Source organism: Mastigoproctus giganteus, chromosome 10, assembly GCF_048544385.1.
Source record: "Mastigoproctus giganteus isolate SK-2022 chromosome 10, ASM4854438v1, whole genome shotgun sequence".
Classification (NCBI taxonomy): Eukaryota; Metazoa; Arthropoda; class Arachnida; order Uropygi; family Thelyphonidae; genus Mastigoproctus; species Mastigoproctus giganteus.
Window position 1 is genome coordinate 20,657,460 of NC_143584.1, and position 72,089 is coordinate 20,729,548.

A 72,089-nucleotide genomic window follows, 5' to 3' on the forward strand; every position below is an offset into this window, starting at 1 on the left:
TCCAGTTATATTAAAGGAGGCAGCAAAGAAAGTAAGCAAACCCTTAGCCATAATTATGAGAGTTCCTTGGACTCAGGGGAGGTACCCACAGACTGGAAATGTGCAAATGTGACCCCAATTCACAAAGGAGGATCAAAGGCTGACACAAGTAATTATAGACCTGTGAGCTTAACTTCTGTTCCAGGAAAATTAATGGAGGCACTGGTTAAAGAAGCACTGCGGGATCATTTAGACAAGATTTCAGTTATAGCTCGGACACAGCATGGTTTTGTTAAGGGGAAGTCTTGCCTGACCAATTTGATCGGATATTATGATGCAGTCACAAAAGAACTGGATGCAGAGAATAGCTTTGATATTATATACTTGGATCTTAGAAAGGCTTTTGATACTGTTGCACATGGAAGACTGCTGCACAAATTGGAGCAGTGTGACATTGGAGGCAAATTGCTGCTATGGATAAAGGGGTGGTTGAGGGGGAGAAGACAGAGAGTGGTAATCAATGGACACTGCTCATCGTGGACTAATGTTATTAGTGGAGTCCCTCAGGGCTCAGTGTTGGGTACATTATTGTTGTCTGTATTTATAAATGATATCGATGATGGTATATCAAGCTTAGTGTCGAAGTTTGCAGACGATACAAAGGTTGGCAGGGTTGTCAAGGACACTACGGACACTATGCTGCTGCAACAGGATCTGGAAAGGTTGAGCAGATGGGCTGAGGGGTGGCAAATGAAGTTTAACATTGACAAATGTAAAGTACTACACATGGGAAACAGCAACCCCAGAGCAACGTATCAACTCTGTGGTACTACACTGACAGAGATAGAGAATGAAAGAGACCTGTGGGTGGTTGTGCATGCAGATATAAAGTTCTCTGGGCAGTGCAGACGGGCTGCAAGAGTAGCTCATGGAGTATTGTCAATGATATACAGGAATTTTTCCAGCAGGGATAAGGAGGTGATTATTCCCTTGTATAAGGCAATGGTCAGGCCACACCTAGAGTACTGTATACAGGTCTGGAGGCCTCATTTCAAGAAGGATGTAGAGCTGCTGGAACGAGTACAGAGAAGGGCAACAAGATTAGTGAATGGAACAAAGGGGTGCTCTAACGAAGAAAGGTTTAAATTTTGCAAATTACAGTGTCTGGAGACTAGGCACCAGCGAGGTGATCTGATAGAGGTGTATAAAGCCTTGAATGATTTGAGCATGCTCAATGCTGATGGGATTCTTCCTCTAGCTCAGAATAATCACCTGAGAGGGCATAAATTCAAATTGAGGAAAGACAGATGTAGGATAGACGTGCGGAAATTTGCCTTTAGCCAGCGGGTGGTTGGTTGGTGGAACAGACTTCCATCCCTTGTAGTGGAGGTTGATAGCCTAAATAAGTTTAAGGCTCAGCTGGACAGGTATTTTGAACGAACAGAGGGGTGAAGTGGAAGTGGGTTTTTTTTTGGCTGATGCTGCATAAGCTTGCTTTCTTGCATCAAATGCCTCTACTAATGCTAATGCTAATGCTAATACTAATACTAACTGGTTGAGCGGCCGATCCCTTTAAAATCTCGACAGCCCTCAACCTCCGCAGCGGTTATTTATCAGCTGAAGACTTCGATTCTGGCAACGATGCTCAAGAGGTAAAACTTACTAACGTTATGCCTGTCTCCTCTCTTTTTTTGTAATTTTATAATTTTGAAATTGTTTTAAATTGCACACTTTTGTAATTTTTTTCTCCACATGAGATAAAAAATTGAATAAATACAATAAATAATTCTATTCACACGTTCGTGGGGCAATTCTTTTTTGATTCAATCAATTCAGCAAGCACGGTTGGAGTGCTGCACAAGCATGGGAGAAATTCTCCGACTTACGTAGCGTTCCGCGGAACGCATCCGCTACGTAAGTCGGGGAGTTTCTGTATATATTCGTAGTATTGTCTTGAAAAATTTTACTCCAAGTTCGGAAGAATCGGCAATTTAGTAAACCAAGCGCCAAAACTTAAGCCACTTTGCAGGAGTCGCTTAAGACAATATATTCTTCAAAAGAAACCATCAGCTGACCTGACGCATGACAGGTATATTATTATTATTATTATTTTAGGGTTGCCCGTAATTAAATACGATAACCCGTATTTGTGTCTGTAAATTGCGTATTTTCCAGGGTCGATTTGCCTGTTTTGCTGGACGAAAAAACCCCAGTTACTGGGGAGAAAAACCTTGCTATCTACGCCTGAGACCGACTAACTCAGCCACGGAGTGAAAAAACCCCACTAAAGTTTCTCGCGTCATCGACGGGATTCGAACCCGGGCCTTTTCCACCCGGTGTGGGGAGGACGGTGACGATACCACTGTGCTACCCACGCAGAGCATGACATGTATAGACCAATCAGGGCATTGGTCACGTGTCATTGGCATTAGCATTAGCATTAGTAGAGGCATTTGATGCAAGAAAGCAAGCTTATGCAGCATCAGCCAAAAAAAACCCACTTCCACTTCACCCCTCTGTTCGTTCAAAATACCTGTCCAGCTGAGCCTTAAACTTATTTAGGCTATCAACCTCCACCATAAGAGATGGAAGTCTGTTCCACCAACCAACCAACCACCCGCTGGCTAAAGGCAAATTTCTGCACGTCTATCCTACATCTGACTTTCTTCAATTTGAATTTATGCCCTCTCAGGTGATTATTCTGAGCTAGAGGAAGAATCACATCAGCATTGAGCATGCTTAAACCATTTAAGGCTTTATACACCTCTATCTTCACCTCGCTGGTGCCTAGTCTCCAGACACTGTAATTTGCAAAACTTAAGCCTTTCTTCGTAAGAGCACCCCTTTGTTCCATTCACTAATCTTGTTGCCCTTCTCTGCACTCGTTCCAACAGCTCTACATCCTTCTTGAAATGAGGCCTCCAGACCTGTATACAGTACTCTAGATGTGGCCTGACCATTGCCTTATACAAGGGAATAATCACCTCCTTATCCCTGCTGGAAAAATTCCTGTATATCATTGACAATACTCCATGAGCTACTCTTGCAGCCCGTCTGCACTGCTCAGAGAACTTCATATCTGCCTGCACAACCACCCCCAAGTCCCTTTCATTCTCTACCACTCAGTGTAGTACCACAGAGTTGATACGTCACTCTGGGGTTGCTGTTTCCCATGTGTAGTACTTTACATTTGTCAATGTTGAACTTCATTTGCCACCTCTCAGCCCATCTGCTCAACCTTTCCAGATCCTGTTGCAGCAGCATAGTGTCAGTAGTGTCCTTGACAACCCTGCCAACCTTTGTATCGTCTGCAAACTTGGACATTAAGCTTGATATACCATCATCAATATCATTTATAAATACAGAAAACAATAATGGACCCAACACTGAGCCCTGAGGGACTCCACTAATAACATTAGTCCACGATGAGCAGATTGGTGTCAGCAAGCACCAATTAGTAATTAGACATAGCCGACACATCGGCCAATTAGAGACCGCCCGCCACATCAAACAAGGACAATTCTTTCATTTATTGTTGATTTTGTGCAAAACCGTATAATTCATAATAAATACTTTATTAACCATTTTGTATTGTGTATTGTGCGAGCGCAGGGCCCTGGGCGATTTCCCCGGTCGCCCATGTCTCAGGCCGAATCTTCCCAGGGGCTCACATCTGGTGCTTGGCAAACCCAGGGTTCTGTGCTGGATATCATCATTCTTCTCTTTCTTGGTGATTCCTTTTTAATTCTCTCTCTCTCTCTCAGGGTAACTCGCGATTTTTTTTTTTTTTTTTTTTTTTGGCTGGTGCAGCATAAGTCTCAAGGCTTCTTTGAGCCATATGGCTAATAATAACAATAAAACAATTTTAAGCTTGTTTCTTTGGTCCTTAGCATTAGCATAATCATCAGTCGAGGCATATGATGCAAGAAAGCAAGCTTATGCAGCATCGCTAAAAAAAAAAAAAAAAAAAAAAACGCTCCCATTTCACCCCTCCGTTCGTTCCAAATACCTGTCCAGCTCAGCCTTAAATTTGTTCAGGCTATCAACTTCCACAACAAAGGATGGAGGTCTGTTCCACCAACCAACTACCTGCTGGCTAAAGGCAATCTTGCGCACATCTGTCCTACATCTGTTTTTACTCAATTTGAATTTACGCCCTCTCTGGTGATTATTCTGAGGAAGAGGAAGAATCCCATCAGCATTGAGCACGCTGAAACCATTCATGACTTTACTCAGTTCAATCAGATCGCCTCGCAGGTGCCTAGTCTGCAGACACTGTAATTTGCAAAACTTAAGCCTTTCTTCGTAAGAGCAACCCTTTGTTCCATTTATTAATCTTGTTGAGCTTCTCTGTACTCGTTCCAACAGCTCTACATCATTCTTAAAATGAGGCCTCCAGACCTGTATACAGTACTCAAGGTGTGGCCTGACCATTGCCTTATACAGGGGGACAATCACCTCCTTATCCCTGCTAGAAAAATTCCTGTATATCATTGACAAGACACCATGAGCTACTCTTGCAGACCGTCTGCACTGCTCAGAAAACTTCATATCTGCCTGCACAATGACCCCCCATGTCCTTTTCGTCCTTTACCACTATCAGTGCAGTACCACAGAGTTGATACCTTACTGTGGGGTTACTGCTTCCCATATGTAGTACTTTACTTTTGTCAATGTTAAACTTCATTGGCTACCTCTCAGCCCATCTGCTGAACTTTTCTAGATCCTGTTTCTGCAGCGTACTGTCTTAGTGTCCTTAACAACCTTGCCAACCTTCGTATCGTCTGCAAACTTCGACATTAAGCTTGATATACCATCATCGATATCATTTATAAATACAAAAACAACAGTGACCCAACACTGAACCCTAAGGAACTCCACTAATAACATTAGTCCACAATGAGCAGTGTCCATTTATTACCACTCTGTTTTCTCCCAGAGAATGGTAATCAATGGATACTGATAGTCGTGGACTAATGTTAAGTTGTAAAGTTGTATATCCTTGTAAAGCTTTTAACTCAGAATGTGTTCTCTTTATGAAATTTACTCTTTTCTTTCGGAAAAATGATGAGAAAACTTCGTACGAAGTTTCATCACTATCTTTTTTATCAACCTTGGACTAATGAACTTGTGATTATAAGTGAAAATATGAAAAAGTAAAGTAGAATAGTGAAAAGTTAGATCTCTCTGTTATTAAATAGAGAACGCTCTGGTGTTCTTTATTTTACTGTTATCTCAGGTTGCATTTTTGTGTGTGAGCGGTATGTGTTAATTCTTTGTTGATATTAAATGCTCTTTCAAAAAATGTTATATGTTACAACAAGACCATTATCGTTTGTGTTGTTTGATGTAGAACTGGCGTTACGCAAGTTCAGGGAAACTGTACTGTACTTAGCACAAATTTATGAATTTATTTCCACTAAAACTTGGCTTTACTCCCTTATTTATTTGTTTTTAAGATGTCATAATTTGCATAAAATATTTCCTAAGCGAGCGAGATTAGAATTGGGAGCTCCGATCGGACATAGGGACATTTTCCCACCCGCATATCGGATCTGGTTTGTTGGAGTGAGCGGAAAATTTCTTTGATTATCATTTATAAAATAAATAAAATTTCGTTTATGCTCGGCATGATTAGAGAGGTTTACGGCTTTACTGTATCATTTTTACTGCAGCTGATATACAAGCTGAAGAAGTAACATTGGCTGTACAGTTTATTTTGTTTGGGGACGGCATACACGTGTTCAATGTACCTTCACTACAGAATAACATTTACAGTCAGTGTACGAAATAGTTTGATCTAGTATAGAATATTGCATTTTGAATTTCCCTTTAAAATAATAATGAAAAATACTGTATTTGGTTACTGACACACTTTTAATTGGTGAAAAATCTCACCAATTAAAACTTCACAGTTAAAATTAGAACTGCACCAAAGGAGTAGTCTCCTACAACCACCTGCTCAGATGTGCAGTGGTATGGTGTTGCAACTGATTCTGGCCAGTTTCTATGACTCACAGGAACCGTTTTTTGAATAGAATAGCCATCTGTTCAATTGGCCTGGCATGATGTCAATCAAACGCATTAAGATTATTACTATATTTTATACCATTCTTATACTACGTGAAATTAATAGTACAGTTTATTAAATTATTCACATAAACCAGGGGCATATTCAGGGGTGGGCAGAGGGTGTGCATATGCTCCCTTAACCAAAAATTTGAAATTAAATAAAAAGGATGCAGGAGGTGTTCTAAAAAAAAAATTCAAAAGCCTGGTTGCCATGCCCCACCCCTTATGATGATACCTGGATATGCCACTGGCCTAAACTACTATACATTAAGGTAATGTTTTAGATATCTTACCAATACCCATCATTAGACAGTGCAGCTGACAGACTCCTCTTGCCAATGGTTCCAGAAAAATGATGTGCATGTATATACAGTACATACAATACATATATAGGTACCTTAATGTATAGTAGTTTAGATAAATAGCCTAATAAACTGCATTATTAATTTCACATGGTATAAGAGTGGTATTAAATATAGTAATAATCTTAATGGAAAATAACCACGCAACGTCCTTCTCTAACTATATTAAATCAAAAACGTCATGTGCTTCTCATTCATTATTGGGGATTGGCTGATAAAAGTGATAAGTGAACTGTATAACCTGATCATTATTGCTATATATAAATTGTTTATTGTGTGGGCTTTATAGCTCAAAGCCATATGCCTTTTGCAATGTGTATTCTCATAAAAATGAGTATAATATAATTATAAATGTTATGCTCATTAATTTATTAATTAATTCATTACTTTATATTGTAATATATTACCTGCATAATATTATATAATATAATTATTTTGTTGGAAATGAAATGACATGATTTAACATATTGCAGTACTTAAAATATAAATCATATTAGGCCAGCTTAGAATCTAACCTAACTATATCATTTAGTTTGCATAATTGAACATTACCTGTTAATATGAAAATTAACAGGTAATGTTCCTAACTTAACCTACTTAAGACAGTTGATATGCCAACCCAACTGCCAAGGTGCTTATTGCATGCTGTTTGATTGACAACATACCAGGTGAACATGTAGTATTTACTAAGATTAGGTTTTTGGAGGTCATTGATTTATTCCTATTGGCCCTCTTTACTGCTAAGGAATAGGCACTGTGCAAAGACTACAAAAAAAGTTGAGACTACAAAAAGTGAAAAAAAAAAAAATATATATATATATATACATTAACATAATGGTCTTTTCATGCATTAAAATTTGCATCATGTGTTAGTTTTAATAATCTGGCAATATTGATATAGCACTTAGGTTGAAGCCAGTGGCTGACATACATATCTAGAACAGTATTTTTTCATATTGCATAAATACTACTCTAGAGTAGTATTTCTGCATGTTGCATATAATATTTGAAAAACCCAATAAACTGTAGCACCTAAGATAATAGGTAGTAACGAAAGGTGATATATTTAGAACCCCAGCTGGTTCTAAATATATTTTTCATGTTGCATTTTGACCCTCTTCCCTTTAAAAACAAAGGTTAGAGATTATGTATGAAACCCTTTTTCCAGTCCTGATTTAAAAATGAATGATTATCTAGTTTTGACTTAAAAAAGTGATTAAAAAAAAAAAAAAAAAAAAACAGTGGATGGACTAGGCCTAGACATTTTGTCTTCTGTGGTAAGATATCAATATTGTGCCCAGTGCCATGAACGAGGGCAGGGTAGATGGGGGCAAGTGTCCCATCTACCGTTCACTTGATATCAATGGTTTGAATATGGATGATCCTTCTCAGATAGCTGACAAACTGAATGAGTATTTTGCATCTACATTTACACATGTGGAATTCTGTAGGGAAGTGGAAGACAGAAGCTTAATGTTCAAATGTATCCCCAATTCACAGAGGGGGTTCATAGGGTAACACGAGTAATTACAGACCTATAAGTTTAACTTCTGTTCCGGGGGGAAAAAAAATGAGTCACTGTTTAAAGAAGTATTGCAGGATCATCAAGACAAGACTGCAGTAATAATTCAGACACACCATGAGTTTGTTAAGGGAAAGTCTTGTCTAACCAATTTGATTGGGTACTATGATGTGGTTACAAAGGAACTGGATGCAAAAAATAATTCTGATATCATATACTTGGATTTCAGAAAAGCTTTTGATGCTGTTGCACATGGAAGACTACTGTACAAAAATTGGAGTAATATTGTATTAAGGGCAAGTTGCTACAATGGATAAAAGGATGGTTGAGTGGGAGAAGACAGAGTGGTAATCAATGGACACTGCTCTTCATTGACCAATGTTATTAGTGGATTACCCCAGGGTTTGGTGTTGGGCCCATTGTCGTTTTGTATATTTATCAATGATATTGATGAAGGTATATCAGGCTTAATGTTGAAGTTTGCAGATGACATAAAGGTTGGCAGGGTTGTTAATGACAGTATGCTACTACAACAGGATCTAGAAAAGTTGGGCAAATGGGCTGAGAAGTGGCCACTGAATTTAATATTGACAAATGCAAACTACTGAATATGAGTAGCAGTAACCCCAGAGAAATGTACCAACTGTGTGGTACTACACTCAGGGTAGTGGGGAATGAAAAAGACCTGGGGGTAATTGTGCAATCAGATATGAAGTTTTCTGAGTAGTGTAGACAGGCTGCCCGAGCAGGTCATGGGGTCTTATCAATGATGTACATGAATTTTGCTAGCATGGATAAGGTGATTATCCTTTTGTATAAGGCAATGGTCAGGCCAAACCTTGAGTACTGCATACAGGTCTGGAGACTTAATTTGTAGAAGGATGTAGAGTTGCTAGAAAGAGTACAGAGAAGGGCAATAAGATTGGTGAGGGGGAACAAAGGGGTGCTCTTACCTTGAAAGACTTATGTTCTGTAAATTGCAGTGTCTGGTGATTAGCCTGTGAGGTGATCTGATTGAGGTGTATAAGGTTGAATGGTTTGAGCAGGCTCAATGCTGATGAGAATTTTTCTTCTTGCCCAGGTTAATTACCTGAGGGGTCATAAAAAGGGGGCATAATTGTGAAAATACAGTTGTAGAATAGATGTGTGGAAATTTGCCTTTAGCCAGTGGGGTAGTTGATTGCTGGAACAAACTTTCATCTGTTGTTACAGATTTGATTACTTAAATAAATTCAAGGAAGAACTGGACAACCTTTTGGAGTGAATGGATGGGTGAAATGGATAGTTTTTTTTTTGTTTTTTGGTTGATGCTGCATTAGCTTGCTTTCTTGCATCATATGCTAGAAAGCAAGCTAATGCAGCATAATTTTATTATATTTTATTTTATTATATTTGTAATTTTATTATATTCATAAATTTATTATGATTTTAATTAATCATAATTAAAATTATAATCATATAATTTTAATTTGATTATGATTTCATAATTTTATTATGTATTATTTTATTATATTCATAAATTTGTTATGTTTTTAATTTGATTATGATTTCATAATTTTATTATAGGTAGGTGATAGTTTATTCTGTACAAATAAATATTAAATGTATCAATTTCTTCAAGTGAAATTAAGGGTGGCTAAATTAAAAGGGAAAAAAAAATTTGGATAACTAGAATTTTAGTTGCTGAATCAAAAAACCATAGTAGTAGACCACATAATAGAAATTACTGTAATTTTTCATTCGCTTTTCCTTTCTCTCATCCCTCTCCCCTCCTTCCTCTCTATGTATTCATTTTTTATAGGACTGCTTTATTAAAAAATTGCTTGTGCAATTTAAAAATTATTGTATCTTACTGTTTTACAGTTTGATATTATTATTTTTATATATTATAAACACACTTGTTTTATCAATAGTTCTGCAGTTTATTACATTTGTAATAACTGGTTCAACTGAACTAGTATAAATTGTAGGTCATTACTGGGCGCATGGATTTTGGCTATGCAGGTTGTAAAATTGTTTTAAGAATTAGTATCATAAAAGCTTTCCTTTCTTGCTTTTTTTTGCTACTACTAATATTAAATTAATTATTAAATATATCTTATAAATTTTAATGCATATCAAAAGTGTGAATTATTTTTTTTATTATATTTTAGGATTTTGTGATATGGCCACTCTTTTATACTTCATCTGCAAAAATAAACACATACAATTATTCAAAAGGCTATACAAGTTGCAAAGTTATAATCATGTTGCTCGAACTTATTCCTTAGATGCAGGATTTCCACCTCCATTCATCCCATTCTATAAGAAGCTTCAGCAATACCCAGATCATTTAGCAGTTGTTGATAATAAGGGACAGTACAAGTATAAAGAGATTTTATCAGAGAGTATTATTTTAGCAGAAAAAATAAGAGCTGTCCTTCAAGATAAACAGCTTAAAAATAATCAAAGGATATCATTTTTGTGTCCAAGCGATGCTTCTCATGCTGTTGCACATTTGGCATGTTGGATATCTGAGAATGTTGCTGTGCCATTGTGTAAGGCTCATCCAGTTCCTCAAATGGAATATTATATTCGAGACAGCCAAAGTGCCTTAATAATTTCTGAAAAAGAATTTTCTGATAAGATAAGTCCATTGGCAAAACAGTTAAATATTCCTCTTCTTTCTGTGGAACATCCAAATGACAAAAGAAAGGATTATGTACTTGATCCCCATTCCTATTTTTCCAAACAAGAAAGGGACAAACTTTTAGAGGACTGGAGTAAAGTTAAAGATATGGATGCACTCATGATATATACAAGTGGGACCACAGGACCTCCAAAGGGAGTTGTATTGACTCACAGCAACTTACATGCCCAGGTAATCTAGATATTCCATTAATTTTTTTTTATTTTATACTTTGCTATTTAAAAGTACAGTTTTTATATTTCTATGCCTTCATTAAAATTTATTAGACATGAATGTGAATTATTACTGATGATCATTGCATGATACAATTCCCATATTCAGGCCTGATTACTGATTGTTGAATATCAATAATTGCCACCCCACAAGATGCTTTTTTTTTAAACTGTTTGAAAAATGTCTGAGATTAAATTTCTTTTTCATGGTGGAGAAATCCTTTATAAAGGCTTTTTTATAATTGTAACTGATTTCAAGCAGAGGTATATGCTTTTTATCTCCCAGAAACTTGGCGTTTTTCCCCTCCTGTTTACATAACAGATTGAAATGTAAAATTTTATGAAACAGAAAGCCCATTAATAAAATATCTCAATTTTTATAATCAAGTGTGACATCATCAATGTATGTGACAAATCGGAATGGTGCCCAATATACATGATGAATTACATATAAATGAGTAATATCTGATGTTCTGACCTAAAATATATACAATTTATAAGCACAATACATTAGCATTTCATGATTTTAGTTATTACTGCTTGGCCATAGGCTTGGCACACTCAGGGTCCCCAGCTGGATATCATCATTCTTCTCTTTGTTGGCAATTCCCTTCTTCTTCTCTCTCTCTCTCTATCAGGGCAATTCAAAATTTTTTTTTTTTTTTTTTTTTTTTTTTGGCTGCTGCAGCATAAGCCTCAGGCTTCCTTGCACCATATAGCTAATAATAATAATAATTTGATCAATGATGTGTGTATAATGCTAGTCAAAATCATTTAACTGTTGTTAAATGATTTTGACTATACACACACCACCCAGTTTTTCATTCTGTATGCAGCATGTGATTTATCATTGTTTGTTCATTAGGGCCCTGTTTGTTTTTTTTTTTTACGTTATTTTGAAATGATTAATACTTAAAAATAGTAAAATAGGTGCCACTAATTTTTGTGAAGTGTCATACCTGTACATTTGGCTGTCATAGACATTCTCTCGGGTATGCCAAGCTGTGCTTGTTACCTGGGAGTCTAAGACACTGATGGAGCTGATATTTGGGTGACACTGAAGTGAAATGGACCTAATATCGGCAAAGTCTGGTCAATCTGGACAGCCAAATCCTCTGCTCATACCTCCACAGTGGTGGGACTGTTAGTAACCTTGGGTATAACCCCCATGTGCAAGTCCTGAAATACGGCACCTAGCATACTGGAGGTGACCACCCAGGTGTGAATCAACGTAAGCAGGAATCAAGATGTGGTACCCACACCACATGGAGGAATGTTGCCCCTCTGTGCTACCAGGCAATACTTGGTGGTAGATGTCCCTCATCATCCAGTGCAATACTACCACTTTGCTTATTGGAGGCTTGAGGTGATAGATGTTTAGTCTCCAGAGCAAAGCTCCGGCAACACCTGCATCTCTTCCATCATGCAATATCATTGATGTCTTTTGAGGTTATGATGAGATCTAATCTTCCTTACATTTTAAGGGTACAGATCTAAAACGGTGTTTGCAGGCCAGCTGCTAGATAGTCTACTGTACTGAATCTATTGGTAACTCTTTAGGAGGCTTCCAGATCAGTTAGGGTATAATCTTAATGCCTCTACTTTTCCAGATAGTGACTGGAGAGAGTTCAAGTAGTGTGTATGAGGTGGGGGCCATTGTCGAGACCACATTATGTTAAGGTGCTGGGTACACCATATTCAAAAATTTCATTACGTCATGCAGCTTGTCCTCGCCATCTTTTCTTAGTTCTGAATACACCATGAATTGTCAAAATAAAGAACAAACTTATCTGTGCAAAGATCTAAACTTCCCAAATACTTCCTCATTCATTTCACAAATATACAGGGTCTCAGTTCTAATCTCAATGATGTCCATTTCCACTTGCAGTCTGCCAAACCCCGAGTACTTTTTTCTGACAGAATCCCAGTTATTGGTTGATTCACTGCTCATCTCAGTTGTCCGAATTATTTGCTGTATGATTCCTTTTGCCTCAAAGGTGGTACTTGTGCATGTGTCCATTCTGATGTTTCCTGTCATAGACTTAGTAATTTGGAATCTCCTCTTTTCGATCTTCTGTGGCTTAAAATCTCTCTACCACATTCTGTCAAATCCATCTCTTGCCTCTATTGTTCTTCCAACTCCACTAATCACTTGGAACTCTTTGACTTTCTCTTTTTGAAACTTGAATTTCTCCAGTTCAACTTTCGTAACAGTGAACTAATTTTCCATGGTGATTTTAATATTCACAACTCCAGCCAGCTGGCTTCTGTTTTCTAGTCACATGGACCAAACTGGTCGAGATACTGAGGCTTTTGCAATTACTAATGATCTTGCACAGATTATTCATTTACATACCAGACGACCCTAACCATGTAGCTAACACGTTTGATCTTTTTCTCATAAACCACCCTTCTAAGTACACAGTCGAAGTGTGCGGTGCTCTAGGCATCTCAGAACACAACTTGGTGATGGTCTCTTCTCCAATGGAGCCTTTCTCTTGTGGCCATTCTCAGCCTTGTATTTGGCATAACGAGAATGCAAAGTGGGATGATCTGCGAGACTTCTTTTCCTTAGTCGGATTACTGTTTCAAACCTTATGATGTCAATGGTCGATGAGATCGTCTCAGTGAAATTATTCTTGTAGGAAAGAAATCCTTTATTTCGCAATCCACTGTAAAATCTCATCCTTTTCTAAACCTTGGTTTTCCAATAAATGTGCTAATGCTGTTCAAGACAAGTATGTTGCATATCGCAATTGGCTTGTATCCAAATCTCCAGGTTCATTTTCTGCTTACACCAAAGCTTGCCAAGAATTGTAAAGCAGTTATTAATCAGTTTAAACTAGATTTTGAACAGTCTAAGAGTAGAAAACTTGCTTCTTGCCCAAATAATAGTCAACCATCTTGTCAAAACAAGATGGATGTATCGCATCTTCAGCCAATGATAAAACTGATCTATTAGTATCCTACTTTTCATCCATCTTAGTAAACCACCACCTACAATTCCCAGTACATTCCATTTAATGACTCCTGTGATCTTCCATTAAAAGGATGCCAGAAGGATTTTGAACAATCTCAATGCTAAGAAAGCTCCAGGTCCTGATGGTATTTCTCCACTTGTTCTCAAAGCCTGTGCTCCTGAACTTACTCCTGTTCTGTGTCATCTTTTTTCCAAATGTGTTTTCTCTTCTGCTTGGAAATGTGCTCATATTTAGCCAGTTCCTAAAAAGGGTGACAAATCCCTCCCATCTAATTATCATCCCATTGCAATTACTTATCTTCTTTCTAAAGTAATGGAGAAATAAATTAACCGCCAACTCTTAAACTACCTAGAAACCTTCTGTCTGATCAACAATCACCAGTATGGATTCCATCAGTGTAGATCCACTGGTGATATTCTGGCTTATGTTACCCATTTATGGACAAATTCAATGGTAAAGTTCGGTGAGACACAGGCAGTTGCTCTTGACATCTCAAAGGTTTTCGATCGCATTTGGCATAAAGGTCTTCTTAATTGGCTTCCATTTTATGGTTTGCCAACTGTTTTTTGTAATTGGGTATCTTGTTTTCTCTCTGACTGCTCACTGGGGGTGATGGTAGATCGTTCTCTGTCTTCTAACTTCTCCAGTAATGCTGGTGTTCCTCAAGTTCAGTTCTTTCTCCCACTCTTTTCCTCTTGTATATTCATGACCTTCCATTGACTGGAAATTGTATCCACAGTTTGCTGATGATAGCATATTGCATTCTACCTTCCAGTTTGAGAAACCTTTCCTGCACAAACAGCTTTAACTTCCTGAATATCCACTACCAGTTCCTTAAATGCTGATTTATACACTATAATTTATATACTTGGAACTGTTGAATTAAAAACAGTAGAGGAAGGAAGGGATTGAGGATTTTGATTGAGAGAACATGAATTTCGAACATGAATTTCTTACATTGCAGAAAGAGGACCCACACTGTTCTTTTTATAATATATCAAACAAGTAGAGATGGGTGGTTATAATCCCATTATACCAGGCACTTGTGAGATTGCACTTAGAATACTGCACCCAGGTGTAGCGCCAGCACCTGAAACACATCCAGCTTTTTTGAAAAACTCCAGAGATGGCCAGTGCACCTAGTATATTGACAAAAGCTCACCTATATGAAAGAGATTCAGATATGTGGACTACAAAATATGGGTACTTTATAAGGTATCTGATTGAGGTTTGCAAGTTTCTGAGAGTAGATAATAAAATGAATAAAGGTTAAATTACAAGGTATTAAATGATATCAGCACCAGGGGACATAAGTTTAAACTAAGGTGCATGTGGGAAGAGTTGTAGACTGAATTGCAGAAAGTTTTCCTTTAGTTAGTGAGTTATTAATCATTGGAAATACATGTCCTGTATTTCCAATGATTAATAAAAAAGTCACTCACCAAGCAGATGGACACAGTAAAATATATGCCTGTTGGGTGATTTTTTTTCTTGAACATTCATTAGTCACATGTGCATTATGTCCTTTATTTCCTATATCTTTCCATATTTTTATCCAGTATTTCCTATATCTTGCTATATTTTTATCCAGTATTTCAAAAAACACTCAAATTTTTTTTTGGCTGGTGCAGCATAAGCCTTAGACTTCCTTGCACCATATGGCTAATAATAATTTTTCCTTACACCAGTACTGTGCTGTAAAATTTGATGGGTGAAATGGGAAGGGTTTTTTTTTTTTGGCTAATGGTATATAAACTTGCTCTTCCATCATATGCCTCTACTAATGCTAAAATCGGTGTTCGGATTTGGAATATTAACACAAATCCTTAAACAAATTTTCCAATTTTTGTTTATTAATATTTGGGGTTGTGACATTTTTTTGTTATGTATATTTTTTGTGCATTGTATATGTTTAATGAAATTTAAAAAATAAAATTTTGTGTGTTGAAGTTAACTTAATTTATAGTTCTCAAAAATTTTAAGTGAGATTCATATACCCTACCCTACTATTAATATCCAAATACTTGCATATCTACAAATAATCTTTATTTACAAGAAAACTAATAATGTGAGCCAAAACTTTTAGCCTTTGTGACAGCCTCTAGCCTCTGTAGAATACTCTCCACTAGTTTCTTATATAAATATTCTCTAAGGTGTGTGGGAACTTTTGTTCCAGCTTTGGCCTTCAAAGCAGTTTAGCTCTGTTTTTCTGGATGCTCTCTTCTCACACACATCTGCTCACTCAATTCAAGGAGTATGACATGGGGCATTTTCCTGCTAATAAAGATATGAGCCTTTCCCAATGTGCTGCCACAATGCAGGTAACACATTATTACCAGGATGTCTAGATAGACCTATTTGTTTTGGACAAACCAAGCATTCTTGATTTGTCCAAACAACCAATCATTCCAGCCAAACCACGAAAAACGGCTCTGGATCATCATGCTGCCTCTGCCAAACTTCATTATTGAGATGATAGAGTCCAGCAGTTTCTCTGGCCATCTGCCACACCAAGGCATGACAGTCACACTGGTAGACCATGTACTGGGACTTATTGCTACAAAGCATAACTTTCCTTTGGTCTATGTTCTAAGAACTACAGGCCTTACACCAATCTAGATAGCATCTGGCATTAGTCAGGATGGTTAGTGGCTTGTGGATGGCTGCACAACTGTAGTAACCCATATCATGCAGTGTCCTGTTCACTGTACTGGTGCTGACATGTGCTTCAGTTGTCTTACTGAGAGCCTCCTGTGTGTGTGCCACAACAATTTTGATCTTTTAGATGATTATTTGTAGAGCTTCTCCTGTCACGTTCTGTCAGCTTCAGAAGTTTACTGGGTCGTTTCATGATGTTTCTACAACAGTCTGCTTCCATTTGCAGATCACATCACAAATCATCAACCTAGGGCTCTTCAGTGCCATTGAAATGTCATATACAGACAGATTGCTTATGCAGCACCCTATTATCATTTGGATGAAAGTCTGTTAACTCCATTATTTGTAGTATCTTGCATCCACAGTCATACTACTGTCTCCTTGAACTCCTGTGAGCATATTTATAGTTGTCTGACACATGGTGCTTGGGTAAGACATGGCCAACTATCAATGTAGGTGGTAACCAGATATTACTGGTAGAGCAGTGTAAATTTATGATATTGTTCATTTTATGTTTAAGTTTGTATATGTTCATGAATCCTTTACAGACATCAGCTCTATTACAAGTGTGGGAAATCAATAGCAAAGATGCCATTCTAGTTGCTCTACCACTGCATCACATCCATGGAGTTGTAAATGCATTTCTCACTCCCTTAAGCACTGGAGCCTGTTGTGTCATGTTATCCAAATTTGATGTCCAGAAGGTATATAATTAATTTAAAAAATCAGAAATATAGAGCAATATGCATGAATTATTACTTTTGTATTAACTTTCATGAATGTCTCACTGGTTGAGAAGAACAGTGAGAGTTTATGATTCTGTTTACACAAAACATAAACCAAAGTGGTAAGTATAATTATTTCATTACAAGGAAGTTAAAAAAAATTGTACAACTACATTTTACTTGATGATTATAAATAAAGTGCAGAAATCTTTAAAATTCTGTTTCAGAATTCTTTATAAATAAAGTTAGAAATAGATTCACAGTATATTAAACATGAAACCTATTTCCTTACATAGCCCCACAAAAATAAGTTGGGTGTTAACACCCAACTGAAGTGTTCTACAAGACATCATAGAGGTAAACCTTCCATTTCTATTCTAAAACAGTATGGACCATTTACAGGTGGTGATTTAATCTCTGCACCCATTGATGCAAATGCCATTGCTGAATTGTACTCTTGTATATGTTCTCTGTAGTTATTTGCTTCATGTGTTATCCCCTGTAAGCAGCTCTTGTAATACAGTAGGTGTCTCAGACAGTGGGTTGAGTGAAACCTTTTCATCATGACAGCATTTAGTGTATTTATTTGATGTATTTAACTCATGTCCCCAATATCTTGTATTGCAATACTCACAATTGTAACACATATTTCCTATATCAAGCTCTTCCACATTAATTACAGCTTGTTGATTATTCGCATCCAGTACTTCTATTTTATTAGTCCTACAGCGTCTCTCATTTCCAATCTTGCTTCTCTTTCTTCAGTGTTTGTTGTCCGTCTTTGTAGTCATAGAGTCTCGTTTTGTTCTTTTAATCTATTAGATCTTTCCTCTAATGTTTCATTTCATTAGCATTTCTTCTACATTTTCTCAAAGTTCTTACATACTGTTCAGCCATTTTTACACTTCTTAAAATTTAGAATGGTTTATTAAAATTGAAGACAGATAAAATAAACATTGATAGCTTTCAGGCATAGGTTACCTTTCTTCAGTCGAAAAACGTTGGTACAAAAATTAATAAAGAATGCCTGGTATGGTGGTCATGCGAGGTGAACCGTATGAACAGGTGCTGGCAACAATTAGCAGTTGGAAAATTTGGGCAGCATACCTAAGCGTTTTATATATGTAGATATTTAAAACTTGTTTAAAATACAGTTATTAATAAATTTTTATTGAAATTAATGTATATATTACAATGAACCTGACCTTGTCTCCTTAGTTACACAGATACATTGACCTTGAGCTTTTAAATTTCAAAATCAGTTTTTGGTGACCTTGAATTGTGTAAAGAGTGCAGTATTTGAGTTTTAATATCACATTTTTTGATGATATTTATATCACAGCACCCTAAGTGTGCCAAAAGTTACTGATAAAATTTCAATTTGATTTGGCAACTACTTCAGATGTGTAGGTGATATTATCTAAATTTTTCTAAAATTTTTTACCTGGTATTGATTGATCTGAGGAGGAGGTAATAAGATTTTCCATCAGAAAAATGATTTTTTACTAAAAATAAATTCTCATTCTAGAAATCTAAATCCAGCTGTTTACTTTCAGAGATTCGTTTTTTCAAATGGCTTTATTTTTGTTTTATTTTAACTTGCATAAAAAATGAAGGATATTTTTATATTTATAATCATGACATGTAGAACAGTAGTAATGATGATTTAATTTAATTGTATAACTCATGATTTATTTACAAATGAAAGAATTACTATCTCCCACCAAATGTTTACTCAGGTGATAACTACATTGCATGTGCTGAATAATACTTTATTGTATTTTTATCTTATGGTCTTATTTTATTTGAATGTTGGGAAAAGCAAAGTGACACACACTACTGGGGGTACATGTTGCTTTGCTTTATCTTATTTTTAGTTTATGGTTTTATTTTATTTGAATATTGGAATTTCTTGGTATACAGGTATCGATATTTCATCCTGCTAAGAATTTACCCTATTTCTGGCATTTACTTATTTTGTAGTAAATAGTGTTTCTTTTTTATAATAGTTCTGTATTTTTACGTTTCATCTATGATAAATGCCATTAACCACCTGTCTGGCCATGCCTGCTGCACCTTGAGCATGGGACATGTGGCCAAAAAAATAATATATTTTTTTTTAAATTAAAATTTTGGATATCTTCAATAAATGTTGTTACTTTGATATTAATAAATTATATTAATAAAGAAGTTATTTAAAACAATTATATTAATATAAAGTTATTTAAAACAATTATATTAATAAAAAGTTATATGATTGCATTTGTGCTGTTTCCATCTGCTACATGCCTGCTCCTTAAGTTTTATAATAGTTTTTGAAAATGTGCAATTGTCTCCACTTTAATGTGGTATGTTCCTTTAGATTTTAAGAAATTTCTTAAAATAACTAGTTTACTCTTTTATGTTGAATTTTCAATTTGGATTAAATGAGTTTGATGGCTATTCAAAAACTATTTCAGATATGGGATCATTTTATACAAGAAGATCCAAAATTACCACATGTGAATATTTTCATGGGAGTGCCAACAATGTATGTTAAGTTAATTGAAGAATATCAAAATCGTTTTGAAAGGTCTGAAAATGTTCACACTAAAGAATTTGTTAAATCTTCTTGTATGGAAAAAATGAGGTATGAACCTTTCTTTCTTTAATTCTATGACTTTGAATTTTTTTTGCCATTTTATTTATGTTATTTGGTTATGGTAGAACTTCTTGCTGCCCTAGAGGGCCAGGGAGGTCTTTAGTACATCATCTATGCAGTAAAATGAAAAAAGGATAGAAAACACATTAGTTGCATATGGTCTTTATCAATTAAGAATTTTAAATGAGTTTTAAACTGTGGGCTGTCATTTACAAATACATAATCTATCCATAAAAACATGTGATAAGAAAAGTTTGAAAAATAACAGACAGAAAAACATAAGACAGAGTAGCATTGTTTTCACTACTCTACATTGTTTTTCTGTCTTTACTGTCTAGGAACACTCTTGATCCACAAGTGAAGGTGATATCATGTAGTTTGGGCTTACACTCTTTAGAAACAACTATGTTTATCTGCAAGGTGATCTTAAGTTACTAATATCATTTTTCATCGGATAATATTGCCAAGAAGGTGAATCCTTTATTTACTAAAAACTGGAAGGCACTGTTGTGAAAAGCCTTGGCTTCATTACATAACAGGTTGCCTCAGTTAGTAGCCATTAAAAATGCAAAAGTGACTGGAGATTAAAGATAGAAAAACATAAAGCAGAGTAGCATTGTTTTCTCAAAATGTTTCAATACTTGCATTGAAATAGTACTACATTCTTTACTGAAATGTGATAGGAAGCCATACGGTAAAAGCTCACTGGTTACAAACGTGTACTGGAAAGAGAGCAAGTCTCCACCCCCATCTTACACCAATGGTTGACAGATTCAAAAATGGTGCAGCTTCTAAGTTCTCTCATTAAGAGGGGCTCAGAATCTAATGGGTTTAGGTCCACTAATATCCACAAGCCAGCATTAACAATGACAATATGGTATGGTATGGTCAAGGATCTGTGCCTCTTAGGATTCAGTCTGATGATTATTCTGCCAAAAATGGAATACCACTGTGGATTTTGTAAAATCGGTCTTCACCACTTCTTTAAATATCAAATGGACATGCTAGAAAAAATATCACACAAGCAGCCATACATTGAATTCTGTATACCATTTAATATCTATATATAATATGCATTTGCATATCTGTGATGCTCACCTCATCAGTATGCATTATGATGCCATTTGTTATTTTTTACCTAATCACTGTTTATCCAGTAATGTATTTTTGCAATAATGTAAGCAAGTGTCAAATATTGCTATACCATGTACGTAAGTAATGCGTTAATAGTGCGAATAATTTCATTATTGAATATATCATTTTTAATGGACTGTAAACACTATGGAAGATGAAATGGCTGTATAGAAAAGAAGAAGACAGCCAGAAAAAGGCAATAAATGTGTAGCTGGCCAAAATGAAGAACATTTTTCTCATAATTTTTTGGATTTTTTTTTTACTCTAGCTTTTGGAATAAAGGCTAGGACTAATTTAAAATTATGCACTTTATATCATTGATTATTTTAACATTATAAAAGACCAATAACAAATAATATATATTTTTTAGTTGCAGTAATACAACAGTGCACCAACAAAGATGAATGTCAATGATTGAAATAGGTGTTGTTGCTGTTATTGTTGGTATAAAATGTATAACTATAAATAAATAAAACAGTGTATTAGTCACTCATCAAAGAAATTAGAAACTGTTAAGGAAGAACAACCTGCGCTGGACTGCACATGTTCAGAGGGGCTAAATGCAAGAATAGGACAATTTGAAATAAAGGCAATTGTTTATCATCTTTTAATTAATTTTTTTAATAAAGTTGGTCACCCCCCAAAAAAAGTGACAAAGCAGGCACAATATACTTACATTCTCAGTAAGGATTTTAAGATGTGAATTTTTTATGGCCATATGTTTTCCAGTTCTAACATAATTGATGATGCAGATGAAAGTCAAAGCCGTAATAAAGAATATTGAAATTGCTTTAATAGATATTTTAATTTTTTTATTGTAAGTTATTCACTGGTGTTACACTGTAGAGTTAATCTGACTCATAATCTTATTTTAACTTCACTGATGAAATTTACTCCACATTGTCACCATTATGGAGTAAATTCTTTACTGTCATTCTTGGGTCATATTTCTATATCCTTCTTTTAATTTGTCTTAGCTTGTCTCATCCCCTAAATAACTTGATTATGGACCAATTTTTACATTCCACATTGAACAAGGCTTCTTGATAATGCATAATCACCCCATGCTACTTTCTTTTCTGACATTTATTTCATCAATTATTTATCTATTTTCAGTTTGTCTTGATGGTTAGATTTATTTTCTGGAAATACTGTTTTTTTCCCCCATTTAAAGTGTGTAGTCATTAGGAGTTTCAGCTGTTCCTACTACATTAATTAGCCATCAAGTGAACTAAAATTATGCCTATATCCAGCATAATTCTTCTTAAAAAAGAAAAGAAAAGAAAAGAAATTCTTTTTTTTTTGGTAGAAGAAATTCTACCAAAATGTTGCTCTGAATTATGTATATATTTTCTTTGATATATCCCACACCAAAATGTTGTGATCACTGCCTTCTAGTGGCTCCTTATATTGAAGACTTTTAATAGCAGGTAGATGAATCTTTAGTAATGAATGTTTCAAGAATATTGATTCTCCTGATTGCATCTGTAATATATTGATATAGAAAGCAGTTATCCAGAAGAACTAACTGCTACAAGGTGCATGCTCTACATACATATTCAAATTTACGTTTGGATAGTTAAAGTCCTCCATAATAAGACATTCTGATTAGTACCTTCTCCAGTTTTGCATATAGACCAGCGTTTTCCAAACTGTGTTCTGTGGAATACTAGTGTTCCGTGAAAAATTGTAATTAATAATTAAAAAATAATAATAAAATAAATAAATTTTGCATATTTGTAGCATATACACCACTTTTGTATCATAATTTTTAACATAATTTTTTTTCGCTTATTAATATACTGGGATAGACTAATAATCAAATAGATCGCGGAACACTTTATCTTGGTGGGCTTTTGCATAGAGAAGTATGTGTAGAAGTAATGACAGCTATGAAAAAGTAGCAATATAGTGATGTAATATGCCATTCGTATGCGATTTAGCCTGGAGTACACGGGTTGAAGGGGGGGGGAAGTGAGCGGATATCATAACTAAACTCACTTCCTTGTATACATTTTTTTTTGATAATTATCAGTATTTTGAAATATTATTATTAAAATAATGACCATGGATTTGTGGTTGAAAAAAGGAACTTTAAAACGAGAAGCAAGTACTCCTAGTAGTGCAACTGTGGTTGATGAAAACAAACACAATATTATCACACTTCAAGGTGAGGATGAACAATTGTAGCCTTTTGTTCCTCAAAAATCCAAAGTGAAAAAACTGGAACCAACTAATAAAAGACCAAAACGAAAGTATGATGACAGCTATTTGAATTTCGGCTTTGCATGTATTGGAAATAAAGATGCTCCTGATGCACAGTGTGCTGCATGTAATAAAATATTAGCAAACAGTTCTTTGGCTCCAGCTAAACTTGTGTTTCGTAAGTGTTCTGTAAATATATGTGTTCTATGACTAAAAAAAGTTTGAGAAACACTGATACAGACAATCATTATACTCAATACATTCGTAGTTTTTCTCTCTTTATGCTCCCAGTGTGTTTAGAAGCTTAGTAAGTAATTGATATCAAATCTTTTCAGGTTAATGATTAGTGGATCTTCTGCAATGCCACAGCCGGTGATGAATTACTGGGAAGAAATTACAGGTCACACACTATTAGAAAGGTATGGAATGTCAGAAATTGGAACAGGACTTTCATATACCCTTAAGGAAGTGAGAACACCAGGTAACCAGTAACCATCCTCCATAATTGTACTCTCCATCTCCATCATAATTTATTATTATTTTTTAATTAACATCATTATAGAATTGCAGGTTTGATTTTTTAAATTTATTTCTAATTATATTAAAAAAGAAATTACTGGGTTATTGTGATATTCTGTATAATGTCGCTGATATTTGATAAACTCAAAACCAAGTATGTCACCGAAAAGGTCACATGCAAAGCACATACAGTAGGGCCAACTCATATGGTAGGTTAAGTTCCAGACCCCTCCTGGAAAGCAAAAATTGCCAAAAAGTGAAACATAGCTTTCTTTTTTCCCCTTGCTAATGCATATAAAAGTCTAATAACGTGTTTACTTTAACGTGGCAGAATTACTTAACAAGTACAGGTCACTGTTGAAAAAAAGCCATGAATTAGGGTTGAATTTGAAAGTGTCTGCAATTCTGCCCTGAAAAGATAGGAGGGAGTATATGATGAGAGATTCGTTGATCAATTCGGTCCAGGAGAGATTGTACAAGGCTTAAGGGGTAGAATTTTTCTCAGCCTGGTCTGTGCTTGTTAACAGGAGAGATTGTTTCTACTGGGATGGGATACACTTAAATAGAAAGGGTGCAAGAATATTTGCTGATGCTATCGAGGCAGTGTTAGGTGGGTCGGAAAACTACTAGCTTGGGGCGGATACACGGACCATTGACAGTACGCTGCTGCAACAGGATCTAGAAAAGTTGAGCAGATGGGCTCAGAGTTGTCAAATGAAGTTTAACATTGACAAATGTAAAGTACTACATATGGGAAGCAGTAACCCCAGAGTAACGTATCAACTCTGTGGTACTACACTGACAGTGGTAGAGAACGAAAAGGACCTGGGGATAATTTTTTTTTTTTTAAGTAAACCCCAAACACGAGAGGTATTAGAACCTATACTACTTAGTACCGTGCTTGGGTTGGAGGTTGAGAAGATGAAAGAAGATATTTGTTGACATTGGACTTGAACTTCTGTAGACTGTAATTTTCAGGAAATATGTATGAAGGAAGGTTGTTCCAGAAAACGGCAGTTGAACGAATAAACGAGTAAGATGAAAAGTTGGTTCTGTGAGTTTGAAGTTGGACTGTAAATGGATGTTGGCTGGTGGCAGCATGTGTTCAGACTGTTTTGAAAGAGAGAGCGGGAATTATAGAAGCCAATTCAGAAGAACAATGTCCATGGAAGTATCTATAGAAGAGGCATGCAGCAGAAACAGTACGTCTATGAGACAGCGAGTGGAGAGACTCTGTTAGAGATGAATCATTAATTAACCTAACTGCCCTCTTCTGAATGGAATCAAGAAGCCAGAAAGAGGTTTTGGGGGCACCACCCCAGATGTGGGAACAATATTCCATGTCACGGTGGATTTGCGATTTATACAGAGTGAACAGCTGTTTGGAAGAAAAGTAATGCCAAGAGCGAAAGAGAAAACCAAGTTTTTTAGATGCAGAGGAAGCAATATTTGTAATGTGCTTGTGCCAAGAGAGATTAGAAGTCAGGGTAATCCCCAAAAGAGATATATCATTTTGCCTAGAAATCGGAGTGTCACTAAAGATAAGCATAGGAGCAGAAGAATCCTTTTTGCGAGATATAAGACAAGACTTTGAGTTTTAGAAGTGTTGAAATCAACTAAGTTGTCTTTGCCCCACTGGAGAATTACCTGAAGATCGACATTTAAGGAATTGTTAGCAGATTTTCGAGAAGTTAAAGCTGATTGAGCAGGACAAGGTTTCTCAAAATGGAAAGTGGAATGCAATGTGCTGTCATCGGCAAAACTATGGATAGGATTTCCAGTCAATGGAAGAAGGTCATTAATATACAAGAGAAAAAGAGTGGGGGAAAGAACTGAACCTTGGGTGACACCGGCATTAGTGGAGAAGTTAGAAGACAGAGAGCCATCTACCATCACCCTCAGTGAGCAATCAGAGAGAAAACTGGATAACCAATTACTAAAAACAGTTGGCAAACCATAAGATGGAAGCTTGTTTAGAAGACCTTAATGCCAAACACGATCGAAAGCCTTTGAGATGTCAAGAGCAACTACTTGTGTTTCATCGAATCTTTCCATTGAATTAGTCCATAAATGGGTAACATAAGCCAGAATATCACCAGTGGATCGACACTGACAGAATTCATACTGGCGATCTTTGATCAGAAGGAAGGTTTCTAGGTAGTTTAAGAGTTGGCGGTTAATTGATTTCTCCATTATTTTGGAAAGAGTAGAAGTAATTGCAATGGGACGATAATTGGATGGGAGAGGGATTTGTCACCCTTTTTGGGGACTGGCTGGATATGAGCAAATTTCCAAGCAGAAGGAAAAACACCTTTGGAATAAGAAAGTGAAAAAAGGTGGCAAAGAATAGGAGTAAGTTCAGGACAACAGATTTTGAGAACAAGTGGAGAAATACCATCGGGACCTGGAGCTTTCTTAGCATCAAGATTTGAGATTTGTCAAGATATTTCTGACATCCTTTTGACGGAAGACCACAGGAGTCATTGAATGGAGCATGTTGGGAATGGTGGGAGAAGTTTTACCAAGATCATTAATTCATGAGTTGGAAGAAAAATGGGATGCTAGCAGGTCAGCTTTAACCTTGGCTGAAATGACAACAGAACCATCTGGTTTGGACAGAGGTAGGAGCAGAGATGGGCAAAAGTTGTGGCCAATAGCTTTGGCAAGAGACCAGAATGCTCGGCTACCATTAGGGCAAGAAGCAAGTTTTCTACTCTTAGCCTGTTCAAACTCTAGTTTGGACTGATTGAATTGTGCAGGCAGATATGAAGTTTTCTGAGCATTGCAGACTGTCTGCAAGAGTAGGCCATGGTGTTTTGTCAAAGATATACAGGAATATTTCTAGCAGGGATAAGGAGGTGATTATCTCCTTGTATAAGGCAATGGTCAGGCCACATCTTGAGTACTGTATACAGGTCTGGAGGCCTCATTTTAAGATGTAGAGCTGTTGGAAAGAGTACAGAGAAGGGCATCAAGATTAGTGAATTGAACAAAGAGTTGTTCTTATGAAGAAAAGCTTAAGTTTTGCAAATTACAGTGTCTGGAGACTCGACACCTGTGAGGTGATCTGATTGAGGTGTATAAAGCCTTGAATGATTTGAGCATGCTCAATGCTGATGGGATTCTTCCTCTTGCTCAGAATAATCACTTGAGAGGACATAAATTCAAATTGAGGAAAGACAGATGTAGGATAGATGTGTGGACATTTGCCTTTAGCCAGCGGGTAGTTGGTTGGTGGAACAGACTTCCATCCCTTGTTGAGGAAGTTGGTAGCCTAAATAAATTTAAGGCTGAGCTGGACAGGTATTTGGAATGAACGGAGGGGTGAAATGGGAGCGTTTTTTTTTTTTTTTTTGGCTGATGCTGCATAAGCTTGCTTTCTTGCATCATATGCCTCTACTAATGCTAATAGATTAACAGTAGCCACTGGCAGAGGTGAACGTGAATCTTGCACTGCTTTTATTGGAATGAGCAGCAGCCTGGAAAACAAGATGCAGGGTATTTCAGAGACTGCTGGGAGTCATTGCGTTACAAGTAAACACATGGGTTGTTTTAGGGTAGGTAAGAATAGGAACAGGTGCATGTATACTTGCATGTACACCAATGCTAGGAGTTTGGTAAATAAATTTGGTGAATTTGAGGTGTTGGTCAAAACATCAAAGCAGATATTGTTCGAATATCAGAGATGTGGTGTCACACAGATATATAATGAATGTAGAACTGGAATTGGAGAGTACAATGTGTATAGGAAGGATAGACAGGATAGGAAAGGAGGAGGGGTTATGCTATTAGTTAAGAAACACATAAAATCCAAGGAAGTGCAGCCAATCGACATCGCTGGACAGTGCAGTGTCGAGTCAGTTTGGTGTGACATAAGCACTGGGAGATCAAAATTGAGAGTAGGAGTGTGTTATAGGCCTAATGACTCTGATGAGTATAATAAAAAACTGTACAGGGAAATAGAGTGAGCCAGTAAATCAGAGAGTCTTATAATGGGGGATTTCAATTTTTCAGATATTGACTGGAATTTGTGGGTTGGTCACTCACACACTAGCAAGGCTTTTGTGGATTTATTGTATGATTGCTTTCTACATCAGCATGTTTGGGAGGCAACTAGAGAGAGAAATACTCTTGATCTGATTATTAGTAGTGATTCTTCATGCATTAAGAATCTGCAGATAAAGGAACCACTAGGTGTCAGTGATCACAGTGTGCTGAAGTGGGATTAACTCAAAGAGGTAACTACCATCAGGGGTTAATGGAAAGGTTTTTGCTTTCGTAAAGGTGACTATGGAGGTCTGAGACAGTATTTAAATTTTATACAGTGGGACCAACTGATGACGTTACCAATAGCAAATTCAAAATGGTTAGCATTCAAAGAATTAATCTTGGAAGCTACTAGGCTTTACATACCAACTAAGAAATATTGTTCAAGGTCTAAATGGATGTCAGATGAACTAATGAGACATATGGCAGAGAAGAAAAATGAATGGGATACATATAAATTAATCGGTGACATCGAAGCCTATGATAGATATTAGCTGGTCTGTAACCAAGCCACAAAGGAGATTAGGCAGGCAAAGGCAGATTATGAGAAAACTTTGGCAAAGGATGCAAAGAAAAATAGCAAAGAGTTCTTTACCTATGTAAACTCTAGAAGGAAAGGGATGAATCAGATTGGTCCACTGGATATTGATGGTTAAACTATTGATGATCCTGCTCAGGTGGCTAACAAACTAAATGACTATTTTGCATCTACATTCACACATGAGGAATTATTCAGGGAGGGGAATGCCAGAGGTGAATTAAACTCTGGCAGTGAGCTAGATGATTTTATAATAACTGAGAGAAAAGTGTAGGAGAAATTTTTGAAGATAAACATAAAAAAGGCACCTGGGGTGGATGGGATCTATCCAGTTATATTAAAGGAGGCAGCTAAGGAAGTACGAAAAGCCTTAGCCATAATTATGAGAGCTTCCTTGGACTCAGGGGGGAGAGAGAGAGAGAAAAAATCTTTATTTTACACTAAAGATACAATAATGTGCCCGCCACTGCTAGGAGGCCATAGGCTTGACAATGATATAGGGTAATATAAAAATATGTAGAGTATAACAAAAAGATAACCTAACATTAAATTAACTTAAAAACTTAGCATTAACCATTCAATAGATATGAGGATAAGGCAGACAGTACACCAAGGTATGTACACATTCATATGTACAAAGCACATATTTCAGAATATTCACACAAGTCAGAATATTTCACAGTGCCAAATTGATGTTTGGTATAGCGTTTTCTTGTGAAACAGTTCATCAATTTGCCTACGACATGCCGTTCTGCGTCTCATAGGAGATAACAAGTGGAGATATCAGTAACAGTTTACATCAGGGGCCAAACAAATGGGGAACAAGTTCGGCCAACGAGCGCCTGTAATTGCGATCCGAAGCGAATTTCAGGAGATCAACTCCGATCATTAGTAAGGCTTGTATTGTAGGAAGTACTTGGCCAGGTAGAAATCTGTCACTGATCTTCAGCCTGTTCCGTTCTTAGGAATCACACATGTTCTGCCGCACATGTCGCTACTGCACATGTGCGGTAGCGGCAAACCAGTTTGACTGGTAAGTTTCCCAAAGTTTGTTGTGGTTCTCATGTTGGCTTTCTTTACCTTTGCCACCCACTCTTATTGAAGATGACTGCTTGTTCTTATACCGGTGCAAGATGCTATAGTTCAGGAAAATCAGTAAGATGAATTTAGCGTGAGTTCAATTTAAGTGAGCATGATGCAGTTACATTTTTTTTATTGTTTTATTACTGTTCTATTCTCTAAAATATATTAGTTAAAATATCTAAGTCTTAATGTGGAATATGCAAACACTGGAAATTAAGATATGCAAATGTATCCTCATTTCACAAAGGAGGATCAAAAGGTGACATGAGTAATTACAGACCTGTTAGTTTAACTTCTGTTCCAGGGAAAATAATGGAGTCACTAGTTAAAGAAGTAATGCAGAACCATCTAGGCATCCATGCTCTTAATGCAATTACACTGCAATCATAGCATGGATTTGTTAAGGGGCAATTTTATCTTACCAATCTGATTGGATACTATGATGCAGTAACAAAGGAACTGGATGCAAAAAATAATTTTGATATCATATAATTGGATTTTAGGAAAGCTTTTGATACTGTTGCACATAAAAGACTGCTGAACAAATTTTAGTACTGTGGCATTATGAGCAAGTTACTGCTATAGATACTCCTGGCACCACCATGCCGTGACGAGACTAATTGTATGTATATCATGCTGCAATTAAAGATTCTATTCTATAAAGAATGGTTGAGTGAAAAAGACAGAGTGGTTATTAATGGACACTGTTCTCTGTGGACTAATGTTATTAGTCCCCAGGGTTTGGTGTTGGGCAAATTGTTATTTTCTATATTTATCAATGATATTGATGAAGGTATATCAGGCTTAATTTCCAAGTTTGCAAATGATATAAAGGTTGGCAGGGTGGTTAATGACAACAATCAAGGTAAGCTGCTGCCATAAGATCTAAAAAAATTAGATAGATGGACTTGAAGTTTAACATTGAAAAATGCAAGGTACTGCATATAGGTAGCAGCAGTAATCCCAGATTAATTTACCAACTGTGTGGTACTACACTCAGGGTAGTGGAAAATGAAAAAGACATGAGGGTAATTGTGCTGTCAGATATAAAGTTCTCTTAGAATGCAGACAGGCTGCCAGGACAGCTCATGGGATTTTGTTAGTGTATACAGGAATTTTGATAGCAGGGATAAGGAGGTGATTATCCTATTGTACAAGGCAATGGTTAAGCCGCATTTCGTGGCAATGGTTAAGCTGCATTTAAGTGCAGCATACAGGTCTGGGGGCCTCATTTTAGGAAGGATGTAGATCTACAAATGGGTTTAGAGAACAGCAACAAGATTGATGGGGGAACAAAAGGGTGGTCTTACCAAGAAAGGCTTCAGTACTGCAAATTGCAGCATCTGGAAACTCGCACCACCTTGCAGGTGGTGCCTAGTGTCCAGATGCACTCATTGAGGTGTTTAAGGTCTTGAATGGATTCCGCAAGCTCAGTGCTGATGGCATTTTTCCTCTTGCTCAGAGTAGACACTTGAAGGTGCACAAATTCAAATTGAGGAAGGATGGTTTCAGGATAGATGTGTGGAGGTCTGGCTTCAGTCAGTGGGTTGTTGATTTATTGGAAAAAACTTCCATGAGTTGTTGTGGAAGTGAGTAGTGTGGATAAATTCAAGGAAGAACTAAAACTGTTGGAGGAGGATGGACAGGTGATGTGGGAAGGTTTTTTTTTTTTTTTGCTAATATTTATAAGCTTGCTTTCTTGTACCATTTGCTAATATTTATACTAATACTAATGTCATGTATCTGGGTTATTGGGATATGCTGTATAATGTTACTTAGGGGCTGCTTGCTAATAAAAATGAAAACGAATGTATAATGTCACTGATATTTGATAAACTCAAAAGCAAGTATGTTCCCAAAAAGGTTACATGCAATTGTTACATATTCCTATTTAAACACTTGTAGCCATTTTAATGAATTTTTATCCTGATCACAGAGGTGGGCCATCCCAAGGGTGCAAGGGGTGCATTGCACCCAAGTGCCAATGTTAAAGGGGGGGGGCTGAAAATATGAAATTTACATACACACATGAAGAAAATTTTAAAGGGGGGCTCCAAATTGTGATTGGCACCCAGGCACCACATCCCTGGGAACTCCCTTGCCTGATCAACAATAAGGACAAAGAAAATAAAATATCAATTCATAGCAATAATAGTTTTTTTTTGTTAATTACATAACCTAAGTTGTTCCAAAGGTAATTTTCATACTGCAACTTATATGAGCTTTTGAATTAGCTGCAAATAGGTATTTCTCTTTCATCTTGCAGTTATTTTTCTTTGTTAATAAACTGTAAGAACAAAATATCCTATTTATAAAAGCATTCAACTATTTTTTTAAAGAAAGCTTAGTTGCATGGCACAAGCATGGGAATTTGTTTTTAATTTCAGCTTTGAAAAGTTTGTGGCCATATATGTATATTTCTCAATGACAAATTTTTTTCTAATTAGTACTACTATAAGCAATTGTAAAGGCCTCCATAGCTGAGTGGTCAGGAGCGGGAGTGCAGCGGCACACGCTCTGAGTCGACCAGGGTTCAACCCCCTGACCGCTAAATACGGTCGATCTGCCAACCCGCACTGGACCAGCGTGGCAGATTATGGTCCATTTCCCTCCGCATGAATTGTTGAGGAGGCTTCCATCCTGCAGTGGGTTGATAATGGCTGCAATTTACTTTACTTTTTTTAAGCAATTGTAAAAATAAATTATTGCATTCAGTACGGCACTAATTATGTTAATATGATCTGAGCTAGCTGAATTAATGCTCCACTGCCCATATCTTAATAAAGACAATTGTTTGTCATCATTTATTTAATTTTTTTAATAATTTTTAATAAAGTTGGTTACCCCCAAAAAAAAGTAACACAAGCAGGCACAATGTACTTAAATACTAAGTAAAAATTTCAAGGTCTGAATTTTTGATGGCCATATTTTTCCAATTCTAACATAATCAATGATGCAGTTTCCTGACCTGTATGATTTTGGGCTCATAAAATCTTAAAAAATCATTTTCTAGAATAAACTATTCATGTTTAAAATATTTTATTAGGATAGCCTAATACCTGTGGATACAGATATTGATTTATTTTATCTGTACCTAAATTTAAAAGATCACACAAACAATATGTGTTACCGGTGTGAAGCTGGGTTTCTGCTACATTTTGTGCAATTGTACTTTGAGTTACTGAAAAAATCTTTATAATAAACTTTGCAGAAGTGTTTATTTATATGTATAAAGTTGATCAGTTTCAGTTATACGGATTGTATAGACAAAATTTGTTTTAATAACTAATGATTTGGCTACTTCATACTTTATTTATTAGTTTTAGATGTGACATTTATTTCTTTATATATGCTGTGTTAAGCATCACCTCTCACCTGTTAATGAATTATTTGTAATCTATTTGGTGTAGTAACAAATAAATAATATTTATATATATTTTATAGGATTTGTTGGATTGCCCCTACCTGGAGTGGAGATATGCATAGCAAAAGCTAATCCCAATTCTCAGGATGTCTTTGATATTCTGGTTGAAGGGAATAGTAGTAGCATCCATGTAAAACCAGGAAGTGAAGATGAAGTCGGTGAATTGCTTATCAGAGGTCCTAATGTCTTTAAGAAATATTGGAACAAGGCCGAAGCTACAAAGTCATCATTTTATAAAGACAGGTGGTTTAAAACAGGTAATATATGCTATTTCCATATCATATAAAAAGTAGTTTCTCTCATCATTCCATTTTGCTTCAGGTATTTGATTAGCTATTATCCCTTTTTCTATCCTTTCTAAATGCCCATGACATCTTAAATTTGCTTCACTTACCTTTGGATTAGAGTTACCAAGATCGTTTCTTATTTCCTAATCTTGCTGTTGTTTTCATCTGTTAGCTCCATTTATTTATGGTTGTTGTTTTTTTTTTTTTTTTTTTTGTTTTTAAACTCTCATTTGTAAAGCTTCTAATTTTTGGTCAGTTCCATTATTTCTTACCACACTCTCAGATCCATAAGGTTAAGACAGCCTAAAAAATTGTGTTATCTCTCTATACATTAAAAACGTTTTCCTCCTAGTGATATTTATTCAAGCCAGTGGGACAACAGGGCAAGGCAATTACGTCACTACAAATGCAATTAATAATTATTGACAACTGCCTCCATAATGTTCACCAACCTCATGTGCTTCGCTGTCTAACGTTTGATGCTCCATTGTAACGTTTTTTGTATATTAATGAATATTTTATATTTGTAAATAGTTTAGTATTTTGTAAATATTTTAAATATTTGTATAGTTTGTAAATATTTCAGTTAAATATTTTAGTCCTGCTCTTTTGGATGCAACAATATTTCTCATGCATTATGGAACCTGAACAAAAGGCCTTTGGCTAAAATCTATTATTTGGGTACCACTTGTCTCTGGGCAGTTGGTGTGGTCATAGAATGGAGTGATTGTATGGTCAAGTTCTGTGATTGGGTGATTATTGTGAGTGCATTTTGTTTCTGATTGTATTTTGTGACATCGAGTATTGCTTATAGACTGGCGCCTCCGTAGCCAGGTGGGCAGGAGCAGTAGTGCATAGCACACGCTTCTTGATTAGACCGGGGTTTGAGCCCGTGAGCCACCAAATACGGAGGATGTGGAAAGGTCAGGGAATGACCACCGCATACCCCCCTGGAGCAATATGGCCTTAGTTGCTAATGCTCCTAAAAACCAAATAACATAACAATAACAGCTTATAGACCACTTCGCCATCACTACTGGTTCTGAGAGTGTTACAGGTAGTGTTCAGTTGGTTAGAAGTGGTTGTGGTTTGCTGTGTTTGCACACCAGTGATTTTTTTTTTTTTTTTTAATTTTGTGATTCTACAGTTTCTACTAATCAAGTTGTGATTCCTTTAGTTTTACTAACTAGTTCAAGTCTATTATTATTGACTGAGATGGTACTGTAAGTTTTGATTGTAGTGAAATTACAGGATTTCTGGATAAACAGAGATAAAATTGCACTATTGGAATTGTTATGCAGTATATCTATTATTCTGAAGCAAATGATTAGGAAAATCTGGCTGCTGTTGAGTGCTGCTTTTTTGCAGAATTATGGATAGGTCTCATAGCAGGAAGTGGGGAGGGAAAGAGGATGAGATTATTATTATTATTATTATTATTATTATTACTAATCGCCATATAGTGCAAGGAAGCTTGAGGCTTATTCTGCACCAGCCAAGAAAAAAAAAATTTTTCGGAGTTACCCTGAGAGGGAGGGGGAGAGAGAGAGAGAGAGAGAGAGAGAGAGAGAGAGAGAGAGAGAGAGAGAGAGAGAGAGAGAAGTAGAAGGGAATCACCAAAAAAGAGAAGAATGATTATATCCAGCTCGGGGACCCTGGGTGTGCCAAGCCCATACTCACTAGATGTGAGCCCCTGGAGGTAAATTGGAGTGTTCTCCCTTTCCTCTCGTGTTCCAAAACTGCATATGGATGGGTCTAGGAAAAGTGTTGACCCTAAGACACTGAGGGGTAAAACTATACGTCCTAGCTCAGCTGGAGCTAGTGCTAGTTCTCAAAATACTGCTTTAGTGATTAATAATGGTACTCAGAGTGGTAGGCAAGTTGGAGGAAATGAAGTAAGTAAAGTTGTGGATCAACCCACTGAGGCTTCACAAAAGGACAGAGTGAGTTCAAGTAAGGAGATAGAGCTGTCGAATAGTGATAATATTTTACCAGAGGAACTTGTTATGTGTGAGCAGGGTGCACAGGTGGATGATATTGGTATAGAAAATACGGCATTTTTCTCAACATGTGGAGGTGATGATCTTGCATTGGATATGGACAGTTTCTTTGAGGGATGTGAAAGGAAAAGTACTGGGACAAATGTGAGGGAATCTGATATTGTTGTGAGCAGTGTGAAAGATATGGAGACGTCTCCACCATTTATGTGTTACTTACCAGATTGAAGAAGCAAGTAGTGGACTATACTACTCCTGAGGTTAATAAAGTGACAAAGGCAGCATCAAACTTTGTACTTGATAAATGGGTAGACATAGAAATCATTACAACAGCATTGCTTATAGACAATGAGAGGCTAAAAGCTGAGTTAGAAGAAATTCAAACAAGGGCAAACTTGTTTGATGAGATTATGAAGGGCCAGTCCCTCCCTTTGTATGGAAATGAAACTTATGTGGACAAAGTCCGAGTATAACAGCCAGTTGATTATGAACAGTGTATTTATAATGATAGGTATCTAGGTGGTGGGGATGCTGAAGTTAACGTTGACAGGAAATCTAAGAGAGGGGAGATGAAACTCTTAGGAATAAAAAGCAGCATAAGATTATACTGTGGCCAGGAAATGGATCTGAAGTAAAATCAAGTCAGGAAATAAAAAACACTGTAGTCAATACACTTTTTTAGCATTAGCATTAGTAGAGGCATTTGATGCAAGAAAGCAAGCTTATGCAGCATCAGCCAAAAAAAAAAAAAAAAAAAAAGTAACATAAATAAATAAAAATAACCACTTCCACTTCACCCCTCTGTTCGTTCGAAATACCTGTCCAGCTGAGCCTTAAACTTATTTAGGCTATCAACTTCCACGACGAGGGATGGAAGTCTGTTCCACCCACCAACCACCCGCTGGCTAAAGGCAAATTTCCGCACATCTATCCTACATCTGTCTTTCCTCAATTTGAATTTATGCCCTCTCAGGTGATTTTTCTGAGCTAGAGGAAGAATCCCATCAGCATTGAGCATGCTCAAACCATTCAAGGCTTTGTACACCTCTATCAGATCACCCCGCTGGTGCCTAGTTTCCAGACACTGTAATTTGCAAAACTTAAGCCTTTCTTCGTAAGAGAACCCCTTTGTCCCATTCACCAATCTAGTTGCCCTTCTCTGTACTCGTTCCAGCAGCTCTACATCCTTCCTGAAATGAGGCCTCCAGGCCTGTATACAGTACTCTAGGTGTGGCCTGACCATTGCCTTATACAAGGGAATAATCACCTCCTTATCCCTGCTAGAAAAATTCCTATATATCATTGACAATACACCATGAGCTACTCTTGCAGCTCGTCTGCACTGCTCAGAGAACTTCATATCTGCCTGCACCACCACCCCCAGGTCCCTTTCATTCTCTACCACTGTCAGTGTAGTACCACAGAGTTGATACGTTGCTCTGGGGTTGCTGTTTCCTATATGTAGTACTTTACATTTGTCAATGTTAAACTTCATTTGCCACCTCGAAGCCCATCTGCTCAACCTTTCCAAATCCTGTTGCAGCAGCATAGTGTCAGTAGTGTCCTTGACAACCCTGCCAACCTTCGTATCGTCTGCAAACTTGGACATTAAGCCTGATATACCATCATCAATATCATTTATAAATACAGAAAACAATAAAGGCCCCAATACTGAACCCTGAGGGACTCCACTAATAACATTAGTCCACGATGAGCAGTGTCCATTGATTACCACTCTCTGTCTTCTCCCCCTCAACCACCCCTTTATCCATAGCAGCAACTTGCCTCCAATGCCACACTGCTCCAATTTGTGCAGCAGTCTTTCATGTGCAACAGTATCAAAAGCCTTTCTAAGATCCAAGTATATAATATCAAAGTTATTCCCTGCATCCAGTTCTTTTGTGACTGCATCATAGTATCCAATCAAATTGGTCAGGCAAGACTTCCCCTTAACAAAACCATGCTGTGTCCTAGCTATAACTGAAGTCTTGTCTAGATGATCCTGCAGTGCTTCTTTCACCAGTGCCTCCATTAATTTTCCGGGAACAGAAGTTAAACTCACAGGTCTATAATTACTTGTGTCAGCCTTTGATCCCCCTTTGTGAATTGGGGTCACATTTGCACATCTCCAGTCAATGGGTACCTCCCCTGAGTCCAAGGAAGCTCTCATAATTATGGCTAAGGGTTTGCTTACCTCCTTTGCTGCCTCCTTTAATATAACTGGATAGATCCCATCCACCCCAGGTGCCTTTCTTGTGTTTATCTTCAACAATTTCTCCTCCACTTTGCTCTCAGTTATTACAAGATTCTCTAGCTTACTGCTAGAGTTGAATACACCTCGGGCATTCCCCTCGCTGAATAACTCCTCATGTGTGAATGTCGATGCAAAATATTCATTTAGTTTGTTAGCTACCCGAGCAGGGTCATCAACAGTTGACCCATCGATCTCAAGTGGACCAATCTGATTCATCCCCTTCCTTCTAGAGTTTACATAAGTAAAGAACTCTTTGCTGTTTTTCTTCGCATCCCTTGCCAAGGATCTCTCGTAATCTGCCTTCGCCTGCCTAACCTCCTTTGTAACTTGGTTACAGATCAACTTGTATCTATCATAGGCATCCGTGTCACGTGTTAATTTGTATGTATCCCATGCATTTTTCTTCTCTGCCATATGCCTCATTAGTTCATCTGACAACCATTTAGGCCTAAACCTTGAACAATATTTCTTAGTTGGTATGTAAAGCCTAGTAGCTTCCACGATAAGTTCTTTGAATGCTTCCCATTTTGAATTTGCTGTTGGCAATATCATCAGTTGATCCCACTGTATAGAATTTAAATACTGTCTCAGTCCATTGTAGTCGCCTTTACGAAAGCAATACCCCTTCCCTTTACCCCTAATGGTAGTTACCTCTTTGAGTAACTCCCACTTCAGCACACTGTGATCACTGCCACCAAGTGGTTCATTTATCTGCAGATTCTTAATGCATGAAGAATCACTACTGATAATCAAATCAAGAGTATTACTCCCTCTAGTTGCCTCCCGAACATGCTGATGTAGAAAACAATCATCCAATAAATCCACAAAAGCCTTGCTACTGTGTGAGTGACCAGCCCCCAAATTCCAGTCAATATCTGGGAAATTAAAATCCCCCATTATAAGACTCTCTGATTTACTGGCCCACTCTATTTCTCCGAACAGTTTCTTATTATACTCATCAGAGTCATTAGGCCTATAGCACACTCCTACTCTCAATTTTGATCTCCCAATGCTTATGTCACACCAAACTGACTCGACACTGCACTGTCCAGCGATGTCGACTGGCTTCACTTCCTTGGATTTTATGTGTTTCTTAATTAATAGCATAACCCCTCCTCCCTTCCTATCCTGTCTATCCTTTCTGTACACATTGTACTCCCCAAATTCCAGTTCTGCATTTCTTATATCTGTGTGACACCACGTCTCTGAAATCCCCACAATATCTGCCTTTGATGTTTTGAGCAATACCTCAAATTCATCAAATTTATTTACTAAACTCCTAGCATTGGTGTACACACAAGTATACATGCACCTGTTCTTTTTCTTAGCTACCCTAACACAACCCATGTGTTTACTTGTACCCCAATGATTCCCAGCAGTCTCTGAAATATCCTGCATCTTATTTTCCAGGCTGCGGCTCATTCCAATAGAAGCAGTGCAAGAATCACTTTCACCTCTGCCAGTGGCTACTGTTAATCTATTAGTCCTTGTATCCCCCCAATCTAGCAGTTTTCCGACCCACCTAACATTGCCTCGATAGCATCAGCAAACATTCTTGCACCCTTTCTATTTAAGTGTATCCCATCCCTGTAGAAGCAGTCTCTCCTGTTAACAAGTACAGACCAGGCTGAAAAAAATTCTACCCCTTGAGCCCTGCACAATCTTTCCAGGGCCGAATTGATTGACAGGGCTCTCATCATATACTCCCTCCTATCGTGTCTGGGCAGAATTGCAGACACTTTCAATTTCAACCCTAATTCACGGCTTTTTTTCATCAGTGACCTGTACTTGTCAAGTAATTCCGCCGGTCTCCTACTCTTAATGTCATTAGTGCCAACGTGTACAACTATATCACCTTTTGTGCCCTTAAAAGATGATATCCGCTCTACAACGTCATCAACTTTTGCCCCTGGCAGACATACCCTGGTCCTATTCCACCTATCCTTTTTACAAAGCATGTTTCCCTTAAACTCACTTAAACAGGAGTTCAGTGATATTAAGATCAGGAACTTAAGAAGTATACAGAATAAGGGTATTTTAGTGGAGACACAAAGGGATTTAGAGAAAATTAAACACTCAGAAACTCTAGTTGTTAAGGGAATTAAATGTGATATACCAAGGCTGAACAATCCAGCTATACTCATTTATGATATTCCAAAAGAAGTTACCTAAGAGGAGTTTATTATGGATTTATACCATAAAAATCTTAAAGATTATGGTTTCGAAGAGGAAGAAGTAAAGGACAATGTAAAGATTAGGTTTAGTACTGGAAATAAAGTGAAATCTACAAATTTGGTTGTGAGTTTACCCCTTAAAATGTTAACAAGCTTAATGAGCTCTGACAGGATATTTCTAGGTTACAGTTCATATAAATTTAGGCAGTTTACTTTTGTAATTAAGTGTTTTAAATGCCTAGGGTTTGGCCACTCTGCGCAGTACTGTTCACATAAGGTAATATCTTGTGAACACTGTGCAGAGGGTGGGCATGTGTACACAGATTGTAAAAACAGGGATAAGTCTCCACTTTGTGTGAATTGTAAGAGGAAGGGGCGGTCTTTTGAGCATTCTATTAGGAATACTGCCTGTCCAGAGTTTCAGAAAACACTGGAACTAGTTAGGGCAAGAGAAATTATGGATAATCCATCCCAATGTAATTTGATTAATTGTGAACAAATTCAAGCATATGTTGGGCTGCAAGTTTTGCAGCAGAATGCTCAGAGATCCCGTAGTGTTTTAGCTCAACTTAGAGTTGTATTATTTGATAAAAATATAGATGTGCTTTGTTTGCAGGAGCCATACTCAATGTTGGTAAATGGTCAGTATAAAGTACCGGGATTCCCTGTGGGAAGTCAGGTTGTATATGTCACTGGAATTAAACCTAAAACTGCAGTTGTACTGAATAAAGATATTAATGTGGTTAAAATAGCTAGACTTTGCAATTAAATAGCTATGTGTGTACATATATGTACCTCATATGTAATATTTTATTTAGTAACAGTATATTGTTCACCTAATTCAGATATAGAAGTGTCATTGGAATATTTGAAATTAGTTATGAGAATGGTTGGAAGGGAAAATGTATTGTTCACCATGGATGTAAATGCTAGATCCCCTCTGTGACATTGTCACAATAGTAATACCAGAGGGGGGTAGTGTAGAAGAGTTCATTATGACACATGATTTGAATGTTTTGAATAGACCTGGTGAGTTATACACCTTTGATAACCTCCATGATCAGTCTAACATTGATATAACTCTTGCAAACTATGTTGTGTCACAAAGAATTATAAACTGGAGTGTTGAGCTGGATTTAACAACTAGTGATCATAGATCCATTATATTTCAACTTACAGTGGACACAGAGACATTCCTGTTCACAAAATAATGAAATTATAAGGTTCAGTATAAAAGTATTAAACTTGGTAAAAGAGGAAATTGAAAAGAGGAATTTGGTAAAAGAGGAAATTGAGCCGGATCAAGATAAATGTGTCTATAAAGCATTTAGGGCTGAAGCCTCAAGCTATGGAAAAGTCTAGACTATGTATAAATATAGTGCAAAAGCATCAATAATACATAGCCAAATCTGAATTAACAGAATGTTAGCAAAAGGGCATTGTTTTAAGTTATATCTCATATTGTGGCGCCTCCGTAGCCAGGTGGGAAGGAGCAGCAGTGCGTAGCATATGCTTCTTGATTAGACTGGGGTTCGAGCCCATCACCACCAAATACGGAGGATGCGGAAAGGTCAGGGAATGACCACCGCATATCCCGGAGCAATATGGCCTTAGTTGCTAATGCTCCTAAAAAAAAAAATATATCTCATATTGTGAATACCTTCACAATGAGTTGCGATGATGTTGCACTACTTCGAATAAGTAATGCTTCACTATGTATAAGTATAGTGCAAAAGCATCTGCCTGGAAACAGTGCCGTCTGGGTGGTGGTATCCATCTGAGAATAAGTAACATTAGTCTTCTCCTCAGGTGAAGCGTTACTTATTCGAAGTAGTGCAATATCATGGCAACTCGTTGTGAAGGTATTCACAATATGAGATATAACTTAAAACAATGTTTTGCTAACATTCTGTTAATTCAGATTTGGCTATGTTATTATTGATGCTTTTGCACTATACTTATACTTAGTCTAGACTTTTCCATAGCTTGAGGCTTCAGCCCTAAATGCTTTATGGTCTAAACATATCATACACCATCAGGTATCTCTCATATTGTGGAGTTATACTTCATAACTGTTTTGTCATCATTGCATCACTTGGGTACCTACCCACCCACCGAAGAAGAGCCAACGGACTTTGCTACGGTACTACTTTGTCGGGTGTTATTTTGAAAAGAGGAAAGATTTTCTGGAGACCGTAAGTTTTAACATTAAGTTTATTTCTTTGCTGACCCTGATAAAGCTTACAGGGTGGGATTAAGTGCATGTGGGCACCCTTGTGGTTTTTTTTTTTTTTTTTTTTTTCAAGATGAATTTTTACATACGTGAAAGAACTCTGGAGTTTACTCTGGATACAGAATATGAACCGACGCAGGTAATAGAGGGATTAGCAAAATGCGTGAGACTACAGGGGTTCACTTTGTTGCCCTCGAGGAAGTAGTATGTAAGGACTGTGTGACCAGGGACACATTGCTCAGAGGGTTTCCTTTTGAGAACCAAATGATACACCCCCATTTGGTGGGTAGTATCAGGAAGTATATAACCATAGAACCGATTGAAATACCAAACACATATTTAAAAAGACGCATATGGGAATGTTACACGAATAGAAATGCGTTCGTGGGAGGGTTTCCCCAAGCTATACACAGGCAAAGTCACGATACAAGTGGAAATGAGGAAGCCGGTCCCCAACATCATATATGTTATGGGGAACCGACTAGTTTTGAACTACAGAGGGGTGAAGAAAAAATGTTTGAAGTGCGGCAGTTCGGACCATCTAGGGGCGAATTGCACAAAAGGGCGGTGTTTTAACTGTAGGGAAGTTGGGCATATCAGTATCATCATCATCATCATCATCATCAGCCATTTTCAATCCACTGCAGGATGAAGGCCTCTCCAGCAACTTTCCAGCTCCTTCTGTTTTGAGCACTGGCCATCCATTTACTACTCAAAAACTCATGAATTTCATCTATCCATCTCCGCCTTTGTCTTCCAGGTTTTCTTCTAGCTCCTCTTGGGTACCATTCTGTTATTTTCTTAGTCCATCTGTCATCATGTCTTCGAGCTATGTGTCCTGCCCAGGACCATTTTAGTTCTTTAGTTTTGATAAGAATATCCTTTACTTGAGTTTGCTGCCTAATCCATGTGTTTCTCTTCTTATCTAACAGTCTGATTCCCAATATGATTCGTTCCATTCTTCGCTGTGTGGTTCTCAGCTTCTCTTCCATTCTTTTGGTGAGTGCCCAAGTTTCACTTCCATAAGTCATGGTGGGGAGTATACATTGGTCCATTATTTTACGTTTCAGACAGACTGGGATATTGCTCTTCAGTATGTGACTATATTTCCTGAATGCTATCCATCCAAAATTTATTCTTCTCTTGACTTCCAGCCATTTATCATTATTACAGCTAATAACTTGTCCCAGATATGTATATGATTCCACCTTTTCAATTACTGCTCCTTCAATCATTATTTCCCTTTCTGTGGCATACTTGTTCATCATTACTTTTGTTTTAGACATATTCATCTTTAGTCCAAAATCCTTACTAGCTGTGCATAACTGATTAAGATTTTCCTCTAATTCTTTGGGATCATGGCTTATGACCACAATGTCATCTGCAAATCGCAAATGGTTTAGGTACTCTCCGTTCACATTGACTCCTTTCTGCGACCAGTCTAATCTTCTGAAAGCTTCCTCAAGGGCAGCAGTAAACAGCTTAGGAGATATTGTGTCTCCTTGTCGAACTCCTTTCTCAATTTTAAATTTCCTACTGTCTTTGTCTAGTCTAATAAAGGAGGTAGCACTCTCATATATTTTCTTCAAAATCATAATATATGGAGTATCTATGCCTTGTCTTTCCAGTGCCCGAAACATTGCCTTATGCTGTATGGAGTCAAATGCCTTTTCATAATCCACAAATGCCAGGCATAATGGTGTTTTATATTCATTTGCTTTCTCCATTAGCTGTGATATTACATGAAGGTGATCCATAGTTGAGAATCCTGTCCTAAAGCCAGCTTGCTCTTTCGGTTGATTCTCATCCAGTATTCTTTCTAATCTGTTAGTAATGACCCTTGTGAACAACTTGTAGATGTGGGATAACAAGCTAATTGGTCTATAATTTTCAATTTCTGATTTATCTCCTTTCTTATGCGGCAAAACTATGATTGCATTATTCCACTGCTTAGGCGTCACACCTTTTCTAATGCACTTTGTGAAGAGCCTTGCCAGTTTTTGTGTTATGTCTCTTCCTCCCAATTTTAACAACTCTACAGTAACTTCATCTTCCCCCGGGGCTTTCTGATTCTTCATTTTCTTCAATGCATGTTCTACCTCATCAGGAAGAATATCGGGTATGTCGTATGTGTTGCTACTTTGCAATCCATCTTCCCCACTGCTGGCATCATTCCCCTGCTCCTTGTATAATTCTCTATAGTAGTCTTCTGCTATTTGAATTATGCCTTCTCTGCTGTTTATAAGTACACCATCGCTATTCTTCAGTTTCAGTATCATTTGTCTTTCTGTATTACTGCTCATGGCTGCTGATTTAAATCCTTTGTTTTCCCTTAATGCTTGTTCTACTTTTCTTGTGTTAAATCTTCTTATGTCCTCTCTGAGTCTCTTTCTAATGGCTTTGCATAACTCAGTATACTCAATTTTCTCCCTGTCAGTGTTTTTCTTGCTTTTCATTTGTCGTCTTCGGTTCATCATGACAAGTGTTTCTTGACTAATTTTTTCTTCTTTGGATTTCTTTTTCCCTATAGGTTTCTTGGGCTTTATCACTTTCAAAAAGTTGTAATATTCCTCGTCGATATCTTGGTCCTCAGCAGTCTGCAGAAGCTCATACTTGTTCTTAAGTTCCAGTACATACTGCTTTTTCTCCTCTTCTGTTATCTCAAAGACCTTTGTATTATTTACTCGAGTCAGTTTTTTCCTTTCCTTTCCTACATCTATATCAAGTGTACATCTTACCATTCTGTGATCACTTCCAACATTTACCTTATTCAGGACGGTGACATCATTCACAATATATCTTCTATTAGTGAGGATGAAGTCGACTTCATTAGTAGTTAATCCATTTGGACTCTTCCATGTCCACTTTCTGTTCACCCTTTTCTTGAAAAAAGTGTTCATTACTGACAGTCCTTGAGATTCTGCAAATTCCACAAGTCTTTCACCTCTTTCATTTCTTTCACCAATTCCAAAATTTCCTATAGTTCCCCTTTCTGTGCTGTTTTGTCTTTTTCCAACCTTAGCATTGAAGTCTCCCATAATAATAGTGTAGTGGGTTTTCTGCTCATCTAGAAGACTCTCAATTTCAGTGTACATTTCTTCAACCTCTTCATCATCATGGCTTGATGTTGGTGCATAAATCATTATAATCTTTAGCTTGTATCTCTTAGAAATCTTGAGTATTAGTCTTGACACTCTTGGTGATGTACTTTTGAGTTCCAAAATGTTGTTTTTAAAATCTTTATGGACCAGAAACCAAATTCCACCTTCACTCCTTTCACTGTTTCCATTGGTGTACAGCAGATTTCCACTTGATAAACTTATAAGTGATTCATTTCTTCTTCTTGTTTCAGCCAAACCGATGATATTCCAATTCACATCTTCTAATTCTTTTTCCAGCTCTAATATCCTGTCTTCACTGATGAGTGTTCTTACGTTATAACAGGCCAAGTTCAGTTTCCGTGCATGGCAGCCTGGTCGTACCCAGAGATTCTTAGCACCCTCTGCTTCCACTCTAATCCTCTCGCTGCCGTAAGAGGGAGAGTGAAAGCTGCTGGGGACTGAGGGCCATTTGTTTCGTCGTGCTTTCATATTGCTGGAGGGGTTGGTCTTTTCCTCTTCATGCTGACCAGGCATCTTGAAGAGAACCACTCTACACGTTCGTTGCCACCTAAGTGACGTAACAGGGCTTACCATCGAGAAGGTGTGCATGAGTGGATTTTAGGGAGGCAGGCCAACCGGACTTCTCCTAAATCTTCTGTAATAGAGAGATATTGGATCCATCAGTGTTTTAGGCTGAGTGTCTGATAACACACAGGATACCTGTTCCCCTCTAAGCCCCATATCAGTAGCGACTGCCCAAAACCATGCAGCAAATGTGGGGAAACAAGCCACAAAGCAGGCGCTCAGTGGGGTCATACGCAAATGCCACAAGAGGAGGGGAGGAAAAAGGAAGGGAAAAGAGTTCGAGAGAGGAAAACATGATTATTCTAAAGCTACAGGGAGGGAAAAAAATTCCATTGACAGAATCAGCAAATTTAATAACAGAAAAAGAGGAGGGGGCCACAGACATAAAACAAGTCACCCCCACCTCAATGGAAACAGAAGAAACAGCAAGAGGGCAGAAGAGGGGCGAAAATGGAGGGCGAGAACAGGTAGGAGGAGGGGGAAAGAGGAAGAAGCAAACCACAGAGGAAGACAACATCGTCTCAGAAGATCTGGGCAAGTTGAGTTCAGAGGACTCCGAAGTGGAAGGGCCGTTAGGGGAAGGCAGGGAAAAGCTAATTGGGGTACAGCATTTAACGAAATATGTACCACTAGATCAGGAAAAGCTGGGGGAAAAGTTAACAGAATGGGAGCAAAGTCTGGGGGAAAAGTTAACAGAATGGGAGCACAGTCTGGGGGAAAAGTTAACAGAATGGGAGCAAAGTCTGGGGAAACCCAGAATAATACTAGAGCAAACCGGAGAGGGAAAAATGGAGAGAATACAATTTATGTGGAGGGATATTTTCTTCGGCAGTTTGGTAGGACAGACCCTCTTAGGAATCACACAGCAATTAAGTAACCCCTGAATCAAATGGGTCGCAGGGCAAGAACAAGAGCTTGGTAAAACCCTATACGGCCTTAGCATATCCCAAACAAAATAGGTGAAACCCCTTGGCGGACCCATTATCGATACACATGGTAATTATCGGAACCCTGAATGTCCGGGGCTTTTCCCAGGGGCACACACAATATCACATCTGGAGAATGACATTATTAATGGGTATCAGAATTTTATTTATTCAGGAAAGCCACATGCATAATATTTTACAAGTACAAAAATTTCAAAATCGATTTAAATGTTTAAGCTTTTGGAGCTTTGGCACAAGAAATGCCAGGGGGGTCGGCATCATAATCCTACCACCCATTGTAGAAAGGTTTAGCAACCTTCAAAGAGATGTAGAAGGTAGGGTAGTCTGTATAGACTGGAAACTATAATCCCATACAATACATTTGATAAATGTATATGCACAAAACGCTGCTCCAGAATGGGTACGGTTATTTAATAATCTGCGTCCATTTATGATGGGCACATGTTGGAGTATTCTTGGGGGCGATTGGAACTGTGTCCTAGATCCAGTCAAGGATAAGACTGGCACGGGGGACCCTACAAGGGGGACAAGGGGCGCTCTGGAATTGCACGACATTTGTCTAAAGTGTGATCTCATAGATGTATGGCATTGGCACAATCCCACAGCACACGGTGCAACATGGACTAGGGGTACAGTAGGCACAAGAATAGACCGCATATATGCACCAAGAAATATGGCAAGCAAAGCAAACAGAGTTAGGCATGTAAATATTTCTGGGACATGCCCCCTCACGGATCACAAATTGTTAATAATGAACCTCCCGTTAGGTGCAGCAATAGACTATGGCAGAGGCACTTGACATTTAAACTCGGCTCTCTTACAGGATGGGTGGCATAACATCGAAGGTTTAACGCATGAGCTGGTACGGTCTGAGCATTGGACATGGGAGAAGTGGGCAAATTTTAAGCAGGCAGTAAGAACAGCATTCCAAAAATCAGCTAAGGAAAGAGGGGTGGAAAGGAAAAAAGTGCTAAGGCATTTGTATGAGGTGAGGCAATTGTTAAACTATTGTCATGATGAAATAGGGGTACAGCAGGTGCAAAACGAAATACAGCTACATCTGGAAACACAGGCAGAGAATAAAGCAGTCCAAATGCGACTGCGATATATGCTTGCCGACAAGAGGGCAGGGTTGATTTTCGATCAGTACAACAGGACGCAAACGAGCAACAGCCCCATACAACAGATCCAAGTGGGATCACGTCAGTACGATACCACCAAAGACATCATGGAATACTTCAGTGGAGTATACAAACAGTTGTATGCAGCAATTTCAAGGGCCAGCACTGCCAACAAGTTGGGAGATGTCGTGGTTCTCTGCAGCCCTGCAGCAGGAACACAACCAGCCAATCTCTTTGAAGGAAGTTTCCACAGCCATGGGAGAAATGAAAGCAGACAAAGCACCAGGCTCAGATGGAATAACAACAGAGCTTTACAAGAAAGCTTGGGAAAAGGTTGGGCCAATTTTGGCCACAATTCTCTCTGATTTCTTCATGGCGGGTCAAGTTCTGGAAAGCTTTCTGGAGACACAGACAGTATTCTTAAGAAAGCAGGGGAGAATGGGTCAAGAAGTGGGAGATTGGAGGCCGATTTCACTACTAAATGTAGACTATAAACTATATGCTAAAGTATTGAATAATCGCCTCAGAAGGCGATTATTCAATTATAGGAGCAAACCAGACATATGGGGTGCCAGGCAGAGCCATGGGAGCAAATCTGGTTTTCTTGAGGGACCTGCAACCATATTGTCAACGGAAAGGTTACAGCATAGTCCTAGCGGTGCTTGACCTAGAGAAAGCCTTTGATAAACTGTCTCAGAATTATCTTCAAAATCTGTTGTATACTGTACAGGTGGGCTCACAGTTAAGAGTAGCCATCATCAGTTTATATAAAGGAGCTAGCACCACTCTAGCAACAATTAATGGATACAGCTTGGATAAAATAAAACTGGAGAGGGGGGGTGAGAGAGGGCTGCCCACTAAGCCCTGCTCTCTTTTCAATAGCACTGGAGCCCATACTCAGGCAATTAGACAACTCCAGTAATATCAAAGGAGTTCATCTCCCTGGATCGAATCCCGATTGCAAATACATAGCCCATGCGGATGATGTCATTCTAACCATGTCTGATTGCAGTTCCTTGCAGAGTGCGCTGGACTTGTTCAGTTACTTTAGCCTGTCAAGTGGCCTATGTCTTAATAAACATAAAACAAAATGTCAACAATGGGGAAAGAATGCTCCACTACAGTTACCAGTGGGCCTCTCCTTCTCTGCGGAGCCCATCACCATTCTGGAAGTGCCCTTCGCAAGACAACCAAAAATAACAACCCGACAATTATTAAGCTCCTGGGAGGAAAAAATTGGCCAATGGAACCTAGGCCTACTGCTGTTCTCTAGAAGAGTAATAATCATATGGATGATTCTCATCCCAATGGTGATGAATATTGTGACGGTCACCACCTTTAAATATATCACACAAAAAAGGTTGCACAGGAGACTATTTAAGTTCTTCTGGAACAACAAGCAACAAGAGGTGATGCAGCAAAGATTGCATTGTAGAAAGGCACTCGGTGATTATAAAATACCACAATTAAAGTGGCTATGGTGGGCATATATAATGAAACATGTCCGAACGGCCCTATGGGACACCCATGTAGCTTCCACCCTAATAAAATACCACATGGGAAGGTTCACAAAGCTGCTAGGAGTAGAATACACAGGACCTGTGGCAGAAATAATACCATCTTTCTACAAACTGATTATCAAATATCTCCAGCAACTATCGGCAGTAGGTCTAGACATGGGAACAAAACTAAAAGTCTCAAAAATCTACTGGCAACTGTTTGACTTATACATGCAACCAGTACAAAATCCCTGAGCATGGTACAACTTAGACGAAACCCAAATGTTTAAAAATCTTCACAAACATATAGGGTTATGGGTCAAGAAGTGACTTAGCCTGGAGGGTGATTTACGGGCACCTGCCGGTGGAAGTAAACAAGGCTAAGTTCCGAGGACACTCAAACACTGAGTGTCAATATTGCAAAGCGCGGGAAACAGTAGACCATGTGTTTTTCTCCTGTCCAGCTGTACAACGTATCTGGAACAAGGTCCACAAAATCATGAAAGTACTGCGACGGAGATCAGGTGCTATTTTTGCAATTTCCGGAGCCTGTCTCCAGAGCCACACACATCTTGATGTTCGTAATAAATGAAGGAAAATACCAAGCATGGAAGAGATTAGGAAGAGAAAAATAGAGGGAACATGCATGGAGATATACAAGTACGCCATCCAATCCATGCATGCTGCAATTAGGAGATTTCTCGTGTTGGAACTACTTCAATTGGGGGACCAGAAATTCCTAAAACAATGGTGTTACCCTATACCACTATGCCATCTAGTGGACAATGAGGTGTACGTGCAGCTTAGGTGGTAAAGCTAGGGATTAGGGGGTAGTAATCTTCTTAGCTTAGGTTAGGAGGGATATGGACCAAGCTGGCTGCAGGCAAATGGTCCCCCTCCTGACAATGCGGCGGCTTACGTTTAGAATAAAGCCACGTAGGGATGGAAGAATGAAAGAGGTGGAGGACTTGAGAATTCATGTAGGGCAAGCCAACTCCAGGCGGCTGCTTGCAGAGCAGGTAGTCACATGGACGGGGCCCTCCACGGAATGTTTCTGAGTGAGATTAACCCTATTGAGATATAAGATCATTTTAATGAGTGCAAATGAGACCAGATGGTTTTTTTTTTTAAGAAGTAATGGATACCTACCCACCCACCGAGGAGGGGCCAAATAGCCCTGAAACGGCGCCGCCCGAGTGGCCTTATGGCCACTGAGGCTCTTTGAATGGGTAACAACAGACCTCATTGGGGAAGTGCTGCCCTTTCGAAGAATATGAGATCACATGAATGAGCTGAAGAAATAACTGCCCCTTTCCTTCTTCATCGGCATCTTCTTCCTCTACTTCTCCTACTATCACTTTCCTACCTCTTTATTGCTCCCTTGATCTAATAGGGGCAGTGTGTGGATAACTGAGAATCATTATCCCTTACCTTTTTTTCAAACGGTGCCATCTGGGTGGTGGTATCCATCTGAGAATAAGTAACATTAGTCTTCTCCTCAGGTGAAGCGTTACTTATTCGAAGTAGTGCAATATCATGGCAACTCGCGAAGGTATTCACAATATGAGATATAACTTAAAACAATGTCGTTTTGCTAACATTCTGTTAATTCTGATTTGGCTATGTATTATTGATGCTTTTGCACTATACTTATACATAGTCTAGACTTTTCCAATGCTTGAGGCTTCAGCCCTAAACGCTTTATAGTCTAAACATATCATACACCATCAGGTATCTCTCATATTGTGGAGTTATACTTCATAACTGTTTTGCCATCATTGCATCACTCGGGTACCTACCCACCCACCGAAGAAGGGCCAAATAGCCCTGAAACGGCACCGGGGGAGCCCGATGTTGTCCGGAGTTTCCAAGAATAAGTAACAACAGCCTTCTCCACTGGGGAGGTGTTGCCTATTCAAGAAAGTTTGAGTTTTTGAGTGGCGTGAGTTGAAGGAGTTACTGTCCCTTTCATTCTTCTACACCGTTTCTTTTCCTCTTCTACTATTACCTTCCCTCTACCCTTTTGCTTTTCTAAGTCTAATAAGGACAAGTGGATAGTCGAGTTATTATCCCACACATATACAAAATAGTCCAGAAACAGTGCCGTCTGGGTGGTGGTATCCATCTGAGAATAAGTAACATTAGTCTTCTCCTCAGGTGAGGCGTTACTTATTCGAAGTAGTGCAATATCATGGCAACTCGTTGTGAAGGTATTCACAATATGAGATATAACTTAAAACGATGCCGTTTTGCTAACATTCTGTTAATCCAGATTTGGCTATGTATTATTGATGCTTTTGCACTATACTTATAAATATGTCTAATATGAATGCAGAGGAATTTGCATTCTACATTCAGAACATAATTTACAGGGCTCTTTATTTTTCAGTTAAAAAAAGGAGGGGAATAAAGAAATTGGTTCCTTGGTGAAATGAACAGTTAAGTATTAAGCGTAGAGAGTATTTTCAGCCAGGAAAGCTTTTCAGCATCACAGGAGTAGTGTATATGCGGGGGACATTGTCGAGGCCACGTTATGTCAAGGATCTGGGTATATTCTTACCATGTGTACCCCATATCCAAAAATTTAACTACTTCATACAGCATGACCCACCCACTTTTTCCTCCCAAACACTTCCTACTTCATTTCACAAATATTCGTGGTCTCAGTTCTAATCTCAACGATGTCCATTTCCACTTGCAATCTGCCAAACCCTATATACTTTTTCTGACAGAATCTCAGTTATCGGTTGATTCAACTACTGCTCATCTCAGTTGCCCAAATTATTCCCTTTATGATTCCTTTCCCTTCAAAGGTGGTACTTGTGCATATGTCCGTTCCGATATTCCCTGTCAGGGACTTGGCAATTTGGAATCTCCTCTGGCTTAAAATCTCTCTACCTCATATGTGTCAAATTCATTTGTTGTCTCTACCGTTCTCCCAACTCCACTAATCACTTGGAGCTCTTTGACTTCCTCTCTTTGCAACTTGACTTTCTCCAGTCCAACTTTCCTAACAGTGAGGTAATTTTCCTTGGTGATTTTATTGTTCACAATTCCAGCTGGCTTCCGTTTTCTAGTCACACCGACCCAGCTGGTAGAGATGCCGAGGCTTTTGCAATTACTAATGACCTTGCACAGATCGTTCATTTACCTACAAGAATACCGGACAATCCTAACCATGCAGCCAAGACGCTTGATCTTTTTCTCACAAACAACCCTTCTAAGTACACGGTCGAAGTGAGAGGTCCTTTAGGCACTTCAGATCACAACTTGGTGATTGTCTCTTCTCCAATGGAGCCTTTATCTCATGGCTGTTCCCAACCTCGTATTGTTTGGCATTACAAGAATGCAAAATGGGATGACCTGCGAGATTTCTTTTCTTCTTTTCTTTGGTCAGATTACTGTTTCAAAACGTCTGATGTCAACGTTTGCTCAGATCGTGTCAGTGAAATTATACTTGTAGGAATGAAATCCTTTATTCCACACTCCACTTTAAATTGTCATCCTTTATCTAAACCTTGGTTTTCCAATAAATGTGCTAAGGCTGTTCAAGAGAAGAATATTGCATATCGTAATTGGCTTGTTTCCAAATCCTCAGTATCATTTTCTGCCTACACCAAAGCTTGCAACAATTGTAAAGCAGTTATTAATCAGTCCAAACTAGATTTTGAACAGGCTAAGAATAGAAAACTTGCTTCTTGCCCTAATGGTAGCTGAGCATTCTGGTCTCTTGCCAAAGCTATTGGCCGCAACTTTTGCCCATCTCTGCTCCCACCTCTGTCAAACCCAGTTGGTTCTGTTGTCACTTCAGCCAAGGATAAAGCTGACCTTCTAGCATCCCATTTTTCTTCCAACTCCTGTATTAATGATCTTGGTAAAACACCTCCCACCATTCCCAAAACCCTCCATTCAATGCCTCCTGTGGTCTTCTGTCAAAAGGATTTTGACGAATCTTGATGCTAAGAAAGCTCCAAGTCCTGATGGCATTTCTCCACTTGTTCTCAAACCTGTGCTCCTGAACTTACTCCTGTTCTTTGCTGCCTTTTTTCACTTTCTTGTTCCAAAGGCATTTTTCCTTCTGGTTGGAAATTTGCTCATATCCAGCCAGTCCCTAAAAAGGGTGACAAATCCCTCCCATCCAATTATCGTCAAATTGCAATTACTTCTACTCTTTCTAAAGTAATGGAGAAATCAATTAGCCGCCAACTCTTAAACTACCTAGAAACCTTCCGTCTGATCAATGATCGCCAGTATGGATTCCGTCAGTGTCGATCCACTGGTGATATTCTGTCTTATGTTACCCATTTATGGACAAATTCAATGGAAAAGTTTGGGGAAACACAAGCAGTTGCTCTTGACATCCAAAAGGCTTTTGATGTTGTTTGGCATAAAGGTCTCCTAAAAAAGCTTCCATCTTATGGTTTGCCACCTTTTTTTGTAATTGGTTATCCAGTTTTCTCTCTGATCGCTCACTGAGGTTGATGGTAGATTGCTCTCTGTCTTCTAACTTTTCCACTAATGCTGGTGTCCTCCAAGGTTCAGTTCTTTCCCCCACTCGTTTCCTCTTGTATATTAATGACCTATATCTTCAAACAGGCCTATGGGGCTGGGAAATTCCATACTGCAATAATTAAAGACAAACACCAGCCAAGGAATTAAAAATTTACTATAAAAATAAAATATACAGAAATAAAATAAAATATAATGGAAACACTATCGGAAGACTACAATATTACAATAAATTAAGATAAAATAAACTACGATAAAAACATTAAAAATATAGTTAAAAATACCAAAGCAACTGTTGAACTCCTTCTTCAACTGATGAAGAAGGAGACAGCAGTCTCCGAAAGCTTCAGGTTTTATCGCTTTTAATCCAGTTTATTTTGGATAATTTTATTGCTTCGGTATTTTTAGCTATATTTTTAACGTTTTTATTGTAGTTTATTTTATCGTAATTTATTGTAATATTTTAGTCTTCCGATAGTGTTTCCATTATATTTTATTTTATTTCTGTATATTTTATTTTTATAGTAAATTTTTAATTCCTTGGCTAGTGTTTGTCTTTAATTATTGCAGTATTAATGACTTTCTTCCATTTATTGGAAATCCCATCCGTAGTTTTGCCTATGATAACACATTGCATTCCACTTTCCATTTTGAGAAACCCTGCCATGCTCAATCAGCTTTAATTTCTCGAATATCTGCTACGAATTTCTTAAATGCCGATCTCCAGGTAATTCTCCAGTGTGGAAAGACAACTTAGTTGATTTCAATCCTTCTAAAACTCAGTCTTGTCTTATATCCCGCAAAAAGGATTCTTCTGCTCCTATACTTATCTTTAGCGTCACTCCAATTTCTAGGCAAAATGATATATCTCTTTGGGGATTACCCTGACTTCTAATCTCTCTCTCTTGGCACAAGCACATTACAAATATTGCTTCCTCTGCATCTAAAAAACTTGGTTTTCTCTTTCGCTCTCGGCATTACTTTGCCTCCAAACAGCTGTTCACTCTGTACAAATCGCAAATGTGCCCTACCATGGAATATTGTTCCCACATCTGGGGCAGTGCACCAAAGACCTCTCTCAGGCTTCTAGATTCCATTCAGAAGAGGACAGTTAGGTTAATTAATGACTCCTCTCTAATAGAGTCTTTTCACTCGCTGTCTCATAGACGTACTGTTTCTGCTGCATACCTTTTCTACAGATACTTCCATGGGCACTGTTCTTCTGAATTAGCTTCTATAATTCCTACTCTCTCTTTCAAAAGAGTCCAAACACATGCCGCCACCAGCCAACATCCATTTACCGTCCAACTTCAAACTCACAGAACCAACTTTTCATTTTCCTCGTTTATTCTTTCAACTGCAGTTTTCTGGAACAACCTTCCTTCGTACATATTTCCTGAAAATTACAGTCTATAGAACTTTGAGTCTAATGTCAACAAATATCTTCTTTCATCTTCTCAACCTCCTCCAACCCAAGCACGGTACCAAGTAATATAGGTTCTAATACCTCTCTTGTTCGGAGTTTTCATAAAAAAAAAATAGGTCATGGGGATTGCAGGAAACCATGTATTGTAAAGAAATCTATAAAATTAAGAGGGTAGCTTATCATAAATTAATACTTAAAAGTAAAACTGAATCATGAAAAAACTTGGTCTCAGGGGCAGGTAACTCTGATCCCTGGGGCCTTGTATATAAGTTAGTAAGTAATAAGGTGCAAATCAGTCCCCTGTTATCTACTATTAAGTCAGGTAGTTGTGAAACAAATAACTGGGAGACAACAGTTGGTGGTATAGTTAACTGTTTATTTCCAGATGATAATGTAGGGGATGATACTGTAAATCAATTGCACATAAGGTGTGGTAATTGTAATTATGTTGGTTCAGTTGTACTTTATTTACGGTTAACGATCTTAGACAACTTTGCTCAGGTGTTAACATCAATAAATCTCCAGGTATTGATCTTGTTGGAAATAAAGTAACACTCAAAATGGTTCAGGTCTATCCATATCTAATGTTGGAGATTTTTAATGTGTTATTTAGCTGGTAACTTTCTTGGATATTGGAAGGTTGCCTTGCTAAAGTTGATACCTAAACCTGGCAAAGATTTGTCAGAACCTAGAGCATACAGGCCTATCTCTTTACTTCCAAATATGTGTAAGATTTTTGAAAGATTGTTACATCTCAGATTAAGTGATTGGTTTATTATGTGTAACTATACACTACCGTATCAATATGGTTTTAAACAAAAATGTTCCATTGAAGATGCACTAAAGGACCTTGTAGTTATGTTGGCTCTTCAAATAGTAAATATGTATTAGTTATTTATATAGACTTTGAAGGAGCTTTTGATAATGTCTGGCATGAAAGCATACTTTATTCTTTGTGCTTGTTGAAATGTCCTCAATCGTTATATAAATGTTTGTCAAATTATTTGCACGGCAGGAAGATTTTAGTAAGATTTTGGTACTCGAAGAATATTTCCAGAGGTTGTCCCCAGGGATCTGTTTTGGGGCCAGCCTTCTGGAACATAGTATTGAATTTATGGTTACAAAACACAGATATGCAATGCCATAAAATTGCATATGCAGATGATTTGGTGCTGGGTTTTGATGGAATGTCAAGACGGGATTTAGAGATTAAGGCAGCTACTGTAATGGATAATCTGGTATGTTGGGCATCAAGTCATAAGTTAAAGATGTCTATTAGTAAAACTGTGATGATGTTATGTAAAGGTAGATTAGATGTCAGAAGGCCTCCAAGGGTATTAATTAAAGGGAAACAAATCCCTATGGTTAAGACAACAAAACATATAGGGATATTAAATGAGAGTAAGTTGACTTTTATGCAGCATTTATATGAAAAAATTAAAAACTTTTCCTCGTCTATTATTAGGATTAGTAGAAAGAAATAGGGCCTGAGTAAGAAGACTCTTGTATTATACTATAAGGCAGTATTTCTGCCTATCATTATGTATGGAGCTGATTTGGTATTCACTGTGAAATTCAGACAGAAATTGTCTGTACAAAGGAAAATGGTACTATCTTTGTTTAAAATGTGTAGAACTGTTTCCACTAATGCTGCTCAGGTTATATCTGTTTGTATGCCCCAAGATCTCTATGCTGCTTACAGAGTTTTTGTTACTTTTTGAGAAAGGGGGTTGAATTTACTTTTATGGGTATTACTAATAATTTAGATATAACTAAGTCTAAGGCTAAGAAATGATAATGACTGCTTTGATGGATCAATGGCAGGCCAGATGGTGCAGTAGTGAGACTGGTCAGGTTACCTGTTTGTTTCTTCCAGATGTTAACTTTGTCTGTGATAAGGAAAAAAAAACACCTAGTTGTTTCCAGAAATGGAAACCTCATATTTTATGACAGGATGTGGATCTTTTAATTATAAGCTGCATTATTTTGGGTTAGAACCTCACCCGTTTTGCTACTGTACATATGTTGAAACCTGGGAGCATGTACTGTATGATTGCATTATTTATGAGCAGTACAGACAGAATTTAAGAAATACTATTGTCGAGTTAGGTCCTGGAAATGAAAAATTATACCTCACAAATAGAAGGTATTTTAATGCCTTGCAAGATTGGTCTTTAATAAGTGGAAACTTGTCTTTCCTTGTAATGTCAACTTGTGGTCTTGCTGAGCAGTAAAAAAGGGAAAAAAAATTATTTTTTATTTTTATTTATTATTATTATTTTTTTTTTGCTAGCCTGTAGTTTCAGGGTAACTGTAGGTGGGATATTATGTATCTCCAGTTTGGATTTATATTCCAGGGGATATGACTTTTTTATTTTTATATATATATTTCTTATTTATTTATTTATTATTATTATTTTTTTTCTTTTGCTGGCTGTCAATTGCATGCTGGCATCTGATTTTTTTTTTTTTTTTTTTTTTCTGTCTTTTGGAGTGTTGAGTGACCTGGGAATGGGATTTTGCGGGCACCTGCCGGTTTTACATGGCCACTGGTGGGTGTGGGATTTTCTGGTGCTATGTTAGCACTGACATAGGAGTAGACCCAGGTTTGGCTCCTTGTGCTAGGGCGAGCATCGAGTGGTATTTGGCCCATGTTGATGGCTGCCACCTGATGGCAGAGAGGCCTGGTAAATACACATCATTTACACTTCAGGCTGATGTGATTAGGGGAATTTTTTTTTTTTCTCTACATGACAATTGGTGGCAATGGACGAATAGTCTATACAATACAATCATCGAGTAGGGGGTGCTTAGCTTAGGTAGGGTGTTTATCGCCCCATCCCGCTGTTTTAAAATTGGGAATTCATTTTCCAATTTTAAAACAATTAACAATTAAAAAAAAATAAATTTAAGGAGGAACTGGACAGGCATTTGGAGGGAATGGTGTGATTTTTTTTTTTTTTTTTTTTTTTGGCTGATGCTGCATAAGTTCATTCACTTGCTTTCTTGAATCACATGCCACTACTACTATCTGTGGTTTGTTTTGGAACAGCAACTCCGATCTGGTTACATGTTGGTACCAGATACCACAAGACACATTTAGAAATCTTGTAGAATCCATGCCTTGCCAGGTACGAGCTGTTTTGGCTGCACGTGGAGGACCAACAACATATTAGGTAGGTGGTCAATGTTTTGGCTCATCGGTGTAACTGTGAGAAGTACCTTAGGTAGATAATTTATTGAATGCCTTTCATATAATGGTGTTATATTAACCTAGCTACACACTAACCACACTCCAAGCAAATCTTTATGTGAAAGGTGACTTAATGATGATATTTGTCACTTTTTTAGAAATCCAAATTGTACTTTACCAAAAAATGGTAATTGAAGGATTTTACCAAAATTGAAAATATTTTGGTAAAATTTTTGTATCAATAAAAAGACAATTTTTATGATATCTATTTCTATCAATCATGTTTCTCACAAAGTAGAAAATCAATGCTGTGCAATATAACTTCTTTGACTTAGTATTTGGATGTATTTTGTGATCTATAAATGATTTATTTTTCAGGTGATACAGCTCAGTTTACAAGTGGCTTATTTAAAATTTTGGGCCGCACTTCAGTGGACATTATTAAGAGTGGTGGTTATAAAATAAGTGCCCTTGATGTGGAACGTCACTTGCTTTCTCATCCAGACATCACTGACTGTTCTGTTGTAGGTTTGCCTGATCCAACTTGGGGTGAAAAAGTAGCTGCAGTTGTGGTAACAAGAGATGGGAAGCCTCTGTCTCTTTCTGAACTTCGGGACTGGTGCAAGGAACGGATGCCTTCATATTCAGTTCCTTCTGTTTTAAAATGTCTAAGCATACTTCCAAGAAATACTATTGGAAAAGTAAATAAAAAAGAACTGGTCACGGAAGTATTTCCAGAAACTCTTGAGAAAGCAGCAAGATAGGTTATCAGCAGTTTTCTTTTGTTTTTTAATTATTATTTGCTCACAAATTTTGATGTTTAAAGGATTTTAAACTTTTTTAATCACAGAAAACAACTGAATAAACTGTTATTAATCAAATATGATTAAAAGAAAAATAATTTTTTGCTAAGCTGCTAGCAATACAGAAAAAAGTCAAAATACTTATCTGCTGGTCCTCTCTTTAAAATGAAATATATATTTCATTTATTTGTGGTGTATGGCTAAATACAGCAAAATTATGGGTACAATACGAAATAAAACTTCAGTATTACTTTGAATTTAATTGATTTGTATTACAGGTTATAAGCTTCATATAAGCTGAAACTAGACTTTTCTCTGGGATAGAATGCAAAATTTTTCCACATTACACTTTCAGAAGAAATCATCTAAAGATAATTCTATGCAATGTTCACTGTGATGAAAAAGTACTAGTCCAAGGGCAGTCGCAGGTAGTGGCGAAAGGGACTATAGTCCTCCCCCAATCTAAATAACGTGGATTTTTTTTTTATGATTAAAGTGTAATGATTCTCCCCCATCTTTTTTTTCATTTAGAAAATCCTAGGACAACTCCTGTACCGCTCCCAAATAGATATCACTCTCACATATGATAAAATGAACTGCAGTCTCTTTAACTGGATAGGACTTTCTATTGGTGGCATTGTTGTCTTCCTTTGTAAACTTACACAGGCCTGAAAATTTAAACTTTTAAAAAGTTATTTTAGTTCAAATAAGTAATTTTGCATAATTCAGCTCTACTGATTTCAAAAACACTCATTTTTATCACATAAGGAATTTCTACAAATTGGGAAGAAAGAAAACAGTAAAGTAAAAAAAATTACACAAGTATGTTGATGTGAAATGAATATCCAATCTTCATTTATCCTAACTTTGTTAAAGCTACATCATTTATTCTGAAACCTATATTTTGTTGCCTTCCTTTTATGTATTTCTCCTGAAGCCTCCTGTTGAACAGTTAGCATTAGCATAGGCATATGATGCAAGAAAGCAAGCTTATTCAGCATCAGCCAAAAAAAAAAAAAAAACTCTTCCACTTCACCCCTCTGTTCGTTCGAAATACCTGTCCAGCTGAGCCTTAAATTTATTTAGGCTATCAACTTCCACAACAAGGAATGGAAGCCTGTTCCACCAACCGACTACCCGCTGGCTAAAGGCAAATTTCCACACATCTATCCTACATCCTTCCTTCCTCAATTTGAATTTATGCCCTCTCAGGTGATTATTCTGAGCAAGAGGCAGTATCCCATCAACATTGAGCATGCTCAAACCATTCAAGGCTTTGTACACCTCTATCAGATCACCTCGCCGGTGCCTAGTCTCCAGACACTGTAATTTGCAAAACTTAAGCCTTTCTTCGTAAGAGCAACCCTTCATTCCGTTCACTAACCTTGTTGCCCTTCTCTGTACTCATTCCAGCAGCTCTACATCCTTCTTGAAATGAGGCCTCCAGACTGTATACAGTACTCAAGGTGCAGCCTGACTATTGCCTTATACAAGGGAATAATCACCTCCCTATCCCTGCTAGAAAAATTCCTGTATATCATTGATAAGACACCATGAGCTACTCTTGCAGCCCATCTGCACTGCTCAGGGAACTTCATATCTGCCTGCACAATTACCCCAGGTCCTTTTCATTCTCTACCACTGTCAGTGTAGTACCACAGAGTTGATACGTTGCTCTTGGGTTGCTGTTTCCCATATGTAGTACTTTACATTTGTCAATGTTAAACTTCATTTGCCACCTCTCAGCCCATCTGCTCAACCTTTCCAGATCCTGTTGCAGTAGCATAGCGTCAGTAGCGTCCTTAACAACCCTGCCAACCATTGTATCGTCAGCAAACTTGGACATTAAGCTTGATATACCATCATCAATATTATTTATAAATACAGAAAACAACAATGGAACCAACACTGATCCCTTAGGGACTCCACTAATAACATTAGTCCACGATGAGCAGTGTCCATTAATTACCACTCTCTGTCTTCTGCCACTCAACCATCCCTTTACCCATACCAACAATTTGCCACCAATGCCACACTGCTCCAATTTGTCCAGCAGTCTTCCATGTGCAACAGTATCAAAAGCCTTTCTAAGATCCAAATATATAATATCAAAGTTATTCCCTGCATCCAATTCTTTTGTGACTACATCATAGTATCCAATCAAATTGGACAGGCAAGACCTTCCCTTAACAAAACCATGATGTGTCTGAGCTATAATTGAATTCTTGTCAAGATGATCCTGCAGTGCTTCTTTAACCAGTGCTTCCATTAATTTTCCTGGAACAGAAGTTAAACTCACAGGTCTATAATTACTTGTGTCAGCCTTTGTTCCTCCTTTGTGAATTGGGGTTACATTTGCACATCTCCAGTCTGTGGGTACCTCCCCTGAGTCCAAGGAAGCTCTCATAATTATGGGAGCACTACTGCACTCCCGCTCCTGACCACCCGGCTATGGAGTGGTCAGGAGCGGGAGTGCAGTAGCACGCGCTCTTTGAGTGGACCAGGTTTCAAGCCCCTGACTGCTGAATACGGTCGATCTGCCAACCCGCACTGGACCAGCGTGGCAGATTATGGTCCATTTCCCTCAGCATTAATTGTTGAGGAGGCTTCCATCCTGCAGTGGGTTGATAATGGCTGCACTTTACCTTTTTTTTTTTTTTTTAATATAATTGGATAGATCCCAGGTGCCCTTCTTGTATTATCTTCAACAATTTCTCCTCCACTTTACTCTCACTTATTTCAAGATCATCTAGCTGACTGCCAGTGTTTACTTCATCTATGGCATTCCCCTTCCTGAATAACTCCTCATGTGTGAATGTAGATGCAAAATATTGATTTAGTTTGTTAGCTACCTGAGCAGGATCATGAACAGTTGAACCATCGATATCAAGTGGACCAATCTGATTCATCCCCTTCCTTCTAGAGTTTACATAAGTAAAGAACTCCTTGCTGTTTTTCTTTGCATCCCTTGCCAAAGATTTCTCGTAATCTGCCTTCACCTGCCTAACCTCCTTTGTAACTTGGTTACAGATCAACTTATATCTATCATAGGCTTCTGTGTCACATGTTAATTTATATGTATCCCATGCATTTTTCTTCTCTGCCACATGTCTCATTAGATCATCTGACATCCATTTAGCCCTGAACCTTCAACAATATTTCTTAGTTGGTATGTAAAGCCTAGTACCTTCCAAGATAAGTTCTTTGAATGCTTCCCATTTTGAGTTTGCTGTTGGTAACATCATCAGTTGGTCCCACTGTATAGAATTTAAATACTGTCTCAGACCATCATAGTCACCTTTACGAAAGCAATAACCCTTCCCTTTACCCCTGATTGTAGTTACCTCCTTCAGTAAATCCCACTTCAGCACACTGTAATCACTGCCACCTATCAGTAGTGATTCTACAGAATCAGTATTTGATTATCAGTAGTGATTCTACAGAATCACTACTGATAATCAAATCAAGAGTATTGCTCCCTCTAGTTGCCTCCCGAACATGCTGATTTAGAAAACAGTCATCCAATAAATCCACAAAAGCCTTGCTAGTGTGTGAGTGACCAGCCCCCAAATTCCAGTCAATATCTGGAAAATTAAAATCCCCCATTATAAGACTCTCTGATTTACTGGCCCACTCTATTTCCCTGTACAGTTTCTTATTATACTCATCAGAGTCATTAGGCTTATAGCACACTCCTACTCTCAATTTTGATCTCCCAATGTTTATGTCACACCAAACTGACTCGACACTGCACTGTCCAGCGATGTCGACTGGCTTCACTTCCTTGGATTTTATGTGTTTCATATCTAATAGCATAACCCCGCCTCCCTTCCTATCCTGTCTGTAGACGTTGTACTCCCCAAATTCCAGTTCTGTAGTACTTATATCTCTGCAACACCACGTCTCTGATATCCCAACAATATCCGCCTTTGATGTTTTGAGCAATACCTCAAATTCATCAAATTTATTTACCAAACTCCTAGCATTGGTGTACATGCAAGTATACATGCACCTGTTCTTTTTCTTAGTTACCCTAACACAATCTATGTGTTTACTTGTACCCCAATGACATCCTGCATCGTATTTTCCAAGCTGCTGCTCATTCCAATAGAAGCAGTGCAAGAATCACTTTCACCTCTGCCAGTGGCTACTGTTAATCTATTAGTCCTTGTATCCCCCCAATCTAGCAGTTTTCCGACCCACCTAACACTGCCTCGATAGCATCAGCAAACTTTCTTGCACCCTTTCTATTTAAGTGTATCCCATCCTTGTAGAAGCAGTCTCTCCTGTTTTTCTACCCCTTGAGCCTTGCACCATCTTTCCAGGGCCGAATTGATCGACAGGGCTCTCATCATATACTCCCTCCTATCGTGTCTGGGCAGAATTGCAGACACTTTCAAATTCAACCCTAATTCACGGCTTTTTTTCAACAGTGACCTGTACCTGTTAAGTAATTCTGCCGGTCTCCTACTCTTAATATCATTAGTGCCAACATGTACAACTATATCACCTTTTGTGACCCTAAAAGATGATATCCACTCTACAATGTCACCAACCAGACATACCCTGGTCCTGTTCCACCTATCCTTTTTACAAAGCATGTTTCCCGTTTCCCTGACAATAGAGTCACCAACAACTACTAGTTCCTTTGGGACCAGCGCATTCTGCCTTGGGGGTTGCCGCTGTGTTGCGTGATGCCCAAGTGCAAGCTCTGGCGTTGGTGTGGGCAGCTGAGAGCTTGATGGGCCCCTCACTTTTAATCCTTCGAGGGCATCCACCCTGTCCTTCAAGCTCTCATATAGGCTCATAACAACGCTGATTCGTCGCCTGATTTCCTTACACTCCTTGCATTGCGCACATACAAAGACATCCCCTATGGCAGTATCATATCCCGTACCTGACCGCTCCAGAAACATCAAGCAAATAGTGCATTTTAAAAGGCTGTGATTCAGAGGGCAACTGCCCCCCTCAGTTCTCCCCTGAGCCACAGCACTCCCATTAGCTTGAGCCTTTTGCTTTGCTGGTCTTGTCTGAGTCATGATTTCAATTTAATTTCAATAAAATTTCAATTTCAGTACAAAATTAAAAGTTATAACGCTATATTTATGTTTCAGTATGGAGTGTTATCTACGAAATCCCTTTATATAACATCCGTATCAAGTTAAGTATTAATTATTTATTTTTGCTAATTATTTATGTTACGTAATCTAAGTCGTTATATGTATATAGTTAAAGGAACAGTTTAATTGACAATGAAGTTCAACAAGATTAATAGATTAACTGACAATATTATATTATGTACTATACTATTCTAAGCTTATGCCATCTAGTTTGAGATATTTTGTATCGCGTAACAATAGCGGCAATTTATGAACGGTAAATCTACGGACACTTAAGTATCGATTAACTTCTAAAACTCGCTGTCTCAATTCAGAATAAACTAAGGATCCTGACTAGCTACTTACAGAAAATAATTTGATATAACAATTGGGTAATAAATCAGCTAAATATGGTTAAAAAAAAACCTCTCGTTCAAGGGAGCTGCAAATTGTCACACGTGGATTTGATACCCTTACCGATACTAAGTAATACCTACAAAATCTCTAAGTTAAACTTTAAACTAAGTATTTAACTAGAAATATAAAGCTACTCTAGAAAATAAGTTAATGTGCCAATTTAAGTTAATAAAACAGAAAATAAATCAGAAAAAACTTCTCTGTTCCAGGAGCGGCAATAAGCTACATCTGCACAGGCCGTTTCATTAAGTTTCACTGTTTCATTTCACAGTTTCATTAAGATATCCATTTCCTCGATATCGTGATGAAACTACCCTTGTTCATTGCTAACAGCTAATGATTTTTAGGATATAGTGCCAATATGAATATAACAAATGAAGTTTCAAGCTCATATCTGATTCATAAATGCAGTCCATGTTTCTTTTTCAACAGTCATCTCTCAAACTATCAAGTCTGAAGACCCACAGAAATCCTTTCTTTGAATTTTGCTCCTGAAAGAGAAAAGAATTTACTATGTAGTACTTTAAGCAATCTCCATCTTGAAGGCTCTTGTGATTGCTTTTGTAAAGGGCATAAGTAAAGTGTATTTGGGGTCAAACGGCACCAGGGGTTCCCCCCATCTCCACGTGGTATACATTGTCTTGTGATACAGATCACTGTAAAGGCCAGAGATTTAAAAGTATATGGGTATTGTTAACGTGTAGTGTTGTGTATCATTGTTCCTCTGGCCATTTAGCCGCCTAACCCCTACTGAGGCCCAACGTTGCCCGCACTTCGCCCTGTGGAGGCAGACCAGGTACACCAGTACTTTAAGATTACTCTGGCAGGTCCTGCCACCTAACTTACTGAGATTTCAGTGGCAAGGATCTTAAAAACAAAAAAAAAAAAAATGGCTGGTTAGATTATTGGTTGTTATTTTGTATACAACTCCCCAAGGGTTAGTATTTCCAACAGTAGAGACTAGGTTCTCCCAAGACTTTCCTCTTTCTTCTTATTAGAGCAGTATATTCATTTCTGACCTCACAATAATGCTGTTTTAGGGCTTCCACTTCAGCTACTGGCCAGGAGCGGCACTCATGCTGGAAGTTCTTGCGGCATGCATTAACTTCACGTCTGAGTCTTTGGAGTTCCAGGCACCACCACAGAATGGACCCAGTGGATGGTCTCTTTTGCCTGATTGCAGCTTATGTAATAATTGTTGTTGTTATGGCTCTTTATTATTGGTCTGATGTGAAACCTGCATGATCAAAGGTCCGGGCAGCCTCAGTCAGCTTCCCTGAAGAGGTCCCACCCAACTGCGACCTTTTCAGAGAAGCTGACTTTCAAAAAAAGAAAAAAAAGTCAGCTTCTCTGAAAAGGTCCCACCATTTGGCTGTTTTCACTGAAAGTCTGAACAGGGTCAGCCTAGGTATAGGTTGGGTGAGAGCACGATATAACTGGAAGATGATAACTCTGTGGTCTGAGGTGGTCCAATCTTCTCTGACCACCCAAGGTCAGAGAAGATTGGACCCAAGGTTTTGAAAGAGAGAGCGGGAATTATAGAAGCCAATTCAGAAGAACAGTGCCCATGGAAGTATCTGTATAAGAGACATGCAGCAGAAACAGTACGTCTATGAGACAGCGAGTGGAGAGACTTTGTTAGAGATGAATCATTAATTAACCTAACTGCCCTCTTCTGAATGGAATCAAGAAGCCTGAGAGAGGTTTTGGGGGCACCACCCCAGATGTGGGAACAATATTCCATGGCTGGGCGGATTTGCTATTTATACAGAGTGAGCAGCTGTTTGGAAGAAAAGTAATGCTGAGAGCGAAAGAGAAAACTAAGTTTTTTAGAAGCAGAGGAAGCAATATTTGTAATGTGCTTGTGCCAAGAGAGATTAGAAGTCAGGGTAATCCCCAAAAGAGATATATCCTTTTGCCTAGAAATTGGAGTGTCACTAAAGATAAGCATAGGAGCAGAAGAATCCTTTTTGCGAGATATAAGACAAGACTGAGTTTTAGAAGGGTTGAAATCAACTAAGTTGTCTTTGCCCCACTGGAGAATTACCTGAAGATCGGCATTTAAGGAATTGGTAGCAGATTTCCGAGAAGTTGAAGCTGATTGAGCAGGACAAGATTTCTCAAAACGGAAAGTTGAATGCAATGTGCTATCATCGGCAAAACTATGGATAGGATTTCCAGTCAATGGAAGAAGGTCATTGATATACAAGAGGAAAAGAGTGGGGGAAAGAACTGAACCTTGGGGGACACCGGCATTAGTGGCATGCATTAACTGTGGCATGCCACTACCAGCCATCTACCATCACCCTCAGTGAGCAATTAGAGAGAAAACTGGATAACCAATTACTAAAAACAGTTGGCAAACCATAAGATGGAAGCTTGTTTAGAAGACCTTTATGCCAAACACGATCAAAAGCTTTTGAGATGTCAAGAGCAACTACTTGTGTTTCACCGAACCTTTCCATTGAAGTAGTCCATAAATGGGTAACATAAGCCAGAATATCACCAGTGGATCGACACTGACGGAATCCATACTGGCGATCGTTGATCAGACGGAAGGTTTCTAGGTAGTTTAAGAGTTGGCAGTTAATTGATTTCTCCATTACTTTAGAAAGAGTAGAAGTAATTGCAATGGGACGATAATTGGATGGGAGGGATTTGGCACCCTTTTTAGGAACTGGCTGGATATGAGCAAATTCCAAGCAGAAGGAAAAACACATTTGGAAAAGGAAAGTGAAAAAAAAACGGTAAAGAATAGGAGTAAGTTGAGGAGCACAGGTTTTGAGAACAAGTGGAGAAATACCATCAGGACCTGGAGCTTTCTTAGCATCAAGATTCATCAAAGTCCTTCTGATATCTTTTTGACAGAAGAGCTGGAAGAAAAATTGGAAGCTAGCAGGTCAGCTTTATCCTTGGCTGAAGTGACAATAGAACCATCTGGTTTGGACAGAGGTGGAAGCAGAGATGGGCAATCGTTGCGGCCAATAGCTTTGGCAAGAGACCAGAATGCTCGGCTACCATTAGGGCAAGAAGCAAGTTTTCTACTCTTAGCCTGTTCAAACTCTAGTTTGGACTGATTAATAACTGCTTTACAATTGTTGCGAGCTTTGGTGTAGGCAGAAAATGAAACTGAAGAATTAGAAACTAGCCAATTACGATATGCAACATTCTTCTCTTGAACAGCCTTAGCACATTTATTGGAAAACCAAGGTTTAGATAAAGGACAACATTTTAAAGTGGACTGTGGGATAGAGGATTCCATTCCTGCAAGAATAATTTCACTGACACGATCTGGGCAAACGTTGACATCAGAAGTTTTGAAACAGTAATCTGACCAAGAAGAAAAAGAAGAAAAGAAGTCTCGCAGGTCATCCCATTTTGCATTCTTGTAATGCCAAACAACACGAGGTTCGGAATAGCCATGAGATAAAGGTTCCATTGGAGAAGAGACAATCACCAAGTTGTGATCTGAAGTGCCTAAAGGACCTCTCACTTCGACCATGTACTTAGAAGGGTTGTTTGTGAGAAAAAGATCAAGCGTATTGGATGTATGATTAGGATTGTCCGGTATTCTTGTAGGTAAATGAACAAGCTGTGCTAGGTCATTAGTAATTGCAGAAGCCTCAGCATCTCGATCAGCTGGGTCGGTGTGACTAGAAAACGGAAGTCAGCTGGAGTTGTGAACGTTAAAATCACCCAGGAAAATTACCTCACTGTTAGGAAAGTTAGACTGGAGAAAGCAAAGTTGTAAAGAGAGGAAGTCGAAGAGCTACAAGTGATTAGTGGAGTTGGGAGAACGGTAGAGACAACACATGCATTTGACACAATAAGGTAGAGAGATTTTAAGCCAGAGAAGATCAAAGAGAGGAGATTCCAAATTGCCAAGTCTCTGACAGGGAATATCAGAATGGACATATGCACAATTAACACCTTTGAGGCAAAAGGAATCATACAGCGAATAATTTGGGCATCTGAGATGAGCAGTAGTTGAATCAACCGATAACTGAGATTCTGCCAGAAAAAGTACATCCGGGGTTTGGCAGACTGCAAGTGGAAATGGACATCGTTGAGATTAGAATTGAGACCACGTATATTTGTGAAATGAATTAGGAAGTGCTTGAGAAGTTTAGATCTTTTCGCAGATAAGCTTGCTCTATTAGTTTGACAATTCGTGGTGTATTCAATAGTAAGAAAAAGTGGGTGGGACATGCTGTATGAAGTAATGAAATTTTTGGATATGGCGTACACGTGGTAAGATTATACCCAGATTCTTGACATAATGTGGCCTCGACAATGCTCCCCGCACACACTACTCGGACTCGCTCCAGTCACTATCTGGCAGAGTAGCGGTAGCAAGATTATACACTAGCTGATCCGGAAGCCTCCTAGAGAGTTACCAATATGTTCGGTCCGGTGTACTAACTAGCGGCCGGCCGTTTTAGAGCTATACCCTCGAAATGTAAGGAATATTGGATCTCGCCACGACATTCATCATAACCTCAAAAGTCATCAATCATACTGCATGATGGAAGAGATTTGGAAGAGTTGACCGGAACTTAGCTCTAGAAACTAAACATGGGTTCCACCACTTCAAGCCTCCAATAAGCAAAGTGGTGGTATTTCACTGGTTGATGAGAGTCATCTAGCACCTAGTACTGCCTGGTAATATAGAGGGGCAGCATTCCTCTATGTGGTGTGGGCGCCACACCTCAACCCCCTGCTTATGTTGGTTCACACCTGGGTGGTCCATGTACTTGTGCATGGAGGTTATACCCAGGATTACTAACAGTCCCACCATCGTGAAGGTGCAAGCAGAGGATTTGGCTGTCACAGACCGTCCGGACTTCGCCGAAATTGGGTCCACTTGACTTGAGTGTCACCCGAATATCAGTTCCATCAGCGTTTTAGACTCCCAGGTAGCAAGTACAGCTTGTCTGGCATATCTGAGGGAATGTCTGTGACAACCTCAAGGACTATGATTTTAGCATTAGGAATTTCATGTAGGACGTTCTGCAGGTAGTTTACCACCGGGAGGATGTCTTCATCTGGTTGACAGTATAATGATATTGTATAAAAGTCCTCCAGTGGGGAGGCAATATGGGCACAGGCAGCCCATTTGTTGCACAGATGTGAGATCTTAAGTCACCGTGAGGTCAGGACTGCGGACGATCAGGGCTGTCCAAGGGGTGTCTCCATCTTCTACCTATTAAATAACATACAGTATTTCCATACATGTGGTTTTTTTTTTTTTTTTTTAATTTTTGTACTATTCCCTCACAGTTCATAGAATTCCACAAATCTCATCTGGGCTGCAACTGCGATGGCCCTTTGAGTGTTGTGTTGCGCAAATTTCACTACAGTTGAGTTATAGTTTTTAGGTAGAGTCTCCATAATTTATTCTTGTTTGTTGTGCACTCTTGGCTCTAATGTACACCGGGCATTTATTTTCTCTGATCGAATGGTCGGCAGGTAGTTTTTGGGCCTTACAATTGGCACAAGTTGGAGCTAGTTAGTTAGTTATTTTGGTTTTTAGGAGCATTAGCAACTAAGGCCATATTGCCCCGGGAATATGCGGTGGTCATTCCCTGACCTTTTTGCATCCTCAGTATTTGGTGGTGACGGGCTGGAACCCCGGTCTAATCAAGAAGCGTGCTACGCACTGCTGCTCCTTCCCACCTGGCTACGGAGGCGCCACAGGTTGGAGCATCTGTTTTGTTGGGGCAGGAGTTGTAGTTGTGGCCTGTGCCTGCAGGTTGGCAAGGTCTGCGCACAGGTGTGAGTAGTGTGGCCAAAGTGGCAGCATCTGAAACACTTGGGAACAGCCATGTGTTCCTTGTAGTGGTGGCTGCCCCAGTTTATAAAGACTACTTTGATGTTGTGTTTGCCAGGCTTGGGGGGACAGTTCTACAACCCAGTTTGTTGAGCTTCCCGTACGCGATTTTGTTTGTAATTTTGGAATGACATAGTTGGCAGGGTCTTCTTCTGGGAGTGCTTGTTGGAGATTTCTCTGGTATAGCTCCTCCCTGATGGTTGCTCGGTCAATATCTTTGCGATGTCAGATATGGTTATTGATGGGTCTTTCCTCTTTGGGGGTTCAGCCAGAAGGCCTAGAGTTGGGATTGTGGTGTTTTTTAGGATCTTTGTTACATCTGCTTCGGTCTCAGTTTCAATAATTACACCAGTGTTCCTGGTCTTTCTGATAGATTTTACTTTTGTCGTCTTAAATTCGCTGGTTAGTTTGGCAATCACAGTCCCCTTAATTTTCTCGCTGGTCTGAGGGGTGTCGGGGGTTGCAGGTTTCAGAAGAACCAGATGTGGTGTAGGAAGGAGTGTTTTCCTTTTGGCTACGGTTGTGGTTGTTGACACTGGTTGGTTTTGTTTGCTTGTGTTCCTCAGCACCTCTGCAAAGGTGGGAGGGAGCACGTTGTAGCATTTGATTTGCTCCACAGTCAGTTTGGGGTCTTGCTCCTCCGTCAAGATAGGCGTCGAGCTTCGAAATTGCTTTCTCGTATTTAAGATTGGTTTCGTATAGCACTGTTTCAAGTTTGTTCCATAGTGTAACAATCTGGGCCTGTAGGTTTGTGGTTACCCGGTTAGACTGGTTTTTGAACAGGTTTTCCAGCTCGGTCTTGAGTTTTATTGCTTTCTCAAGGACAGTGCCCTCTGGTATGGTTGGATCCAGTGGGAGGTCCTGTTGTCTTGTCTCATCCAGGTCCTTTTGTACGATGGTTGCATTCTGTGGGTCTTGCAGGTCAACCTGGCCGCAGGTCTCTATTTCTGACTTTGGTACTGTAAGTTTTGTGTACTTTCTTTTGGTGGTTGACACTAATTTCATGCCATCTGGACCTTCCTGGGTATCCAGGATGGTGAGGTCATCATTCATCACTGTGGTTGCTCGGCCGGCATGGTTTCCTTCTGTCCACATGCCGGTTCTGGCATTTTATGGTTTTGTTCGGATAAACGAGAACGGTCCGGATAATCGGCATATCTCTTGCAGATCTGCACAGAGGCTTGAAAACGTTCTTGATTGATGGGTCACAAAAGTTCGTGTGCCGACCGGGCTAGCTGGGTGGGTAAAGTGCCTGCCTGGCAACCCAAAGGTCGTGGGTTTGAATTCCGCCTCGGGCTTGGATTAAAGTACTGCAAAAACCTTGGGAGGTACATTATGGCCACAGAAGCTGATGCGCCAACAACTACCCAAAAAAAAAAAAAAAGTTTGTGTGGTAATTAGGGGCAGAGCAGTCTACCTGCATTAGTTTGGGCTGAACCCACGGGTCACGTAGGGAGGGGAAGCACCCAAAGGTTAATGTGGCCTTAGAGAGACCGGGCTACTGTCTTCTGGGGTTTTTGCAGTCGCTGAAGACAATGGTGGAAGCAATTTGTCAGTAAGGTAAGCAGAAGAGAAGGTACTGTCTGTCCAAGGTAAGTCTATGGCAGAAGAGGGGGGGGGGGTTGCAAAAATCATGACTGCAAAGAAATTGTTCACTATAAACCATCCAAAGATATTGCGACGCTGTTGCAGTCCGAAGTTACACAGGTGGGAGCATCGAACCACGTGGCCGGAAATAGCCCACGTTGCAGTGCATAAACTTGGTCTTTTACTTTACGTTTGATATTTCCAATAGTGCCTTCAGATGAACATTCACAATTAGT

General features: G+C 38.4%; 1 protein-coding gene across 2 annotated transcripts; it reads left to right on the forward strand.

The window, feature by feature from the left end:
* Window positions 1-5,117: 5,117 nt before the first annotated feature.
* LOC150078836 (malonate--CoA ligase ACSF3, mitochondrial-like) lies at window positions 5,118-58,915 on the forward strand. Of its 2 annotated transcripts, none has more exons than XM_090382567.1 (7): window positions 5,118-5,240; window positions 10,089-10,795; window positions 17,024-17,179; window positions 19,660-19,829; window positions 23,516-23,661; window positions 32,812-33,048; window positions 58,496-58,915. In XM_090382567.1, exons 2-7 carry the CDS (start codon window positions 10,100-10,102, stop codon window positions 58,879-58,881), a joined length of 1,791 nt encoding a protein of 596 aa, XP_090238693.1. In that variant the 5' UTR covers window positions 5,118-5,240; window positions 10,089-10,099; the 3' UTR covers window positions 58,882-58,915. The 2 variants fall into 2 exon arrangements, with proteins under 2 accessions (XP_090238693.1, XP_090238692.1); XM_090382566.1 differs by lacking the exon at window positions 5,118-5,240 and adding an exon at window positions 5,452-5,547.
* Window positions 58,916-72,089: the final 13,174 nt, after the last annotated feature.

Bases quoted from the DNA above. Each gene is read 5' to 3' on its own strand.
- LOC150078836 (XM_090382567.1), top strand. From the start codon at position 10,100: ATGGCCACTCTTTTATACTTCATCTGCAAAAATAAACACATACAATTA. The intron at 17,180-19,659 runs GTATATAATTAA...AAACTATTTCAG, and splicing joins CCAAATTTGATGTCCAGAAG to ATATGGGATCATTTTATACA. The intron at 19,830-23,515 runs GTATGAACCTTT...AAATCTTTTCAG, and splicing joins TCTTGTATGGAAAAAATGAG to GTTAATGATTAGTGGATCTT.